Genomic DNA, 72,089 nt, shown 5'->3' with positions numbered 1-72,089 from the left:
GGCCTGAAGAATGGGAATCACATGGGCTGGTGTAGAGGGCAAAATTGGTCATGAGATCCATGTTGCAGAAGGCCTATCGCCACCGTTTCAGACCATAGACTAGAGTGGCAGTGTTGGACCATTCTCTTGCAGTACTGCTCTGTAGCTGTGTCAGAAGAGAGGATTTGGGTTTAGATTTGCAAGAAAAAAGGTAGGTGGAGGCCTGCTTTACCTCCTCACTTCCCCTCTGAAGTACATGGTGTAAGGGAGGAAATGGATCTCATAGACTTTAAGGTCAGAAGGGACCATCATGATCATCTAGTCTGACCTCCTACACATTGCTCTACTCTCTGGCCAGCAGAGCTGAACTTGTGCAGTGATTTGCTTCTGATATGTGGCAACTTCCTACCTACGGGTTTTGTGCCAAATTCTGCTTGCTTTAGTCATAAGTAAGTATAATGTTGCTTTACACTTATGGAGTGATTTTCATTTAAAGCACATTATAAGGGTTGGCAATCCTTACTACCCCCTCTTTACAGATGGACACCTGGAGGTAATGTGCTATTGAGGACAGTAGGAATTATGATCACTGAGAATCAGGCCTAAAGGACTTGTCCAAAGTCATGCAGGACTAGATAGGTTAGATTATAAATTGACTAAGTACAGAGCAGCAGAAGACCACCAAGAATGATGCCTCTCTTGTTCCCAGTTAGCTTTGGGTGATGAGGGGTGCTGGTGGGTAAATGACTTTACTCTTTTAATGGAGCAGTCTACCTCACTTCCCCATCCCCATGCCCAGTTGGATACTAGCATATGAGGGGTGGGGGCAGAACAGAGTCAGTGCTCCTCCCACTCTGTGCTTTTCTCCACCCCTCCATGGTCATTGGCAACAGGGAAGTAGCATCTGCTCTCCCTTCACAATCTGATGGTGGGGGAGGAGGGAGTGTTAGTCCTCCTTATTGTTTGTATGCCTGAAACATGCTGTGACAGTGTACCCCACAGTAAATAAAATGATTGCTATCTGGTCCTTTGTATTTTACCTCAGCAGGCCAGGACAAATTCTCTCATGTAGAGTCCACCATGTATTAGTTTTTTAGGATTGTGATGTTTCCCAGTGTCGTTAACGGGTTAAATTCATTGTATTGCATGTGCGCCCCGAGTCCATAGAATCATAGAATCATAGAATATTAGAGTTGGAAGGGACCTCAGGAGGTCATCTAGTCCAACCCCCTGCTCAAAGCAGGACTAACCTCAGCCATGTTGAGAAAGGAACAAGTAATTGATTTATATGTGATGAATAGGAAAGTTAATTGAAGATTGTTCATTATATTTCAAGGTTTAGTAACCATCTGTTCTTTTAATTGTTTCTAATTATTTTTGTAGTAGATAAGGGGATGTTGTTGGCCTAGAAAATGGATAAAGAGGTACAAGTTGTAAACCCCATGGGAGAGGAGCTCAGAGGCAGCAAAAACCCTGACCGAAAAGTAACCACTTGACCTTGAAATAGGGGTAACTTGCGAGCACAGCAGTTCCTAGCCCCAAATTTGGAAATTTGCAGTCACTGCAACTTTTATTTGGCAAGTTACAGCTGGTCAAGGATAAACTTCTGGCCTGGGGACTTTCCAAGGAGGGACCGACAAAGTGACATAGGAATACCCGTGATTGGTCTGGCGGACGTATAGGTTGGAGTAGAGATAAAAGGGTTGTCAGACAAAGCAAAACTTAGAAAGCCTTGTCGTGAGGACCACTGAACCTCCCTAAAGGGGTACACCAGAATCGTGACTGCAAGAGCGTCTGATCAGTCATTGTGCCTCTCTCCAGCTCTGTCACCTCTACATTCTCTTAGAATAGTCAGGTAACTGAGCTGATAACCCGTTGGGACTTGTCCTGCGGATGAAAATACCCTGGGTGTGAATACGGTAGAGATCCCACCTGCATGAAAAATTAGAATTCTAAACAGAAAGACCAGGTCATGAAACATCTGTTATCTTTGCTGCTACTGAGTTCATCTCTACATGTGGTGAGTAGTCAATGTTTGTTTAGTTATACCAATTCTACTTGTGTTCTAGGATCTATTGTAAGCATAACAGTAATAGTAACTGTTGTTAGTGTTGTAGGTATAAGTCTTTTTTGTTTTTTTTAGCTTTGTTTGTGTTTTAAGAATTTGTGATAGAATAAGGGAACAAGATTTGTGGTAAAATAATTTGCTTAAGTTTTTAGTTGTTGTATTAGTAAGTTTTATAAGTTTTGTGTCTAGAATTTAATTATTGTGATCAGTTTTTGTCTTTTGTAATTATATAAAAAGTGAATCAGTAAAAGAAAGATTTAATTCAAGTAGTTGTATTAGTAAGTTCATAAATAAAGACTATTAAATAGTTAAGGATTTGAGTAGTTTGCCAAATTTTTCCAGGAAGTTTGTCAAGTTATCTAAGTTAGCGTTTTCCAAGCCTCACACTCTGTCTTAAAAGGGGAAATATACGAACCGCCTTAGTGTCTTAAAGCACCCTTCAATTTGGGGGGGGCCATTTGTCCCTGATAACCTTATCAAAACATGGCACTTAGACACCTCACCCGGTGCAATCTGGACTGGCGAATTGCTGTGTCACCCCAATCCCCCACTCCTGGACCCCATCTTTCTCTGCTCTATTGTGAATACCCCCATTCCCGGGGCTCTTCACATACAACCTCCCGCATGTAAGCTGCTCCTAACTGAGTGAGTGAGTGCTTCCCCCAGCCACTCTTTGGAATCATTCTGTTGCATAATCCAGATAATACACCCAGTCCTAGATGCCACCCTTGGAACTTCTGTCTTACAATGTCCAATTAAGACCACTGAACAATGTAAACTCATGTAAGTTCATCAATTTAATAAAGAAATTGATATGCATGCACCAGCCTTGTTATTCCAAGTGGCATCGCCAATACACTTCAAACCAAATGCATTGCTTTAGGTAAAAAAAAAAAAAAACCCACAGACATTTATTAGCTGCAGAAAGATTTAAAGTGATTATAAGTCAAAGCATAACAAGTCAAATTTGGAAAGAGCAGCAAAAGCAAAACATATTCTAAACTAAGTTTAACTAAGTTAAACTTGTAGCAACCTTACAAACTTAGGTGATTCTCACCACAGGCTGGCTGGTTTCCCTTCAGCCAGGCCTCTCCCCTTTGATCATAGAGAATCATGGGAAGTGATTATTCCCCTTTATTCGGCATTGGTGAGGCTGCATTTGGAGTATTGTGTCCAGTTTTGGGCCCCCCAGTACAAAAAGGATGTGGACAAGTTGGAGAGAGTCCAGCGGAGGGCAACAAAAATGATTAGGGGGCTGGAGCATAGGATTTATGAGGAGAGACTAAGGAAACTGGGCTTGTTTAGTCTGCAAAAGAGAAGAATGAGGGGGGATTTGATAGCAGCCTTTAACTACCTGAAAGGGGGTTCCAGGGAGGATGGAGCTAGGCTGTTCTCGGTGGTGGCAGATGACAGAACAAGGAGCAACGGTCTCAAGTTGCAGTGGGGGAGGTCTAGGTTGGACATTAAGAAAAAGGTTTTCACTAGGAGGGTGGAATGGGTTACCTAGGGAGGTGGTGGAATCTCCATCTTTGGAGGTTTTTAAGCTGCAGTTTGACAAAGCCCTGGATGGGATTATTTAGCTGAGGTTAGTCCTGGTTAGTCCTGCTTTGAGCAGGGGGTTGGACTAGATGACCTCCTGAGGTCCCTTCCAACTCTATGATTCTATGATCAGCACTTCAGTTGCTTGGTGGTGTTTGTAGATGGAGGTGAAAGAGAAAGCACGGCAAATGTCTCCTCTTTTTAAAATATTCCTTCTCCCCTCTGGGGCTTTGATCCACCTCAGGATCAGGTGATAAACAATGTCCTTATATTGACTCATTCATGTCCGGAGTCAGTGAGCATTATCTAATCATGTTTACAAACTGGCCAATGGAAGAGGGGTGACTCACTCAAGAGTCCAATTGATCCTTCGTTGATGCCCAGGCCAGTCCTTTGTTCCTGGAAGGCTGATCTGGGTTTGTCTTATACATCCTTTATGGAGTTTGAACTGTCCTTCTGCTCCTGGAAAGTTTTGCCTGTGTATGTTTCAAGCCATAAGAACACATCTTTGGAAATATTACATAGCAAAACCTCATAACCATACACACACAATTGCAACAAATATTACTACAATAATGATCGGTACCTCATAAGCATACCAAAGACATCTTATATGACATAATTTTGCATTAAACAATACACAGTTATATTGTAAGGGTAAACATGGGTGTGCAGGGTGTCACAAGGATAAATTCATTCCATCATTTTAGAGGGTTCCATCAATAACAAATGTGCAGATTAGATCATAAGAGTTAAATGAAATGTGGAAATGTATGCCACTATTACAAAGTTAGATTGGAAACTCAATTGGGAAAAGACATGGAAGGTGTCAGTATGCTGTCGCACAAGAGATTTGCATTATAGATGTATTTATATGACTTTTTAGCCATCTCCCTGTAGTGGAATAAGTCTCAGATTTTTAAAGTAGCAAAGAACTGGCAATATGGGTCATGCACAATTATGAAAACATTTTTGAGTACTTAAATTTTCTAAAATTGCAAGACTTTTTGAATTGTTCATTCCCTTCAGATCTAGGTGCTTTTTTGCAGGGGTTTATTGGCCATATAGATTGCTTTCCTCAAATCAAAAGGACATGACAAGTCATCAGATACTTGCCAGCATGCTACACAGAGACTCATTTTTGGAAATGCTTCCCCAAGGAGGGATATGGGATCCCGGACATTTGGCATATTACTGCAACTGAAAGACTTACAACTTGGCTTCAGGGAAAGTAGGATGACTTTGAATAAGTCTGACAGCCCTTTATAGTACACAGAGATTAGTAATTGATTGATTTCTCTCCCACAGGGTTGTGGGTATGATTTCTTGTTAGGGTCTTTTAAGGCAGAACTCTGAAGTAGCTCTTCTGCTATATAGTGTACATATTTGATAGCTTTCGGTAGATTTAAGGCTATTGTATCTATTTCCTAAGTGTCAGACACTGCTCTCCATATATACAAGCACTAGTATACTTTTGTATGGATTTAAGCATGCTAATTTCTGCACTTATACTAATTTTAGTTTTACGTAAGAAATTTAATCTACCTGAATGCCATTAGAAGCAGGAATTCACTAGATCAGTGTTTCTTAACCTGGGGTTTTAGAGGGGTCGCAAGTGCAGAGCTGGTATTGGGGGTGGCAAGAAAGGCAATTGCCTGGAGCCACAGGGGCGCCATGAAACTAAGTTACATGCCTCAGCCCCGTGGGGGTGGGACTCAGGCTTCAGGGGTACAGTAGTTTGGAAAGGTTAAGAACCACTGCACTAGATGTTCTATGGTTCCAATGTCGTCTCCATCTTCACATACTGGGCCATCCTTCATTTTTCATTTATGTAGTAGTTAATCTCAACACCTGTTGAGGTTCTAATGCTGTTTGAGGGTGGGGTTGGAAATCTTAATAGGTGGCCAAGTATGGGTATGTTATCACATGGTTATATTCTCATATTATTGCTTCTTCTCTTCGGAGGGATGGTGACAAGATATCCATGAGGATGGGAAACTAAGCAGTCAGTGTTGACTTCAACACTCCTGTGACAATTGTCATAGCAGTGTTCAACTTTCCACTGACAAATTTTCATAAATATGCTACTTCCCCATACTGGTGCATGATATTCAGCTTCTGAGAAGACGAGGGAAAAGATGGCTGTCCAGAAGATGTGAGTGTCAGTTCCCCAACTATTTTCAGTTAGCATTCAGATGATATTGTTTCTAGACTTTATCTTGGTTGTGGTCTTCATCAGATGTTGGCAATATGTGAGGCTATAATCTAGAACCACTCCAAGATATTTCAGAAAATCCTCATGTCTGAGTTTTGTGTTTCAGAAAGTGACATTCAGACACTTCTTTGCATTGTGGTTGCTTAGGTGGACTGGAAAGATAGCTGTTTTTTGAGGGCTTGGTCAAAGTTACCATTTTTTTTTCCAAATTTTCCATGAGGATGTGTTCTACTGTAGTGAAAGTGCTTGCTTGGATGTAGGTACTTAAACTAACCAAGTCACGCCTTAATCTTTTATTTAGTAACCTTACAGAGTGAGCTCCTTGGATGGGATTCATGAAGGGTATTGGGCTTTGCATCGCATGTATTTGTAAGTTTTTTATAGCTCCAGAATTGATGACAATAAACAACAAAAGTATCTCCATTTTCTTTTGATATATTGATTCATTTGTATCACTTATGCCAGCAGTTGACTATTTTAGACCCTTTCTTAAACTCTGTTATGATACATAGTTGCTCATTGATATATTTAATATAACCAAATATGTGTGAGCCCATGTTCTTTTTTCCATTGGTGGTGGCAGAAGTAGCTCTTTTAAGCCTAATGGTTAATGCTGTTGTTCTAGCTCTTTATTTTTATATCTGTCTTAATGCTAGCGACATTCGCACCTTTGCTTTCCTTATTGTCTGTCATTTATCCTTGTTAAATATGAGTATGTGGTATAAAAATGTCATCTTCGTAGATCATGGTACATCTGGTTAAAACCTATTTTCTATCTTCTTCAAAGGAATCTGTTCTTGGTAGTATTTCTGTGGGTGAACAACTGAAATTTAAAAAGGAAAAATGAACCAAGATGCCCAGATTGACTTTTTCAATAGGGAAACTGCTGCCTTATATCTGAAGAGATTTACTTTTGGAAGAGGCTAAAGTCCCAGTTTACTTTGGTAAAGAACTGATAGGGGACTCACTTTATAGTGAGAAATTTTCTTGGCCTCTCCTTTTATGTATCTCTTTGTTATATTTTTTCTAATAGCTTCTCACTTTGGTGAGATACTTGGTATGGTTGAGAAAGGGGATTTTACCCTAGCCATTTATTTGTGATTGAAACACTATTGAGTAAACAGTGAAGTGTATAGAATATACCTAAGGTTATACAGATAAATGAGGTGCACAGGAAGTAACACAGCTGAGATTAAATCATTCCTATGCTGGTAGTATAAAGTCAAGTGGATATGTGGTGAAATTATATGTCTGTGTGCTTACATATCGATTCTTATATGGCCTTCATTGCCATTGGACCTTAGTGCCTCATAATATTTAATGTATTTATCCTCCCAACAGCTCTGTAAAGTACAAATACTGTCATGTCTGAGGCCTGGTCAACACTGGCGACTCAGGTCGACTTAAAGTCACTTACGTTGACCTATGTACACCTGCGTCTACACTGGCACCACTGTTAATTCGAATTAAGTCCCCTCGAAAATTGACTTAATAAGACGACCTCTGCAAGTGGCATAGCACCTAAATTGAATTTGTTAATTCGAGTTAGTGTCAGTGTGGACACAACTTCACTTAAATCGAATTTATTGGCCTCGGCGAGGTATCCCACAATGCCCCATTTTGACCGCTCTGGACAGTCGTGCTATGCTGCTTTGTGGTCACACTACCAGTAAGTGTCCCCTCCCCTCAATCCCTGGGAAGATCTGAATTTTCATTTCCTGTGCTACCAGCGTGGAGAGAGCTTTGTCGCTGTTCTCTGCATGGCTACTGCAAAGCCCAAACGCGCTGCAGAATGGAGTCGACCAGGGGTCTTAGATCTCATCGGGCTGTAGGACAAGGAGTCCGTTCTGGCTCAGCTCAGAGCCAGCAAAAGGAATCTGGACATTTATGGGAAGATATCCCAGGGCATGCTGGAGAAAGGACACCAGAGGGACGCTCAGCAGTGCTGCTTGAAGATCAAGGAGCTGCGTCAGTCATATCAGAAAGGCAGGGAAGCTAACAGCTGTTCTGGCTCCTCACCCCAAACATGCTGCTTCTACGATGAAGTGCATGCAATTCTCAGTGGCGATCCCAACACGGTGCCACCCCGCAGCATCGATACCTCCGCTAGGTCACAGTCCATGGACAATGATGAGGAATCCATGGACGAGGAGGAGGCTGAGGAGAGCAGGGTGCAGGAGAGCGTCCTGTCTGTTCTCCCTGAAAGTCAGGACATGTTCCTGACCCCAGAGCAGTCCAGCAGCCCACAGGACAGCAATAATGATCCCGGGGAAGGCACATCTGGTGAGTTTATTTTTCTACTTAGCAGTTGTGTCCTTTAACATTGGTTGGGGGGCACAAAGAGGATTTCAGGTGTTTTGGTGACTGTACTGGGCGGTTACCCAGGGAACAGTTTATTTATGTGATAAGAAATGCTACATTTGTCATCAGTTGATATCTCACGGAAACTTTCATGTATGTAATCTGTTATCCTTCACAAAAGTTTTCAGGGGATGGCTCCCTTGTTCCTCCCTCCATGGTAGAATAGTTTGCTGCAATCAAGGGAGCCTGCATCATGGCAGAACACTGCTAGTACCCCGCTGCATCCAGCAAATCTGTGTTTTAAGCAGAGATTTCCCCTGCCCCCCATGCTCTCCGCAGTTCCTCTCTGTAAGGGTTTAAAATATCAGCAGAGAATCCCCCCCCCCCCCCCGCCACACGGTCCTCAGATCCTCTCTGTAAGAGCACAGCAAGCAGACCCTTCTGGGACGTCAGGAATGGAATGAGGCTCTGTGTCTGCCCTGTGCACTGCATGGCGATTATTGTCTACATTGTTACCATTGTATGATTTTCTTTACTATGCTAACAGTGGCTACCTTGTTATTTTTTTTTCATTCTATGGACACTTTGGCCTTGGCCCCACCCTCAAGAAATGCTGCGGAAAGACTATCGCAGATTAGAAAGAGGTGGAAAAAAAACAAGAGATGACATGTTTTGCGAGCTCATGAACGCCTCAGCGGCAGCAGAGACAGAGCAAAGAGCATGGCAGCTCATCTTGTCCCAGAATATGGACATGGACAGGGAGAGTTGCAGAGAAATGACGGAGCATGATTGCAGTACCACGCAGGAGATGCTGCGAATCATGCTGCGGAGGCTTGTGGAGCTTCAGGAGGAGCGGAGGAAGGACAAAGTCACGCTGCAGCCCCTCCAAAATGCTCCTTGACCGAGGGCTTTGATGCTCCCCCTCCTCTGCCCCAAGCTGGTCTCTGAGGAGAATGGCCAGGCTGCAGTACGTGCTCGCCTCCACCCTGGTAGCCAGCAAGCTACCACCCTACCCCTTGAGACAGTGAATGAACACTCCCCTTCTTCCCCCATGATTTGAATGTTCATAAATAAAGTTAAGCATCATTTCAACACGTTTCTTTATTAAATCATATCTTGTTCAGGAGGGATTTGGCGGGTACAGACATGGATGGGGGGGAGGGTGGTTTCACCAAAGGCAAACAACATACAGAAACAGAAATCAGTCCTGCATCTCATTGCAGAACCTGGTTTTCAAAGCTTCCCTAATGCAAAGCGCTCCGCGGTTAGCTCTCAGCATAGTTCCGATGTCTGGCTGCTCATAATTGGCGGCCAGTCTTTCTGCCTCTACAGCCCAACCCTGGGGAAACCTTTCCCCCTTTGCTTCACACACATTATGAAGAACACAGCACGCAGATATCACAGAAGGGAGATTCTTTTCACTCATGTCCAGCCTAGTGAGGAGACTCCTCCATCTACCCTTTAAATGCCCAAAGGCACATTCTACAACTGCTTAACCTGTTATTAAAATACTCCTTGTCACTGTCAAGATGTCTGTTGTACGGCTTCATTAGCCAAGGGAGCAAGGGGTAAGCAGGATCCCCCAGGATCACTATGGGCATTTCCACACCCCCAATTTGAATTTTTTGATCTGGGAAAAAAAGTGCCCGCCTGCATATTGGAGAACAGCCCCAAATTACAAAATACACGCATCATGCACCTTCCCAGACCATCCCACATAGATGCCTGTTAAATGACCCCTGTGATCCACAAGCCCCTGCAGGACCTTGCGGTTTATGTACTCGGTTACTAGATGGGCAGGCGCTAAGATAGGGATGTGTGTCCCCTCAATGGCCCCCCCGCAGTTTGGGAACCCCATTGTGGCAAACCCCTCCACTATGTCCTGCACATTTCCCAGAGTCACTATCCTTCATAGAAGAAGTCTATTGATGGCTCTGCATACTTGAATCATGGCAGTGCCCACTGTAGATTTACCGATTCCAAATTGATTCCTAGCCAAGCAGTAACAGTCTGGGGTTGCCAGTTTCCACAGAGCGATGGTGACTCTCTTCTCCACCATCAGAGCTTGTCTCAAGCAAGTATTTATGCACTTCAGGGACGGGACCAGATCCGAGCACAGTTCAAGGAAAGTTGCCTTTCGCATACGAAAGTTTTGCAGCCACCGATCATCATCCCACAGCTGCATAACTATGTGGTCCCACCAGTCTGTGCTTGTTTCCCTGCACAGAACTGGTGTGAGGAGTAAAAAAATAGAGCGAAAAGACTTTTTCTGTTTATTTGGGGGGGGAAGCAGTGTTGCATCATAGGACAATTACACTTGTCCCAACAGCCACTGCTGCTAGTTGCACTGTGGGATAGCTACCCACATTGCACTACTTTGAAAGTCGAAATAAGCATGGTGAGTGTCGACACACGAGACCTGTGCAAACAGCATAGTGTGTACACGCTGCTGTGACTTCTACAAATCGGCTGTGGAAAGTCGACTTAAAGTAAGTTGACTTCCCTCAGCAGTGTAGATATGGCCTCTGAGTGTCAACATAACATCCTGTAACTCAAAAATAACATCCATTGCGAATGATTCAAGGACTATTATGTTTTCAGGGGTTGCTATGACTTTTATTTAATATATAAAACCCACATAAATAGAGAACTTAGACCTGATCCTTGAGCCACAACTGTACCATTATCCCCATTTTACAAATGCGGAACTGAGACACAGTGAGATTAAGTGACTTGCTCAAGGTTATAAAAGGAGTTCTGTGGCAAAACAGGGAATTGAACTGGGGTGTCCTGGGTCCAGATTCGGACCCTAACCACTGGACTATCCTTCCTCTCTTGTTATCTGCATAGCATGTTGTGGTGCCATTATGGTCTGACCCAATTCCTTCTGAAGACAGGCAGATTCCTGTTGATTTCCATGAACACTGGATGACTTGGAATGTTTTGCATGACTGCTTCATTTCCCTGGATGGTCAGGATCACTTTGTGCAGGACTGAAGTGGTGTCTATTTATTTATTTATTTTTATATGTTGGGAGTTTGCTTTCATTCTTACCCTAGGCTAGCTATTGTCTATGTGGGGTTGTAATTTCTTCCATATCTCTCACTTTTTTAATCTTGTCTAACCATATCTTAACTGCAGGGATTTCCCTTTGCAGGCTGTTGTATGAATACACATTTCCTAACAGTTATAGTCCTGGCATCTTTAAAAATTCACCTGACTTCTTTTACAGGAACTCAGTGTTAATCAATGGAACTCACTTCCAGGGCAAGAAATCCCCTGCAGAAGGCTCCAGGATTATAAATAGTCTGTATTGTTTTAAAGGTTATGAAGAATAGTTCCCTGAATATAGTAAGATTTATTTTTATTAGACAGTGGTCTGAAGGTATTTTGCAAGCTATTATGTATGATCTTTTTGGTCCTTCCCCTTCTGCCCCACTGGAGAAGGGCTAAATTGTGATCTCATTGCAGTCAGTGGCAAAATTCCTTCATCTTCATGAGACCCTGAAAAAATCCTATGCTTTTGGATTGGCTGTGGCTACATATAATTTTATCCATCAAATTACTAATCTGTAATAATCTTTAGTAATCATTTTATCTGTTGATTTTCCTAGTGAGTAATAGATATAGGTATTGACCTAGTATAGTCATTCTGAAGAATTTGGAAAATCTACAACACATCTCAAAAGGATTTTCCTGTATTATAGATTTTTCTGCTCTAAATTTACATAATGGCTCATTTCTACTATTATCAGGCAACATAAAGTGACCTTTCTGAGTCACATCTTTATGCTTATCTTGAGGCTATGCAATATTTTCTTGTTTCTGCCAGACATAAAACCTACATACAGTCTTAATGAAATCTGTTTATATTTAAGAAAATATGATTTGTTTCAAACATATCTCCAGGTTCTGCAATCTGCTCACTTTTAATTTGCTGCTGCCCTGGGTGCAGTCTGTGGAAGAACAAGAAAAAAGCCTGAAATTTAGGGGCTGCATGGCAGTTTTACTTCCATGCCCTGATTTCAGAGAATGTTCAGTAAAAATGCACAAAGTGCTTCACCCTCGTTAGCTGCACATGGGAAAAGATAGCTAATACTCCTAGTAAGAGATGAGTGTCAATCTTCCTCATCCACTTTGGCTGATGCAACGGCATTATGGGAAATTTTCTGGGGCATTTTACATAGAGGTTTTTGTCATTTTATTTCATTTTGGGTGTTTTTGTGCCAATTAAATTTTGCTTTCCTGTGAACATAGCTGTTTTCACCTGAAAAACCGGCAGAGTTTCAATATTGGACTTTCAGTGTCTGAATTTGGAATGTAGTTTTGAAGCCACCATTTTCTGAGAATGGGCTTACTTTTTGCTTGGAAATGACTTTTTTCACACTGCCATAGGGGATGAGACTTTCCAGCATGGAAGTGTCAATATATTTTGAAATATTCAGGGAAATGGGTCTGTTTTCATGTGTATAATAAAAAAAACCTCCTCCCCTAAATTTAAGGTAGATTATCCTGTTCATACGTTGCACATCTAAAATCAAAGAACTAAATCCTCAGGTGGTTGATTTCAAATGATTCATTGATTTCAATAGGGCGATGCCAATGTCCACCATGTAAAGATCTGGCCTAATGTAGTGATCCTACACAACCACCTGGTGATAATACAGTCTTATGACACGGTGTTATATTAGCCTGTCACTTCTCAACATGAAAATGTTGTGGTGCAAATATCACAGTTAAGACAAAAAGGCTTTTCACCTGCAGGTGTCAAACTTAAATAAATGCTACCAGGTACATGGGTAACTTTATTACTCCACATATTACCCCACATTTAAAAAGACAGAGGCTCACTTATTCATTGTTCCACAGAGGAAAAGCTTAATTTATGGTTTGGGGATATGTCCTGAATACCACAATATTTATGCAAATTTATTTTTATGGCCTGCTCCTGCAAATACTTATGCTTTAAGTATACTAAAATACTTAATCACTACAGGAGTAGTCCTACTGAAGCCAACGGGATTACTCACATGTGTTACTATTTATGTGTAAAAGTATTTGCAGAATCAGGCCCTTGTCTTGTAATTTATTTTAATGTTTCCACTCTAATATTTTTCAAAGTATGTAAAGAATCTAAACACTATTATCATCTACTTAATGATCTCAGTGGTTTCCAAACATTAGATAAGTATTACTTGTATCAATTTCAAAAGTAATTTGAAACCAACATACTTCAAAATCTGTAATGTCTGTAGTTCATGGGACTGGTGATTTTACATGTCCAATTTGTGACATCTTAAAGGGGTATGGTATTCAGTAATTCCTTATGAAAATCAGGACCCTTAAAGGTGACTGAAGTTGGGCATCCATATATTATTAGTTACTTTGGAAAATCTCATCTTAAATTAGTGTAGAAAAAACCCTTCATTAAATATCAATAAGAAGATGTGAAAGAGTAACTACATGGAGCAACTGAAAGCCAACTGATTTCTCCAATAGTAACATTTCATTTTTTGAAATAACATTTTTTAATTTGATTTATTAAACTAAGCAACCACAATAAAACCACTACATTTCCTATGATTCACTGTGATGTGGGCCTCAGAACAATTCTGGTTTATGATAAATCTCATATTTTCACTTAGTTTTCTGATGAATTGAAATGGACAAACCAGTATTGATGATATTTTAACATCTTTAAAACAAAGAAAGATAGGTTTAAATGCCGAAAGAACAAGGCCCAGTTGGAACTTTGGAGAATGCAGGATGGAGTGGTGGAGAGGAAAGCTGCAGAAAGTTCAGCATCATGTGGATACGATCAATGCAGAGATGTCCTTTGACTCTCTCAAAGCAGTCTACAGGCCATCTAAAATTGGCACAACTCCCCAGCATATGGCATGACCCTTTTCAAAGACAAGGAGGGAATCATACAGAGATGGGATGACCACTTCAATAGTCTACTTTATAGACATCCACATTACATGGCATGTCCTTGAACAATTACCTGAGAGACCCATCAAAGAGGATTTTGACCTCCCTCCATCTGTTGAAGAGGTCATGAAAGCCATGAAACAACTGAACTCTGGCAAAGCGTCCGGCAAGAACTGTGTAGGAGAGTAAAGAGTTAAAAGCTGGACAGATGGTCAGGCCTAAGTTACAGGAACAGGGTTAAGGCACGGGCAAACCTTCTTTTTGCTAATTGGTATGAATTTTAGTTAGAGTTTGTTATTTTTATTTATTTATTTATTTTGGGGCCATTTGCGCAGGGGATCAGACTGAGGCTAACTATCGCCACTCCTGCACAAGGCCTTTGGTGGGAACAGAGCATTATTTATTTTTTTTTTTTGCATATTGTGTATATTAAAGAATGTTAGTAAATTTTAAGGTAATGTGCCTGTGCTCTGTGCAATAATCCTGTAAACAACAAATAGGGGCAGGTATAATTGTATTCATTATGTAGTTGTTAATATTAATTTTATAGGTGTCAGTGTAACCAAATAAGGGTCTATGGGAAGTTTCTGGAAATTTATACATTTACATACTGTTATGGATAAAAGGATTTTAAGGTAACCTCTTCGTCGCTCACTCGTGGCGTTGAGGTGGAACGAGCAGGCAATAAAGGGTTCCGTCTCCCCAATCCACCCCAGGAACAACCAGTTTGGTTATTTCTAACAAACTGTACAAAGAAGTAGGCCCAAAGGGTATCGAGGTGTTTCATGACATCCCAAACAGTGTCTGGGAGGAAGAAGAAATGCCACAAGACTTCAAAGATGCTACTATTGTATCACTGTTCAAAAACAAAGGCCGAAACATTGACTGCAGAAGCTAGAGAAGCATTTCTCTCCTTTGTACAAGTAGGGAAAATACTGGATCTCATTTTACTGAACAGACTTATTGCAAACATATCTGAGGAGAATCTGCCAGAAGTGCAGTGTGGTTTCAGACCAGGTCATAGTGCTACAGATGATTTTTATCATAAGACAGGTCCAGAAAAAATGTTTAGAGCAGAAAATGGAGCTCTATGCAATCTTCATCAACTTGACCAAAGCTTTTGATACAGAGATCATGAATATTTTACATAAACTGGGCTGCCCACAAAGATTCATATCTATCATTTGTCTGTTTCATGACCACGTGACAGTGCAAGTGCTCCCCGGTGGTAACTCTTTTGTCACATTCGAAATCTCGAACGGAGTGAAGCAACGGTTGCTCCAGTGCTGTTTAATTTCTTCTTTGCCTGTGTCCTCAGCCATGCTACAAGGAACTTGGATCAGGGGATATACTGCTGACTCAATGGCTCCCTCTTTCATCTTCAAAGACTCAATGCTAAGACCAAGACGCTGGAGAGACTTCTTGCTGAGGCACTATTTGTATTCATCTTCTCTTTATTAGAACGAAACTATTACAATTTGTTCGGGTTTTATCTATGACTATTTTACCATTTTAATACCTGTAGGATCATCATAAGTCTTCAGGTGTGACTGCCCTTTCTTTTTAATAGTTTTTTAATTGATCCTCCCTTTCAAATTCCTTAATTTATTAGTAATTGTTAGGGATGATGAATGGTTTTGGATAAAATAACCATCTCTCAGCCCTGAAGTTTTACCCTATGACCAAATTCTAACCCTAATTTTGTTTAATTCTAAAGTTCACATGCAGTGGTCATAATCTATATATCTGAATTTGTCAAAGATTATCAGAGATAATTACCTATAATATCACAATTTTACTTCAAATAGGAAATAATTGTCCGTCTCATGATGATGACCATTATAGGTGGGATGTTTCTCACCAGATTCAGAACAGGAAGTGTCAAAATAGTGTCAGACTGTCTCTTTGGTGTTTCTGGCCATCAAAATATGTCAGTCACATGCAGAAAGTGGCTTGTGGGCACCAGGCACAATAGCTGGCCCTTTAACAACACCAATGAGATCTGCAGCCATCCAGGCACCTCTTGTTAAAGGAAACAAATACAGAAGGGGAATAGTAGTCAGAATAGCTTCTTTCCTGGGAAATACTTGCCATCACGTAGTGAGGACCTGGAGGAGTGGGGTTGTGAGGAGACTGGAGAGTGAGATCCACCCAAAAGGTGCAGATATTTGGATAAATAATTTAACTTTTGGATGCTAATCAGAGCCCAAACAGTCTGAGCTTTTCCTTTCATTAACAATTGGAAAATGATTATTATGGCGGGGCAGATATCACATGCATAGATTACTGTAATAGTTGTCCCATAGTAAAAATCCATGAAACACTTCTAAAGATTGAAATCAGCCTCACCTGTTGGCCTCTAAGATGAATAATCCATATGAAGAACAATGTTCCCTCCAATAAACAGAATTACTAGTTTTGTTTTAAATCAAAGGTGATCTGTTTTTCACATGCTATAAACTTATGTTCTAAAACAGGGGCTGACTCTTCAATAAAGGGTTTTTTTAACTATTAATACTGTTTTAATCACCTTTCAGATGCTAGTTTAGGAATATCAAATTGCCATTGTTTCCTTTTGGTATTAAATGCCCCATTATGGCACTAATCTTTGTGAGAGGTAGTGCAGAGTAGCACTGTTCCAAGTTAGAGTTCCCATAATGCCTTCCAGATGCCCTAGGAGTACTCAGGAGCACAGCCATTGATACAAGCCTTAAGGTGATGCAGTGTATGGTCCTCTCTGCAGGCAGCTTCTCAGGCTGCCTTAGATGTAAATAGGACCATGACCCTGCTGCATTTCCACCCCACTCTTTTGCAGATGCTGGCCACAGCATTGGCCATTTGATAGGAAGAGGCAGTCTATAGAGATTTACATTGGTAAGGATCCAAAAATCCAAAATCTGAGATCACTGACTTCCAGTACTTGAAGTCTATAAAGAATGATTGGGCACACTAGGGCTAGAGAGCTGAAAGTGGCACAGCTGCATTGGTGCAACTGTGCTGCTGTAAATTCTCTAAGACAGCCACTTAAGCCAATGGGAGAGAGTTATCCCATCGACTTAATTAATCCACCCCCAACGAGCGATGGCAGCTATGTCAGCAGGAGAAGCTCTCATGCCGACATAGCACTATCCATATCTACTCTTAGGTTGGTGTAACTTATGTCATTTGGGGGGTTGCTTATTCACACACCTTAGCAATACAAGTTATACCGACATAAGTGTAGACATAGCCCGAGACTTTCTTTACAGCCCTGTTTGCCAAGGAGCTGGAAGGCCTGTCCAGCACTCCATTATCCTGTGGGCTATATTTCAATATATGGGTTTCTAGACACCAGATTTTAAATATCATACAGTTTTCCAAAGGCAAGTTCAAAACTTTGTGATTCAGAATGAATTATTTTACTATGTCAGATATCATAGATTAGCAGTTTCCCAAAGTGATATTTAATGCTAATTACTTCAGGGTCAATGAGCTATAACCAAAAAATCTTTAATAAGGCTTCATTCTTATGAGGATCATAATGAGTATTTTCCCTTACCCACATTTAACTCATTATGTATATCTATTTTCTCCTAACCCGTACTTGCAGCTACACTGATGCATAACTCAGTATTTTTGTTTTCAAGTTACACTCATCAAATATACCTCCTACTTGTGCAGAGAATTTTCGTAGGAGGTGTGCATAACTCAGTTCTCTTTAACATGACAACCCTATGTTCAATATGTTCCTCTAGTTTAGTAGCCTCTGTGCTCTCCGAAAGTAAATAGTCTAAAATGACAGTTATCACCTGTAACAGGCTGATGGTCCAAATTTGTGAAAAGACGAAATATTTTGCCTGCGGACAAATGGGGTTTTTTTTCAACTTGTGATACCATTCTGGCCTATTACTAGTAGAATTGTTTTGGCTGCACTTCTGTCAGAACTGAAGAGTCCCAATCACAATCTGTTTTTCTTGCCAGTACCGTAGGTGGTGGTTGTGGTACAAATAGTAGAACCAGATGATTAACACAAACATGTTTCTGTGAGTATTCACTTGCATTTAAAAATGAATTTGCTTCAGTGGAGTTTTTTTTGTTTTTTTTTTTGCAAACATTCAAGCATCGGTGTGCTTTCATTGCTCGACTGCCTGAAAAAAACTGAATTTCAGGGTTACATGCTTGGTCTTAAATACAGAAATTATTGGGTGAAATTCCAGCCTTTGTTATGCAGGAGGTCAGACAAGATGATCATCTTTGTCTCTGCTGGCTATAACATCTCAGCGTTGCCAAACTTTCATGAATCAAACCCCAGAAACTCATGAGGTGGGATTCAAAATAGTAAATTTGAACTACATTTTATTTGCCTTCTGATTTTTGAGTATTTAATGTCTCCTGTTTCAAACTTGTTTCTGCTGCCATGAGGGCTAGACATTTTTAAAAAATATTTTAAGCAAAAGTTGACGTTTTCATGTAATTGTAGGACAGTGGCTTTAGGAAAAACACCAAATGTTGTGAGCCTTGTAATAAAATCTCAAGGGTTGTTAATGGTAGAATCCATGCAGTATTTACTATTACCAGAAGTGCTGGTTGTGATGGCTAAACTATGCAGGCCCCAGTACTCAGAGTGGTTCCTTGTTCTTTGCCTAGATCACAAACCTATCTGTTTGAAAGACCAATTTCTCTGTTCTGTGACTATTTCTTAGTTGTATGCTGTTGAAAAGTAAAGGTAGTTGGTGTTTTTTAAATGGGACTTTTACTAACACTAACAGGGAAACAGAGTTCTCAAAGTTGCTTTCCAAAGTCTGGCATGGAGGCATTCAGATAAACCAGACAAAGCTATAGCTGGAGCTGGGAATTTTTAAATTTTTTTGTGAATAATCAGTTTGCTGAATAATGCATTTTTTAGGGCACCAACCCTATTGGTGAATTCAGCAAATATTTTCGGTCGAAAAACAAATTGGAAATGTCAAAATGAACAGCTTAGACATTTCATTTAGAAACAATATTTTTGAATTAACGTTTCATTTCAAATTGATATTTTAAATGTATCATTAAACCCAAAAGATTTTGTGGGGTTTTTTAAGTTTTAAATTTTCATGAGGAAAACCAAAAAATACATTTTTGTTTCAAAACAAAACAATTTTTTTTATTTTATGGCTGGGCTACCAAATCTAAACATCAGTGATTTGCTCTGCTCAAGATACAACCACAGTTTTTACAGCTCAGACCAAACATTAATGCAGTTATTCTGTGTGACTGTATTAATAGAAAATGTAATTTATACTAGTCTAAAATCACCAGGAATCCTTACACTTGTATTTTTGCATAATACCTTTGTGTCCCAGAATGAACAATGTTTAAAGCTTTCTAAGATTCTCTATTATTTATTTGTTTTATTTGTTCAGATTTTGAATACTGGATATCTAATACTTAGTAAATTGTTCCTGATCTACAGTGAAAAGAAATTCACAAAAAGTGTGTGGCGTAATTCAGAATAACAAATGATTTTGAAGAAATTGCAAGCTGCAGAAGATAATGCACAAACAGAAAGAGGGTAAATTTGTAAAATAGGTTATTCACTGTGAATGTGTTGGGTGTTGCCAACAGCATGGTCCAATTCCTCTCCAAATCATTGACACTGACTGAGAATTTCTTAGGTTCTTGAGAATGCCTCCAAAATCTCTACACTCCCCATTGCTGTTGTCCATATTCATTTAAAGTAGGGAATATATTTTTCAGAGTTAAAATTGAAAATATTTGCTGGAACATTTTTCAAGAGGATGAAAAACTGAGCCGGGAAAATGGAGAAAGAGGATGGGAAGGTGGGGATTTCAGTCTAAAGGAAAATCTTTAACTGTTCAATTTCTCTTTGTAGGTAGGTACGACATGAGAGTACTTTCTGCAGCGTTCACCTGTTTTCAACTGAAAACAAAATTCAGGCAATTGGAGTTCCCTGCTCCAAAGCAACTACAGAAGTGGGCACTTGCAAATATTATTGCTCTTGATTTGTATTTTGGTCGTGCTTAGGAGTCACAGTCATGGACCCAAAACCCTTTTGTTCCAGACACTGTACAGACACAGGACCCTTGTGCCTGAGCAGAGAGCTGTTCATGTCACCGGGAGAGGCCCACCAGTGCAGAACTTCCTGCAGGATCAAAGCCACTGTTGGGAGAGGTGCTGAAAATATTTCTAAGGTGGAACATAATTTTTTTTTAAAAATGCTGTTATCAATTTGAGGCATATGGCAAAGAAAATGGACATGATGAAATATTTAGTAAAAAATTCTCTGACTAATTCTCAAAATAGCTATTTTGAAAATCTATACAAGTCACAAAAACTTAATGAAATGAGACAAGTCTATTAATACTAAATAACACCAGTCTTCGTCTGAAATTAAGTCTCTCAGATACAGGAGAAATTAACAGTTATGCTGGCATGATTCAAAAAGCATGGCATGCCATTTCAGTTAGCTCTCACAGTGTATTATGGCTCATTTCTAATCAATAAACTCAAAATGAGGCAGCAACCAATATGCAATGTAGTGTTAACTGAAATTTTTATTTCTCTTATCCTATAAGATATAGCCTTTGGAGAACAGATGAGCAATATCTACATTCTATAATTCACTTGCGTTATAAAACATGGTATTACAATTTAAGTTTAGATTAATCTAAATCATTAACATTCATTGTACATTGACATTTTGGGTGGGTTGAGCTGCTTCTTTCTTCATTAAATCAGATAAAATTGCATCAGTAATTCATACACTTTCTATGACTCAACTGTACCAATACTTTCCCATCAAATAGTTCTGTTAATTTGAAATCAAGTTACAAAGCTTAGCATAAATAATGATGGATCAGAGTCCAATGTTTGAATCTGAAATTTTTTCTAAAGCTTTTGGGGTGAAAGGATGTCTTTTGTGTTTTATTTCAGTTCATTCAGTTCAAAGACAGAGGCTAGCTGCAATGATGAATCCAAAATGTCCACAAAGTTTGGAGGTGTTCAGATTCATATGTCTGATTCGGGACCATCTGTAGTTAAAATGGACTAAATCCTGCTCTGACAATTCATGCAAAACTCACATTGTATGTAATATGGGTAGGAAATACAAAAGCCTGTTTAACATAGAATATTTAAAAGAAAATTGTAAATAACTTATTTTGCTAAGGATCTTAATCACAATAAAAAAATATACGTAGAGAAGAAGATGAAACATATTTTTCCTTATTCACAAATTGCAGTTTGTTGTAACAAGGGTGATAGAAATTTTCAGTCACTTTTAGATTACCATTGAAGAAATTAGTCCTTCATGGAACACACTTGAAAATTAAAGATGTACTTAGTTTTATATATTCATTAAACTGGATCTTTCATTTTAATACAATTCTGTGTATTTTAAAAGATAATTTTTATGAGAGAGTAAGAACCAATTACATAAAGTATTATGCTGTCTCTTCAATGACACAACTTTTCTGGAATTTAAGTTAATCACCATAATTGTATGCTGTGCACTTTATTAACATTACAGTATGCTGCATTAAATTATTATAATTTTATTACATAATTTAGTTAATTCTTCCTTTATCAGAAGTGCAAATATAGGTCATAGTATTAAAAAGACATTTGAAAAGTGAAGACTTATTTTGGAGGACCTCTTTGTACTTTTATAAAAATCAGAAGCTTTTCACCAACTGTAAGATGAAATTAAATATGGTCATTGTGTGCTTCCACTCTTTTAGAGACTTTGAATAGAAAATTATGAACTAAATCTGTTGTGTGCATGACATAAGCTTTACACTGATTGAAAATCAGTTTCACACGGTAGAGAAAAAGATAGGGGAGGTAATATATTATATTGGACCAATTTCTGCTGGTCTGAGAGAGACACATTCAAGCTAACACAGGTTCTGAAGAAGAGCTCTGTATAAGCTCAAAAGTGTGTCTCTCTCTCACCTGCAGACATTGATCCAATAAAATAATATTACAATAAGACCTCAGAGTTACGAACATCAAAGTTATGAACTGACTGGTCAACCATCCATCTTTGTTTGGAACCAGAAGTATGCAATCAAGCAGCAGCAGCAGAGACAGAAAAGAAAAAGCAAATACAGCACTGTACAGTGTTAAGCATAAACTTTTTTTTTTTAAAGGAATGTTTAAAAAAAAGACTCGACAAAGGACAGAATTTGCTTCTGCATAATAAAGTTTCAGAGCTGTATCAAGTTAATATTCAATTGTAAACTTTTGAAAGAACAACGATAATGTTCAGAGTTACAAACAACCTCCATTCCCAAGGTTCTACTGTACCTCACCCATCTTGTGTCTCAACTATGCTGGAACCCATGCATTTACAACACTGTTACACCAAGTACACCTTTATAATTCGTATGTTCCACCTAAGTCCCATGTAAGCCTTAAGCCTTGCAATTACTGTGGTTAGGGAGATCATTTCACCTCTCCCCAGCATATAGAGGACCTGCAGGAGATTCTATGTCATGTACAACTTCAGACATTACTACAGAGCTTAAGTAAAACTGTAGTGGAGAGCAATGTAAGGGACCTCTTCTCTGGATGATTTGCATCCTAAAGTAGTGAGACAAGGTGCGTCAGGTAACATCTTTTATTGGACTAACTTCGGTTGGTGAGAGAGACAAGTTTTTGAGCCACACAGAGCTCTTCCTCTGGTCTCAGAAAGGAACTCCCAGGATCACAGCAAAATGCAAGGTGGAACAGATTGTTTAGCACAAGTCGTTAGCACATATTCTAAGGGACCATTCAAGGTAGAGTGGCCTTACAGGTCAATGTAGTGGGTAACATATTGTTGTAATAAGCCATAAATGCAGTGTCTCTGTTCAGTCCATGATTTTTAGGGTCTAGCAGAGTAATGAATTTAAGCTCCCAGGCTTGCCACTATAGATGTCATTTCTCTGTACACCAACATCCCTCACAATGACAGCATAGCTGCCTGCCTCAAATATTTACAGGACAATGGACAGCCCTCAGATATCTCCCGCAAACACATTGCCAAATCTTTCCATTTCATCCTCACCCATAATACATTCAACAATAAACACTTTGTCCAAACCATGGGAACAGCCATGGCTCCCCAATATGCCAACTTCATCATGGGCCACCTTGAAGATGAATTTCTGGACAAATGCACCATGAAACCAATAATATACCTGAGATACACTGATGATATTTTCATCCTCTGGACAGACAGCTTAAATGCCCTGATAGGGTGTTAACAAGCACAAATAAAGATAATTCCATGTTCATAAATAGTAACTATCATTCACCAAGCTCCTTCATGGATCCTAGGTTTAACTCTTAGATAAGCTCCTATTTCTGGTTGACAACCACTGTCTTGGCTAACACACTATGGGTTGAACCAGAGACTGTCAAAGATCAGAGCATGGTTTGAGCTAAAGAACCAAATTCTGTCACTGGGAGCTGTAATAGACTCATCCTCTGTGGATCAAGCACAAGAGAAGACAGGTAACACACTAAGCAGTGGATTATATTTACATAATGTATTGATCCAAACCTGGATTTCAGGTTTCTCAGGATCTAAGGTACAATACCAAACTGCTGAAGATAAATTGGAAGAATGTGACTATATTAACCTCAAGTCTTCCCATAACAAAGTTGCATTATATAGCTTAGAGACCAAATTATGACACTGGATCCTGACTGTAAATTGCAAGTAACTCCATAGAATTATAAGCAGCATCTGAATGAGCTCCTTCCTGACCTCTAGTAATGCACTGAGGGAAGAGACTTTAGGAAGAGACACTGTCTTCACCTCTACCTAGGTGCGTAGCATGACAGAGCTCCTTTGCCAAAATGATCACTTTTGGCTCGTGTTTATTGCAGATATAATATTGATCTGAATATGGTCCACAGACATGATTCATGCCTGCCGATAGAGGAGGACGGGATGAGGGCAGCTGGCTTCAGCAGTGTTACTGAGCATGCTCATTACAAGCCAAGCAGCAAGTCTGGGGGAGCACTTGGCCCCGCATGTTCCCCCCATGTGTCATCTCTTTGCCATTAACAATGGATGATTAAAAAAATACAATAGGACTCCTCTTGTTGTTTGACATAGGAAAGAAAAATAAAGAGGAGCTTTAAATCCCCCTCAGATTCCAGTGACCAAGAAAGGCGTTTTAAGTTTGATAGAGCTAAGTGTTTTAAGTGTTTTACTTCCCAAGGTCTAAGTCCTCAGTGCAACACAATGCACTTAAGAATGTGTTGTAGATGATGTTGACACTGCACTGTTATTTCCCATGAAGCTCCAAATTATTTACAAATCAAAATCTTATTTTGATACATGAAATAGTCATCTCCTTGCAAAATTGAATTTAAGTTGCAAACACTGTCAGTAATACAGTTAGTAAAGATGAACCTGATTATTGAATTTTCTGACTTTTTAGTTACTGTTTTACTTTTCCAGTAATTATTTACTCACACTATGGAGAATATAGCGCAACATATCATGCTGACAGAAGGCCAAACCATTAATTCTTTCCTTGGGAAACACTGTGATACCCTGTCTGAAAACAACACCCCCAAAACCCCAGATTCATCAGTGTCATGTAATTATGCTATGTTCTATACAAGGTATGCTTTGTGTGGTATTGTTTTAAAAGTCTTGATCTGCTAAACATTAATATTTTGTAGGATTATATGTGCTACCATTGTATGCAAAGTTATGAAACAATGTTGAACATACTATTTGAACATGTTGCAAGGTGGAAAACTCCCACAGCCTATCAGGCACTACAGTAGAGTGGCCAGACAGCATTAATGGCTATCTCTCTCCCATTCAGGAACAGATTCCCCTAGCAGGAATTGTTTACAGTGAGGCTTCACTGTAGGAAGCATGTTCACAATGGGGTTTGACTGTTCAATAAGAACAACCCCATAGGTCACAAGCCCGAATGTTCTAGCAAGCTGAGACAGAATATAAAAGGGGAGCATGACAGCGTCACTTAACTCCACTCCCATACAACTGAACACCTGAAGGGTCATCTGGAAAATAAAAGGACTTTAAAAGAAGGGAAGGTTGCCCAGACTGCACTTAAGAAACTGCTTGTACCAGCTAACAAGGGTGAGACATTGCTAATTCAAAAATCTTGTTAGTATGTAGAATTTAGACTATGATCTTATGTTTATTTAATTTGGTAACTACTTTTAATCTCTTTACATGTGCCACTTATAATCACTTAAAATCTATTATTCTGTATTTAATAAACTTATTTAATGTTTTATCTTAACCAGTGTTTTTTTCTGAGTGAAGTGTTTAGACAAACTAGCAGCAAAAGCTGGTGCAAGGTCCTTCCACTTTGAGGCAAATGTTCCCATTAAAGTTAAAGATTCAGTTCCTGGCCCTGCTACGGACTCCGTGTATGACCTTGAATAAGTTGTTAAATATATGTGCTTTTTTTTCTCATCTGCTTGACAGCCTTGTCTGTTTTAGAGTGTTAACTCTTCAGGACAGGACTTGTGTTCCTCAATGTTGTGTCTACCACAATGGTGGCCTGATCTCACTTAGAGCCTGTGGAGGATGAGCATATCTGAAATTGGATTGGTCAGGGAAGAGGCTAAGACCTGGATCCACAAAGGGTCTTAAGCACTGAGTATCAGAGGGCCTAATTTTTAGGCACCTAGAAAAGCACAGGAACAAACCTGCAATCCACAAAGCCTGGGTTAGGCACCTAGGCTCCTTAAACAATGCTTGGGGAGAGATAGACTACTTAGAATGATATCTACAAAAGCCAGCACACTAGGTAGGGAATCACCTGTGGTAGCCAATGGGAGATGCTAACGGGACGGTGTTTCCTAAACCCTGCCCCTCTCACGGAGATAGGGCCTATCTCTATTTGCAATCTACAACCAGAAACTCCTTTCCAGGAGTCAGACCACCTTTGGTGCCTAAGTCATTTCTTGTGAGAATGAGTGAGACACCTGCTACACTCCATAGAAAAAACAGGAGGCAGTAGAGGTACTGGTGCACACCTTACAACTTATAGCCCATTGGTTGGAGCACTCAACTGGAATGAAGGAGTTCTAGGTTCAATCTTGCCCCTTCCTCCTCAGTGAAAGGGTGAGAAAGGATTTGAACAGGGTTCGCCCATATCTCTCAGGAGATTGGTCTGACCACTGAGCTGTGGAATTGTCTGATGTGGGGCTTTCTCAATCCATCCTCTTAAAGTTGTTCTACTTGGGATAAATGGGGTCATTGGAGCAGGAGGACTGGACCTTGGGTCTCCTACCTCGCCAGGGGCTGCCCTAACCACCAAGCTACAGAGTTATTCTCACTCTGGCCCAAAGACTCTGAAAATTTCTGGAGTTAAACAGCTTCAACAGGAAACACTGAAGGAGTCATGCATCAGAATATCTCAAGCTCAGTGGTTACAGCTCATGGGAGATCCCTGTTTATATCCTGCTTGACCATTAGGAAAGAGGCAGGAAATGTGGATTTTCCACATGCCAGATAAAGGCACTGGACTAGAAGCTATAAGGAAGTCAGTAGCCTCACCCCCTCTTCTTCTGGCCAGATTTGGAATGGAATGCAGTCTAGCAGGCATCCTCTGAATACACATTGCAGATCCACCCCCACATGTGAGTTAGGCAGGCAAACGCTTATTTTCCCCTGGTTCATGGATTGCCCTGGGGCTGAAGCATCTGGGTACATATAGCAGGGCAACAGTGCACATGTCCAGAGGCAGATACTTTGGCACCTAGAGAACTTGGACTGCAAAACATGGGCACTGGGGGAAGTTAGGGGGAAGCTAGGCAGGAGTTTTGTGGATCACAGTGGAGCCTTAAACTGGGACTTGGGCACCTAAGTACCTTTGAGGATCTGAGTTAATTCCTTGAAAAGGGAGCTAGTCAGAGGGCATTTTCCACCTCTCAGAACCTGCTGTGCAGCCGGTTAAGGAAAAAGTTTGCACCTGGGCTGATGAATGCAGGTCTGCAAGCCTGAAGAGAACTGATTGTCTCTGGTCCAAGGGAAGTGTGTCTTTCCTCTCCCTAGTCTGAGGAAACAGAGCTGAGCAGTTCCTAGGACTGAGAGGGAATAGGATCCTGAAGGTCTGGGGACAAAAGTATGCTGTAATTCTGCCAGAAGGCTATTTTGCTGATCTGAGACTAATAGTATTTTCCTTTACTTAAAACAGAAGCCTGTGGTAGGGTTGGAGAAGAAGGCCTAAGGCTACATCTGCACTACAGCTAGGGGTGTGATTCCCCTGCTTGCATACACATTCTCATGCAGACTGAATGGCTGATTCACTCGTTAGAGTCTTTGGGCTGGAACCTCTGCATAAGGAGGACACAGACACCCCTGCAACTCCGCTACCTCCTGGAAGTGGTAAGTGGACACCCCCACAAGCAAGGGGTGCAGGATTATTGTAGAACTGCTGCACCAGGGGAGGATGTTTGTCTTTGATTTGAACTTTTGTGTACCATTGAATGGGAGAAGTTTACTAACTTAGCCAAAAGGTTAAATTAAACTACCCTACCAGCAGAAGGGGGTGGACTACCAAAGGGAAATTGAGGCATTGTCACAGCTAATGTTGGAGAAATAAGGCAAACTCTTGCATAGCCTGTAGGCACTATAGTAATATAAATAGTAAAGGTTATTTTAGTGGCTACCTTCTGATTTCAGAAGTGTTGTATAGAGATGATAAAGCAGGACTTTGTGTTAATTATTAACACTATCCATGTTAATGGGGAATGGCTATGTATGATACAATATAACGTTTGGAAGGGTGTTGTTGAGCTTACTGTATGATTTATATAATCTGGTGTAGGCAATCAACCTTGCAAAACTGTAACGAAAATTAACAAGCCCAAAAAGTCTACTCATTTACCATTTGGTATAAAGATAAGGGGAAGAGTGACTACTTTATTTACCCTCTCAAAAAAGTTATGCACCCTATGGGCGTTAAAGAGAATGTTTTAAGGCTGATATAAATAATATATTACAGCGGAGTCAATATTCATGAAAAACTGTGAATGTTCACTTTTTTCTGTTTTAAATGTATTTAAGCCTTTTTCAGGCCCTGTTTGTATTAACTTTCTGTAAACCTTCTTGCAATTGAGTATTATGGCACAAATGCTCATAGTAATACATTTTAAACTTTCATGCTTAAATACGTGAATGAAGCAAATTTCCTAGTTACCTTCTCAGAATACAGTCACAGAAACCTGCTGATTAGGTTTATGTATCTCCAGCCAGGGAACAGAAACAGAATATAACATGTGACCAGCAACTGAGCTTGAATAGTTAATTCTGTGTATTTCTTTAATATATCTGGGTTTATTCTGTTAAAAACTAACTCACTAACAGAGAACTTGGTTAAAATCTCCTTACAGTCACCAGTGAAATAAGTTTGGTGGTGTTAATGTTGTATCTATCAACGAGGGACCAGACACATCCACTTAGAAAAGTCCTTCATTTGCTTTCTAGACTTGCTTTGTGTGCATCTTGCATATTACTTCATATAAGACTCAAGTTTCAGGATTCATAAGCAATAGCTTGGAATGCCAGGTGAGACCATATGGAGCCTTATTCTGACCTAAGCAGTAGGAACAATGGCGAACTTTTCACTTCTGATCTTGCCTAGACACGTTGTGGTAAATGCTTTATCTCCATTTAGGATTTTAGTGAACTAACTATCACAAGTTTATTTTGTTGGTTTAAAAAAAAATCCTTTGTGTCAGTGAAGACAAAAGACTAATACTGAAACTAGAAATTATAGAACCACTGAACTCAAAAGCTTTGATTGCTCACTGTGGAGCCTGTATCTGCTGTAAAATGTTTGAAATGATGATTAAGATAATTTGCTGTTTAAGATCATCAGCAAATTATCATTCCTTTATTAAGTTTAATCCCTTTCCATATGTTCCTTAATGAATAAATCTCTCAGATGGATACTTGGAAAATTCTATAAGTAACCTTCAATAGAGAAGATTAAATGGTGAAAAATGGATTTGAGGCAGCATTTGTTTCTCCAAGTGTCTTACAAATCAACACTGTGCCCGCCCCCGCAAAAAAAAAAACAAACAAACAAAAAAAAACCCAAACAACCCAACAACAATAAAAAACCCCCACCAAAAAAAAACAACATTTTACTGGAAAATAAAATTATATCCATTGGAAAGCAATGATATTTGGCTTCTGAAAAAAGCAAGTAGTGCCTGATTATAAGGTTTCTGACTTTCTGAAGCAACATGCTGTTTATATCTCACACTCTCAACTGTCATTTAAATTGTATTCAACCTTAAGTAACTTCTCTCTTGCCCATTTGGAACCTTAGGGAATCAGAACCAAGTGTTTCCCAACTTGGACATTCTGTAATCATTGTAGTAGGAATCTGTCTATCAAGCTGAATTGCCTATTTGCTTGACAGTAGAAAATAAATATGAATCACAAATAACGCAACAAAATTAGCATGCTTGATCTGGCATTTTAGAGGAACTGTCAGATTTTTCCCCATGTCTTTTTTTCTAGTTTCACTGTTTTAAAATAACAGAGAGCCTAGTCATTCACACAGACATTTCACATCTGTTTAGAATAAAAACTAGCTAAATAGCATCTTTGGTATGAAATATACTTTCTCATAACTATATCTATATTATTAGTAGAAGAATTAAAAAATGTAGCTGCCCAAAGCTTGCATTTTACCAGACACTAAGAGCTCACAATTCAAATGTTTTATGTTATGTTCCCGTAATAAATCTAGAATGCATCTTTGAGAGTTTTTTCCTAAATCCTGGCAAAGTAAACTAACTATATATTTCATACATAATCTCTCCTCCAGTTTAAGTTTAATTTTGCAGTCTTTCATCTTAAAAACAATGGGACTATGAGGTTGACTATCGTGTCTGCAGTCATTTTGGAATAGATATTGTTTAAAAAAATATGCCATAAACAGATGGGAAATTCATTTTGCCAGCTTTAGAATAAAGTAAAGAAAATCACATTCTAATTTTGTGGTACAAAAGAACACAAGCTGCCTCGAACTGTGAGTTCGGTGGCTGGTTTGAAAAATGCAAGTTCTGGGCTGCCATATTCTCTTTTAAATTCTGATCTTATCTTGAAAGCTGAGGAAGAAAGTTTCAAATAAGGATTCATATTGTTTGCAATATCCTAGGTTTCACTTAACTAGTTACATGCTTGTTTGTTTTTTAAACTAAATTGCATTTGGACAACACCCAGTTAAAATTTAGAGGGAAATTTCATGCAAAAATTGAAGTCTTCAAAATCCCAAAACTGAATAATAAAATGTAGAGGTTTCACAAAATTCAGGACACTTCTGGATGTTCCCATCTGCTTGTTCAGCATACAGCAGCTTGCCTTCTAGATAAGCAGGTGGACAAGAACACACCATTTCAGTGTATCATTCCAGACACCAGCCTATCAGATTCCTAATACACTTCCAGGTTCTGATGCTAATCTTTAAAGCCCTCAGTGGACTAATCTCAACAACTGCTTCTTTCTCAGCAAAAAACCATGACGGTTGCATTTCACAAAGATATTGTAGCTGATGGAGTTCAGGCTGAGGCATGCATGGGTTGTTTGATGGCGGGCCCTTGGAAATGTAAACTGCCACCAGGGATCAGTATGAGCCTGATTGTTTTACCTTTTGAGGTATGAATGCTACACTTAAAATGGGAGCCCCATCACTTTGCAAGCTTTCTCTCTAATAATGAATGACTGCTGCAGAATGCACTGGTTATATCACACACAGCTGAGATGGAGTAAAAAATATCTGTTTAAGAAGGAAATAGCTTAGAGAGGGAAGGATAGAATTAAGTATTATCTTTTCAGATGGGAACTGTGCCTTTAAACTAGATGTATGATAGAGATGGAAGAATGTCAGAATACTGAACATAAAATTGCATGCTTTAAATAAAGCTCTGCAGACTTCAAAGGGAGTTTTACCTGAGTAACAACTGCAGGTCCCATTCTTTATCCCATTCAGTGTTGTTGTAGCCATGTTGGTCCCGGGATATTGGAGAGACAAGGTGGGTGAGGTAATATCATTTACTGGACCAATTTCTGTATCTCAGAAAATATTCTCTCACCTACCTTGTCTCTGCATTTCTCTTAGCATCTACTTTAAATTCCCTGCATGAGATGTCATTCTCACCACGCAGAACTTGAGAAAGGTATTTAAATGTGTAAAGATCTTGGGACTGTTAATTCAGAGTGCCTCCTTGGCTGGGTATTCCTACACCTCTGGTTTGACTTGAAAAATACCCAAAAAACTCCATTCTACAATGGCCCTTAATTTGCACCAGAGTGTAGTAAAAGAAAACTTTTTCAAAAAAGAGATTTTTAACAGTATTCTCACATATACTGTTTTTTTATGAAAACCCTTTTGTCCCTTGCTGCCTCTGGGGAGCCAGAATACATCTTTGTCCTCTACCGATTACCCAGATTGACTATCCAGCTCCCACAATGTGAAACCAGAATGGAGCCTCCCTCCACTACTGATTGCCCAGGCAAGCACTTTTCCTCTCTTCCAAACCTCAACTCTATCCAGACTTTGGGTTGTGTGTAGTGGTCGTTATTGTGCACACTGCTGTGTCTGATGCCCCTGTCTTTGCAGTTCTCATCTCCGGCTTCCCAGTAATTTTTCTTAAACTGTTTTGTCTGCTCCCTGCAATGGTCATGGATCCAGTAAATTGCCAACACTTCCACTTTCTTCACTATCTCCTGGAAGTCTTGCTGAAGTTGAAACTTTTTGCTTACTTTGCATCAGAGATTAACCAATCTCTCACTGTGCTCCTGTAACCAGGTGGCAGTACGCTTGGCAAAGGAGGGCTTCTTGTTGGTGGCCATTACAAATGAAGGAGATTTACTGTGCTTGCAGCTCAGCAGTCAAAACAAAATGGAAAAGTTAAACACCAAGCAGATGTACTTGAACCAGAGGGAGCTGCTTCCATTTGCTGGGCATTGATTGGCTAGTCTTTTAAACCCTCCTGCTTTAAGTAAGTTATTTTACACACAGCGCCACCTTGTGGCTGAACAATATACTAGCGTTTAGGATGCCATTACCCTGGGGAATGGGAAATCGATTTTGATTGAGAAACTGAAAGGTGCTAGATTCCGGTCCCATATGTTCAGAGAAAGTTTACAGGATCCAAAAAGCTTCAGACCCTAAACATTCTCTTGCAAACTGCAAATGTTATAGCTCCACCAAGAATTAGAGTAGCAAAACCAGCCAATAGAATCCATGCAGACAACCTGGGTTGTGTGATAGTCACAGGTTGATGCAGTTCAGCTGTGCTGCATGAGCTGTGTCTTTTCTTCAGCTGTGACACACATTCATACTTATAAAGATTCCTTTCCCAGACTGGAGCTCATAAAAATATCTATTTGCTTTCAGCCAGCCACCCTTTACAAAGGTCCTATAGTGATAAAATGATGTTCCCTGTGATGGAGCCTCTTGTCCTTTTAAATCCAGACAGAACAGTTAAAGAGGGAGCACCATGCCCCAGCATTCTGATGTTTTGACACAGACCCTTTCTGATATAGCCTGGCTGTCCATTACATTACACGTCAAGCCTGCAGGCTGACAAAAAAAGTGTATAGAAAGCCAAGGCACTCAGGTCTCATTCTTTGCTCAGCAGGGAGGCTTTAGAACAATGTGGAGAAATGGGTGCAGTGCCCAGCAACATGAGCAAACCTTATGGGTGAGAGAGTTACCCCAAGATTAGCACTAGAGAGCAGAGGAGAGAAGGAGGCTGTGGCAGAAGAGGACAAAACAGGATGTATGTGTTTCAGAGCAACCCAGAGAATGGAAATGGTGTGCACAGGCAAGCTGACTTTCTGCCTGCACTGGCTTGCACCGAGTAGCTCTGATTTCCTCGGGAGGAGGGAGGGAGGGGGAGTTGAGCGGGTCTTCACTTCTGCTCAATCGATCAGGATAAATTGATCTGACAGCAGCGAATTTGCCACCGTCAGAGAAGACATACCCTAAATGTCTCACAGTCCTGTAACATGGAGCCTTAAATTAGCATTTCTGGCTTGATCACTCACCATGGTGTAAATTCGGAAGTCAGTGGAGTTGCTCCACTATAAATCCCATGTAAATGAAATCAGTGCCTCCTTCTTAGGACAGTGGTGCCCAAACTTTTCCTGTTATGCCTCACCCTTACCAGTAATGGAATCTGTCTGCACCTCCCTCTATACTGCACAGTTGGCTCAGCAGAGGAGCTTGGGTTGAAGGCAAATCAGGGGGTAGAACTGGACTGCAGCTAGGGCTGCAGCTGGACTGGATGATGCTTCCTCCTCACCCCCCTGGAGGGCTGGCCTGGGTCCCCCTCATGTGCCTCCCTAAATGTTCCTCTGCAGTTAAAGAGGTCAATTCATATGAAGCCATGGGATCCTAGAAATTCTATCCCAGAAAGAATTCTTATTTTTAAAGGACTACTTATGTTAACATATGAAATGTGACGCCTTTTAATAAACAGAATTTTACATTGTTCCTTATGCAGATTCAAATCTACCTCAAGGCTGGTATGTTTCTATCTAGCTTTATAAGTCGTAAAGCAAAAAGATTTGTTCTAAATTAGGCCTAGATGGTGCCCTGATCCTAGGGTACCACTTCAGGTTTTATGGTACTTTGCTTACACAAGCAGAGGGGAGAACATGTTCCAGGGTTTTAGTTTCAACAATTTATGTCTCTAAGGCTGTTAAAGGGCCGACAGCTAATATATATCTAACTGGGTTGGCCAAACTTACTGACCCTCTAAGCCACATATGACAATCTTCAGAAGTGCAAGAGCCAAGACATGACTGCTGGGGCTCGGGACTTCAGCCATGTGGGGTGCGCTTGCCAGGGCTTCAGCCCTGCTCCTGCTGGAGCCCCGAGCTCCAGTAGGTGCACCTAGTGGGGCTGAAGCCCCAAAACCCCCCTCCCTGCTGGGCAGAAGCTCCGAGCTCCTCCCCACCCCCAGTAGGTGGAGAGTGGGGAGAGGGCTTCGTGAGCCACACTGTAAAAGAGCATGCAGCTCGCTAGCTGTCGTTTGGCCACCCCTGACATATAACATGGAAAACTGCCTGTTGTCTTGCTGGAACTGTGAGAATTTAAGAAGATAATGATAGGGAAACGTGTTATAATTTCTTGTTAAAACAAATGAAAATTCCCAGTAGTTGTGACTCAGAGGCACGCTCCAGAATTGGGGGAAATATTGCAATTTACTGCACTTGTTATTGCTAATTGCAGGTAATTTATCCTAACAGCTCAAATATTGGACTTTGACTAATTAGGCTTTTTAACATTTGAGTGAGATATTTAATAGATGTGAAGCTTTTCAGAAGAAATCCTTGTTTATGCAATTGTAAATTTGTTACTCTCTGGACAAATTCAATTCCAACTAGCTATTTAGTTCAGACATATATATGCACTGTCTTAAAAACATCAAGATCATATTTAAGAGATATCACTCCTGGCACAATATAGTAGCAAATTGCTTTAGCAGATAATTAAATGATGAAGTGAAAAATGAATACATAAATCCAGTTGTTTTAAGAATAAACCATGCCTCATATACAGTTAATACAATGAATAGGAGCCAGGGTCTCTTGGTGGTATTTTTAATTATTATTATTATTATTTTCTGAGTATGGCTTTTTGTTAAAACAAAACCAAATCCTTGCAACCCAAATATCCAGTGGTACAGTTGGCAAAAACATGTGCAAATCAGAAAAGATTGTTACCAGCTTTCATGTATTCACAGCACAAACTTACTAGAATTGTCAGTTGACCTCAGTGCTCATGTGCAGTCTTATAATATGTCATACATCCAGTTCCTATATACTGGGTATTGGTATGCAGTTCAAGGCTTTCAGATCTGACCATGTTACACTAAATATGGCTTGAGGTATGTCCATAGTGCAGCTTATCTGTCTCACAACCTTGGTTGAGCTGTGCACGTCCATACCTACCAGGCTGCCTAACCAGATTTGTTTCAGTGCATTTTGCAGAAATCCAGGCAACTTCTCCCCACACACTCAGAGACAGCACATATAGAACAACACTTCTAGCACATGAGGCAGTCTTTCTCTGGGCAAGACTTACATGTGAAATGAAGTGTTCGTTAAATGTTAAATTGTGAATTTAGAATTAGTTTCCAAAATGAACATAGACTTTATCTGTGAAGGATCAGCAGAATTTTGCAGGATCCTTTTGAAATTGCATCCTTTTAGGAAGTTATAGGACTTTTTCCTAATTCATCAAACTAAGCTAGAACAGCAAAGAGTGAATTAGAGAATTTTACCTCTACATTATTGCAGGATGCGAAGCAGTAATTACTTAATTTTACAACCAGTGCTTCCATGTTATGTTAAAGCCCCCAGGGCGGGCCCTAGACCGAATGGCACCCCGGGTAACTTTCTACCCTCAGCTCCATTTGTTAAACTTTTGAATACCTTATTTTTATTGCATTTGTAACCCATTTCATGACTTTGATGCACAATTTGCATGCATGATTTATCCGTGTCATGGAAGATGATAAATTTACATGCTAGGATCTATACATCTGTATTTTTTCATGCCATATATAAGCTAACAATAAAAATATCACCTCGAACCCAGCGCCCCCCCAGCCTGACACCCGAGGTAATCGTCTGGGTCGCCTGCCCCTAAATCCAGCCCTGAAAATCCCCAGTGTATTATCTGAACAAACACTAATGTTTGCTGTGAGGTTTATAATCCCTGTTATGTTGAATCCTTTTTAATTGCTTGTATTCGGAGGGAGAAATCAGTCCAGGATCACAGAGAGATGCAACACAGGGAGTGTCTTTATTGAACGAACACTCAAACCAGCCAGGACTGGCTGAGCTATGCTCTAATAGTCTCTTTATTGCTAAGGCAACAAGCTAAGCTCTGTTGCTACTGCAACCTAGGCAATTAGGCAAGACACAAAATACACAACAATCCCCATTTTAAAAGCGAAAAACTGAGCAGCACACAGAAATTAAGGGCTAGATTCGCAAGAGGATATCGGTGCCTCTAACTGTCCCTTTCGCCACCTAAGTCCAACATTTCGGCACCACTGCATTCATAAAACCTCTGTTCAGCTGCCACCTGGAGTCCCCATAAATATCTACTGGTGGGCACGTGCAAAGCCATCTCAGATCTGACATTGATGACCTGATGCCTAACAAAAGCCTAAACTCTGGTGGGAGTCACAGATTAATCATTCCTCACCTAAACTGCTTATGGGGCCCAATCCAGTGGGAATACTCAAAGGCCATGTTAGGGCAAGTTTACCAGATTGGACCCTGTGCAAAATATTGGTGGGGGAGTCACTCTCACTTCCTCTCTAGCCCCATGAATATTTAAACATTTCATGCACAGTGGAACAGCTTCAACAGGAGAGATTGAAAGAGATCCTGGCCCAGTATAGCCAGTAGTGATTAGGGCACTCAGCTGGGAAGTAAGAGACCAGAATTTAAAGTTGCTGCTCTCAATCAGACAGAGTAGGAATTTGAACCTGGGTCTCTCACATCCCAAGTGAGTGCTCAAAGTGGGCTATTGGGTATAAGGGGACATCAGTAGCAGAGCTGGGAACTATGTCCAACTCCAGTGTTCTGATCACTCTCCCTCTCCATAGCAAACAATCTGGGCTAATGTTTCTTCCTCAGCTCAGAATATATACTACTAAAACCATTGATGGCCCAGATACACTGAGTGGTAGTAGACCACATCCCAGCTCATGATATTTTTTTTCAAATTCCTGAAAATAGGTATTAAAAAAGCATGAATATAGACTAGAATTAGTTAGATGGTTCACAACTCCTTCTGAAGCTTAATGCTCATTCAGTCTCCAAGGAACTTGATTTAACTTGTCAATTCTCGAAGTTGTCTGGTTGAGGACTTCAGAAGACACATAAGAAAACAGAAAGCTGATGTCCTAGTTTGCTGTTGTGGACTGCTGCCTCATCGCAGGAAACAGCATTTCAGTGACTGCCCCACTTTCATCCTCAGGACTTCATTTGGCCCTCTGGCCAGGCCACACTCCAGTTCCACCCGTTTTGGAGTATCAGTGTCTCAAATAAAATGTCTGACAAAATAGTGGGAATCAACACATCTTCCTCCCTTCATGAGCTCCTCTCTTCAGCCTCAGTCTTTCCCCAAAGCAGTAGCCTGCAGAGCTTCTGTTGGGAAAACCCTCAGCAATATCTCAAGAAACGGACAAAAATAAAAAGTAAGCAACTTCCCACCACCCTGGTCTTGAGCTTTAGTCTATCTTCGGTTCACTTCGCTCCTCTGCTCTTCTACGGAATGCCAATCTACTGGGCTACTGCCCTGGAGTCTGATCCATTTTTCAAGATTCACCTCAGAAGCTAACTCCATTCTTCTAGTTTTCCCACAGTTCTTCCTCCCACTTGCTCCTATGTGGCCCTTCCCACAGCAAGGGAACTCCAGGCCACCACTCTCCTAGGTCTCCTTCCCCATATGTATTGAACTCCTCCCTGATCCTGAAGCACCCTCCATGTGTAACCAGTTGGGGTTAATAAAACGTTCAGACTAATAAAACTTCTATACATCTCATGACACCTGGGCATCAGTGTCATCTTCCTCTTGTTCCAGCACAGGCAACTGGTACCTTACTGCTCAATTCTGAGGTGAACATCCACCACCCCAGTGTTCTGTGAACACTTGATCTAGTGAATGGTCTGATTGACTTGACAGCATATCAATGACTGAATCATTTATCTTGTTCAGGAACTAAGATCTGGATTTTTTCCAAGAAATCCCTCCCACTGGATTGACTACACTTCTGACAGCTCAGTATCCTCTGACACTAAAAGCAATTCAATATTGACTCTGTGTTACCTACCAAATCACAGGCACAATGTTCTGTGACACCTGGGCTGTTGTTTGGAAATCTCATATTGTAAGTCCCTACTTTGATCAGCTTGGGAGAGTTTATGAGCTCATAGCAAAGGGTATTCTGACTTACACATAACTCAATTGTGCTGTGCAAAAAAGGAGTTAACAGCCAATAGATCTTCAGCCACTTTTTGTGCCATTTTTTCCTTTAAACAGCACGCATATAGATGAACCTCCTCCATTCTCTCCTGTATATTATTACATTCAAGTATTTCCAACAAAGTTATTTGCTTTAGAGAAGCACCAAATTGTAGTTCTAAATCTGTACCTGTCAAATCAGAAATTTGGAGATTATATCTAAAAAGATTCGGATCATAACCCTTGTGCATTGAAAGTGTCAAAAGATGCTAAAAGAGAGACGTGCCAGAAAGCTGAAACCCCAAAATGCACCTGTAAAATGTTTCAGGTGTGGAAATCTGACTCCTGAGTGCAAAACCAGAATCTGTACCTGGCCAGCTGAAAATTCTTCTGGCAGGGGAAAGGGGCGTAAGCTCTAGGGGTGAAACGAAACAAAGGCTCCTTCCATAGATTTCCAGCTGGTGTATGGCCTTTTGGCTACGCTGTAAAAAAAGATCTGCAACAGGGAGTCTCAGAGCCCAGGTTAACTGGTTTGCGGTGCTTGCACTAGGGGTTTAAAAATATCACTGTAGATCTGAGAGCTACCCTCTCCCTGCTGTGCTCAGGGTTGTACTGGTGCCTGGTCTCTGAAACCCAGGGAGAGGTGTAGATTTCACAGCCTGGGCTCCAGCTGGAGCCTGAAAGTCTACAGTGCTATTTTTAGCCCCCTAGCAGGATCCCAAATCAGTTGACCATTGATCTGAGATTCACTGCTGTAGGGCTCTTTTTGCAGGGTAGACCCTTAGGATATGTCTACACTGCAATTAAAAACTCACAGCTGGGCCATGCCAGCTGACTCAAGCTCACGAGGCTTGGGTTAAGGGGCTGTGTAGTTGCAGTGTGGACTTCCGGGCTCCGGCTAGAGCTTGGGTTCTAGAACCCTGCGAGGTGGGAGGGTCCCGGAACTCGGGCTGCAGCCCGAGCCCAGAAGTCTACCCTGCAAAGAAAGCCCCATAGCCTGAACCCCAGTCAGCCAGCACAGACCAGCCGTGGGTGTCTAACTGCAGTGTAGACGTACCCTTAGAGATCATACCTGGCTGATGTAAGAGTAAAACCAAGGCTGCTCTAACTTACATAGGGATTGAGGCTGGTTCCTGTTGGCCCTTAGAATGAGGGAGCCACACTCAGTCTCCTTCCCTCCAGTGCTGAGCAGAGGTTGGGGTTGGAAAAATTCTGACCTTACAACTTTTGTGACTGCCACTCAGTAGCCAGGGGCCTGCTCTCCGACTCAAGGTGGCACAAGAGACAGTCTGTGTTTTTGAAAAGAGTTTAAATTGATATTTTACATGAAGACACAGAGCTCAATAAGTAAATCTTCATCCACTTTGGGAAGAGAAAGGTTAACACACCTCTGTTCTTTGATTTGGTTTATGTGAACATTTTTATAGTTGCACACTTTCCAACACAACAAACAGCATCAGTGTACAGTTTAAGGAAGGAGCAGCTAGCTTGCTAGAGAAGAAAGCAAAAAGGTACAAGGGGTATCTACAACCACATCGTATAAATGTGGGAGAGAAAAAGAATTTAACTTTTGGGGACTTTCAAAGAAACAAACACATTCTATTTGTCTGTCTGAGGCTCAGGAATTGTCAATCTAACACTAACTTCTTTTGACCTTCAAAAGCCTTGCATAAAAAGGCAGCAGCTTTAGAGGCATCAAGTCGATACTTCAGTGGATTAGGGTACAAACATCATAATGTAAGACAGGTCTCACATAGTGTGATCCTATTCTCTATTGAGAGTTAATTTTACCTACATTTTAGTTTACATTAGGGTCTCCTGTTGAAGTTAGAATGCAAATCTCTAGCATGGTGATCCTCCACAACTACTATGCCCATTTCTTTCTCTGTTTCCAAAATGTAATACATGGAGTCCAAATTTATTTCATAGTATTTTTAACAGTACAAAGTCACTGTTTAATAGAACAGTTCATTCAGACAGGACAATATTCTCTCCCTTTCCCCCTCCCCCTTTTTTTTTTTTTACTCAGAAAAACAAAAATATGCATGTCAAACTTTAGTAAACTATTTCAAAACCTAAAGATGCTTGTAAGAGATTTTTCAAAAAATTAAACCTATTCATCTACAGTCAATTAGTAAGGTTACATTTCTGATCTATGCATATGACATAGCATGTGGATGTGTCTAATTACACCTCTATTTTATCTTGGCAAAAAAAAAAGTCACTGCTGTTAGAGTAAATATTTAGTACATAAAATACTAGCAAGAATTTAACTTTTAATGAATATCTTTAGTTCTCAATGCTATACCCAAATATTTTACAGCAACACACAGGAGAGAGTATGACTGGATGACCTGAGAAAGATGGTTATTGACATAAATTACCAGTAAATTATTGAAGTTAGAGACATTGGTTGTGGAGATTTCAAGGTGGAACATGTTAAAAAATAAATCTCTCTCTCTCCCTCTCCTTTTAATCAATGTCACACCATTTAATCACATTGAGTTTCTGTAAAACCCCATCCTTCCATGCAGGACAAGAACATTGTAAGGCTAGAAAGGTGTAGTTTTAATTCTTGCCTGTATTTGATATAACTCCTCTCATGGGTGGGTAATACAGCATTTGGGTGGGTGATGTGTGTGCTGCTGAGATGCTTACAAGTGAGAAATGAAAACACCAGGGGAAACTATTCAGATATCAGTTACAATGATAAATAGTGTTATGGCTGATAAAATACCCCTTTGAAAAGAGATTAGACATTGATAAATAAGTTTTGGAGCGGAAAACTGCAGCTATTCTGATTGTGTGTTGGAGATTTTCTTCTTGTGTTTTAAAATTTGCTTAGTATTAATAAAAGTTTGATCAGTCCACTAAGGCATTAAATATCAGTGCACAAAGAATACCTGATGGACACGGATTGCTGATATGTGAGGTGATAAAATGGTTGAGCACACAATAATGGCATATGAACCTACTATTTTGCAACCAGATGATTTAACACCTCATACGTCAGCAATCTGTTTTCTAACAAAAATGCCTCACACATTGAGAGGGACATGCAGTCTATTCAATAAAAACACTATAAGAATGTTCATAAATAACCACCTTGTAGGACTCAGCAGGATTCCTCCCTTACCTCTTCATTTCCAGGTATTTTCATATTTGTGATTTTTCCTCCCCCTTAGAATCATAGAATATTAGAGTTGGAAGTGACCTCAGAGGTCATCTAGTCCAACCCCCTGCTCAAAGCAGGACTAACCTCAGCTATATCATCCCAGCCAGGGCTTTGTCAAGCCTCAGCTTAAAAACCTTTAAAGATGGAGATTCCACCACCTCCCTAGGTAACCCATTCCAGTGCTTCACCATCCTCCTAGTGAAAAACTTTTTCCTAATGTCCAACCTAGACCTCCCCAACTGCAACTTGAGACCGTTGCTCCTTGTTCTGTCATCTGCCACCACCAAGAACAGCCTAGCCCCATCCTCCCTGGAACCCCCTTTCAGGTAGTTAAAGGCTGCTATCAAATCCCCCCTCATTCTTCTCTTTTGCAGACTAAACAAGCCCAGTTTCCTTAGCATCTCCTCAGAAGTCCTGTGCTCCAGCCCCCTAATAATTTTTTTTGCCTCTCCAACTTGTCTACATCCTTTTTGTAGAGGGGGGCCCAAAACTGGACACAATACTCTAAATGCGGCCTCACCAATGCCAAATAAAGGGGAATAATCACTTCCCGTGACCTGCTGGCAATGCTCCTACTAATGCAGCCCAATATGCTATTAGCCTTCTTGGCAACCAGGGCACACTGCTGACTCATATCCAGTTTTTTATCCACTGTTACCCCCAGGTCCTTTTCTGCAGAACTGCTGCCTAGCTTGTCGGTCCCCAGTCTATAGCTGTGCATGGGAATCTTCCTTCCTAAGTGGAGGACTCTGCACTTTTCTTTGTTGAACCTCATTAGATTTCTTTTGGCCCAATCCTCCAGTTTGTTTAGATCCTTCTGTATCCTATCCCTACCTTCCAGGGTATCTACCACTCCCCCCAGCTTAGTGTCATCCGCAAACTTGCTGAGGGTGCAATCTACCCCATCTTCCAGATCATTAATGAAGATGTTGAACAAAACTGGCCCCAGGACTGACCCCTGGGGCACTCCGCTTGTGACCGTTTGCCAGCTAGACATGGAGCCATTGATCACTACTCGTTGAGCCCTATGCTCTAGCCAGTTCTCTATCCATTTTAGTCCATTCATCCAACCTATACGTCTTTAACTTGCTGATAAGAATACTGTGAGAGAGTATCAAAAGCTTTGCTAAAGTCAAGGTATATCACATCCACCGCCTTCCCTACATCCACAGAGCCAGTCACCTCATCATAGAAAGCAATCAGGTTGGTCAGGCATGATTTTCCCTTGGTGAATCCGTGTTGACTGTTCCTGATCACCTTCCTCTCTTCCAAGTGCCTTAAAATGGATTCCTTAAGGACCTGCTCCATGATTTTTCCAGGGATTGAAGTGAGGCTGACCGGTCTGTAGTTCCCTGGATCCTCTTTCCTCCCTTTTTTGAAGATGGGCACTATATTTGCTTTTTTCCAGTCATCAGGGACCTCCCACTGTTGCCACGAGCTTTCAAAGATAATAGCCAATGGCTCTGAAATCACCTCAGCCACCTCCCTCAGCACCCTTGGGTGCATTGCATCTGGCCCCATGGACTTGTGTATGTCCAATCCCTCCAAATAGTCTTGGACCTGTTCCTTCAGCACTGCGGGATATTCGTCTCCTTCCCATTCTGTGCCCCCCAGTGAAGCAGTCTGGGAGCTCATCTTGTCTCTGAAGACAGGTAAAAAAGGCATTGAGTACCTCAGCTTTCTCCACATCCTCTGTCACTAGGTTGCCTCCCTCATTCTCTAAGGGGCCCACACTTTCTCTAAACTTCCTCTTGTTGGCAACATACCTGTAGAAACTCTTCTTGTTCCCCTTCACGTCCCTTGCTAGCTGCAACTCCAATTGTGCTTTGGCCTTCCTGATTTCATTCCTGCATGTTCGAGCAGTATTTTTATAATCCTCCCTAGTCATCTGACCAAGCTTCCACTTCTTGTAAACTTATTTTTTGTGTTTAAGTTCGCCAAAGACTTCTTTGTTAAGCCAAGCTGGGCGTCTACCATATTTGCTATTCTTTCTGCACATCGGGATGGTGTGCTCCTGTGCCCTCAATAAGGTTTCTGTAAAATACAGCCAGCTCTCTTGGATTCCTTTCCCCCTCATATTAGCCTCCCAGGGAATCCTGCCCATCAAAGTCCGCTTTTCTGAAGTCCATGGTCCGTATCCTGCTGCTCTCCTTTCTTCCTTTTGTCAGGATCCTGAACTCGACCATCTCATGGTCACTGCTGCCTAGGTTGCCACCCACTTCTACTTCCCCTACCAAATCTTCCCTGTTTGTGAGCAGCAGGTCAAGAGAAGCACGGCCCCTTGTTGGTTGCTCCAGCACTTGCACCAGGAAATTGTCTGCGACACTATCCAAAATCTTCCTGGATTGTTTGTGCTCTGCTGTATTGCTCTTCCAGCAGATGTCAGGGTGATTGAAGTCCCCCATGAGAATCAGGTCCTGTGAACTGGAAACTTTCCCTAGTTGAGTAAAGAAAGCTCATCTACCTCATCCTCCTGGTCTGGTGGTCCATAACAGACACCCACCACGACATCACCCTTATTGTTCTTGCTTCTAAGCTTAACCCAGAGACACTCAACTGGCTTATCTCCAGTTTCATACTGGAGCTCAGAGCAACCATAGTGCTTTCTTACATACAGTGCAACTCCTCCACCCTTTCGCCCTTGCCTGTCCTTCCTGAACAGTTTATACCCATCCATGACAGTGCACCAGTCGTGTGAGTTACTCCACCAAATCTCAGTTATTCCAATCATGTCGTAGTTTCTTGACTGTGCCAGGACTTCCAGTTCCTCCTGCTTGTTTCCCAGGCTTCTTGCATTTGTGCACAGGCACTTGAGATAAATAGCCAATTGGCCTACTTTCACAGTATGAATTGGGAGGCCTCCCCTGCTGCACCCTCCTCCTTCTGCTTCCTTGTGGTGTCCCTCTTCCCCACTTACCTTCGGGCTTAGGTCTCCATCCCCCGTCGAACTTAGTTTAAAGCCCTCCTCACTAGGTTAGTTTAAAGGAGTAGCATTTTTGTAAAGCAATAGTGACTGCACTGTAACCAGGGTTCAGGTCTGTTTCCTTTTTCTCCTCTCTACCTCTTAATGCTCAAAATGCCCTCTTAATGCCAAAGTCCAAAGGGAGCTCTTTGTAACTAGGGTGTACATCTTTCCCCCACTTTGCCAAGATTACTCTACTTTGAAATCTAGTTATAGAAACCAGCCTCTTTGATGAGTTAAGGGTTTGTCCTAGCTTTCCTCTGACTGTGGCCTACTCACACACTCAGTCAAGTCAAAAACCAGTGTAATCTGCATCCAGCTGGCCCTGAGCTCTGCCGCAAGGTCTCCTGCTCTTTGCCATAGATTGGTGCTGAAGACTAGGAGTTGGTAATTTCAAGGAGGGGCAAGAACCTTGTCCATTTAATCTGAATTGATGTTGTAATCATGGTGTCTACTGAGCCCACACCTAATCATATCTCTCTTCCTCTCTCTCTCTCTCTCTCCAGCGACTCAAAAGACAAAATTGACAAGAAGACAGAAACATCAAAGAAACTACAGGAAAAGAGAAGGGAAGAAAAAGCCATGGAAAAAGGATACACACATTGCACGCATGGCCCTCCCTGAAATAGGGACTTGGAATTTATTCTTGTTCCCCCTGATGTGCCAGGAAAAAGGATTTCCCTGTAAACAGGGATCTAGGTCCACTCCTTTCCATCAGAAATGATTTGTGGGATCATTATCTAACTAAGGCTGAATGATCATCCTTTAAGAAGGGTTGAGGTCTCCCTGGGCTTCAGCTCTTTACAACCTAGCCTTTCAAATGTTCTGAGCCATTGACCTCCCCTGTAAGAAGGGTTTAGGTCTCCATTTTCTAGCTTGTCTTGGCCCTCTGGCACTTTCTGGGCAAAAAGACTGCCTTTGCTGAGGGAATGGAGGGCTCTACTTTTCACGACTCTTAGCTCTGGACCATTGTAAAGCCCCCTTGCTTAATGTCCACCCTGCAAAGAGAGTTTGGTTCACCTTTCTCCTGCCTATTTAAACCATGGATTGTTTCAATATACTAGGAAAAATGACTTTCCTGTTTAATGGTGTATAAAGTTGTATTCCCTTCAATCTTAAAGTAGCAGGGCCTTTTGATGTCTCTGGCTGAGTGACCACTCTGTAAGAAGGGTTGAAGTCTCTCTGGGTTTCAGCTTTTTCAGACCTAACCTTTCAAATCTCTGTGCTATTTACCTATCCCTGTAAGAAGAGTTCAGGTCTTGCTGGACAAAGAGACCACCCACTACTGGAGGAATTGGAGGTCTTTCCTTTCACCTCTTTTGGCTCTGTCCCATTGTAATGCCCTTTGCTTAATGACCTCCTTATAAGAAGGGTTTGTGTCTACTTTCCTAAGCCTTTTTAAGCCACTGGAATCTTTGACATGCCAGGAGTTTTATTGATGATATTGATGATCTGCCACAGAACAAGAGGAATCAGATCCAAGCCCTCATTGCCGAGGGCTAGCTCATAGCAAAGACTTCTTTACAGGCTTCCTTAATATTGCTAATTCAGCTTCACATTCTTTAGCCATCATTGTTGTGAAGTACAAAACACAGTGGAAGACCTCCCATTTGAAAGACAGGAGCTGTTCAGAAATGATATTGACACGTCACTTCACTTCCTCAAAGATTCAAGAGCTACCCTGCGGTCAATTGGAATCTACATACCTGGAACAAAGAGATGTTTCAGTAAATCCCAGATAGCACAACAATCCCAGCCCTTCCAACATCAACAATTTCAGGCCTATTCCAGACCTACAAGAAAGAGATCCTGGCCTCACAGGAAAGGGCCAACCCCAATGACAACCTCCCCACTCTAGCGACCCTCCAAACAACCATTTTGATAGCATGGCCAAGGGCCAAGAACAGTCCCCTTCTCTGAATATGCTGCACAAATCCATTCTGCATCCTCCCTTTGGGAATTGCCTCTTGCATTTCTTACTGGCTTGGGAACTTACCACCACTCACAGCTGGATTTTGGAGGTGATGGCTACAAGTTATTCTATCCACATCCACTCTATTCCCCACTTCTTCTCCTTCACCCTTCAGGGACCCCTCTCAGGAGGATCTCTTGAAACAGGAAGTTCAGTCCGTCTTTTGTCTAGGACAGAGCCCATTCTGCAATTTATGGAAAGAGTTTTTTACTCCAAATATTTCCTCGTTCCCAAAACAAGTGGTGGTTGGAGACCAAATATGGACTCCAGGAACCTGAATACCTAAACCCTTTCACAACATTTCAGGATAAAGATTTGTTACCATAATCCCATCCCTGAACCAGGGGGATTGGTTTATTGCCCTCAGCTTTCAAGACACACATTTTCACGTCACTCTCCCATAGATGTTTTTTACACTTCGTTTCGGCTCAGAACATTGTCGATACCATTTCCTCCCCTTTGGATTTTCTTCATGTCACTTTATTCAACTAGTTCAGCTCAAGGACTAGATCATTCAAAGTTAACAGACCAGTTGGGAACTGAAAAAGCAGAAAAGCTTGTTTTCCTCTTCCTAGCTATAAATAAAAACTAGGTGCAAGAGGATGAGATTCTATTAGTACTAAAATCTTGAAGGACATGATGACCAGAAAGTATCACTTCAATTCAGTAACTACAGTTAATACTTGCTTTTGTTTCATTCATCAATTTTAAATGCAAAATGTGTTTGGAAAACGTTTTTTTCTTATTTATCCAGTACATTTAAGTAATTAAAAAGATGCTGTTTTTGCACATTTCTATTTGAATTGCTGTTTTCATCTAAATAAAGCTTGACACAAATCATGAATAAAAATGTAATTATCATCCAACAAATAAGAAATGCACTGTTTGCCATTTCCTAATATAAAAGTTAAAAAATAAAAATCTGAATAAATGTATGTTAAACTAAATAAAAGGATATAGATCAAGTGTTAGCAAAAATAAGTATGAAATCTAGTGTAAAGGGTATATTTAGTTGCAAATAAACATGTTTTAATGTTTACTGACAACCGAGTATTCAACTTCTGTTTAGGAACATAACAAAAAAGTACAAACGCAAAACGAGATTAAAATCCTTATTTAAATTAAGGTTTCCTGCTTGCTGATTTTAAATCACAATTAAAATTAGTGATTTAAATTATTGTGATTTAAATCAATCCACCCTGACATGGAAACACTGGTGCTGCTGGTCCCATTAGCAAGAATCTTGGAAACAAAACACGGAGTCAAACTGAGTACTCAGAGTCACAGTCTTGTGAGCTCATTACAGCTCTCAGGTCTTGTGGTGCTGATTTGAGCCCTGCGTGCCAATTCACTACACTTCCTTGCAGAATAGAATTAATTCTTATTGTAAACACATTTGCAGCTAAAGCCCTCTTCATCTTATGAAACTGATGTTTTCCCCTCATCCATCTTCTCAAATGGGTATCATGGACGTCACATTGTACAAAGTTTTCTCTTCTTTACATTGCAATGTGGTATGTTTGTAGGGCACTATTTTTTTCAGGGTACAAGTTAAGACTCTCTCCCTAAACTGGTCTCTGATTACATGAACAAGAAATATTAACCAGATGTATTAATAACTCACATTATGCCTTTTGATAAAATCATTGAAGGATTCGAACTGCTGCAGGAAGGGAAACGGTGAGATATTTTATTTATTCATCTTCATGATAATTTCTTGAGTCAGTTTGATGTATGAATTTCCAGAGAGAGATTCTGCCATTTCTTCACCAGTTTTGTGATAGATAAGAGAGGGATTCAAAATGGAATCTTATCCAGACCCCTTTTTTCTCAAACTTTGTGTTTGTATCTGAATCGTAACACTGAAGATTGTCTATCTGTAAAAGGATTTTTACAAGAATCTTGAATCCAATCACTCCTGAAACTTGAAGAAACCTGAAAGCAAATCTGAACCTCATGTCTCAGATCCATCTGTCATATAAAAGGTGTAAATAGAAAGACCAGCGCCTGTCACTGTGAGAATTCTCAGTTCTTGGAAACTCTTAAAATCAGGACTCTTATTTAGGCATCTAAATATTTAATTTAGGTGCCTGACTTCAGGCACTTAAGTCTGAAAATATTGGCAATACAGGACACCTGGAGATTTAGGAGAAATTATCCTTATTCTCTAGAAAAGGTTTATTTCTCTGTCTCAACAGTCATTTTAAGCATTGCATAGCCTATAGAGTGGAATTGTGAAACTAACTGGAGGAGGAGAATGGGCTTGTTGTAATATATATCAAATATTAGCCTACGGAACATTGTTCTCTCTTGATATATAGGACATTATTTATGAGGATGAAGTACATCTTGATTTGTATGGAGCATTGTTTGGGAAACACGTTAATTCTTCCATTTTCTGTTTTAGTATTTTCAGCATCCAAGCTTTTTTTTTTTTAATTGGGCCTAACTAAACCTGGAAACATCTGAATAGATTTGCAGCCATTTTTTGTTTTGAACTAAGAATTCAACCATCAGTCTATAGCTTTGAGGTGTATGAGAAGTGCGTAGGAAGGAGATTTTCCTGAAGATGAGTCAGCTTCCAATTTATTCAGAATTAAACTAAATTAACCACTCCATCGACTTATTACAATAGCTCTCTTGGAACCTCCCCTACTATGGTCTTCAGCTCCATTGTCTGCCTTTTTCTAGTAGCTGGGATAGTAACTGGGATAGTGTGCATCTCATCTTCCTCTAGTGGTTGGCCCAGAAAGGCTAACAGCCTGTTACTCCTATCAGTTACTCCATCAACTCAAGTGGTAGAGGCCAGTGTTTGTGGAGCTAAAGGTTCCAGTTCTGCTGATGAGGCATGTGGGGGTAAATATGATTCCGTGTTTTTCTGAGATTTTTTTAAACCTAAGAAATTACATCCATGAACTATTTTAAAAGATTGCAATCTTACCTAAGTCAAGCACTCATATTAGGAAATTCCTAAACTAAAGTTGTCAATGCAGTCTTAATTTGGCTGTCTTTTACATATGCATTATGACAGTCTAATTACATGATCACATACTGCCTATGAGGGGGCTGAGATAAGGTTGTGCAGTTTGCCTTAATTCTGGCATTTCCTGACTTCAGAGTGCTTGACTTTTAACCTTAAAGTTCTTTAAATGCAGTTATATTGTATGCAGTTATTTTATATTACATCTGTCATGCAATCACAGAGTTCTCCCTTAGTTCTATACACTAAAATATCGTAATCCCTGTAAAGATTTTTTTCTACCCACAATTATTTTATTTCCAATTCAACAATCTTATTTCCTTCTCTAAAAAATAAGCCTTTTTTTTTTTGGCCTCTGAATAAATTAAACAAACCTCTCAAGGGAATAAAATTTCCATACACCAAGTATGTTCAGTGAGCAAACTCCATTTATGATCAAACCTTAAAGTTCTCTGGAAGAATGGAGGTAATCATGTAAAATTTCTAAAAGTACTACTGAGCACTGTATAGATCTAGAAATAAAGGGGTGTAACTAATGGGTTCTTTTGATTATTCATTGATTGGGAAATCAGCTGGTCAAGCGCAGGTTTGGTTTGTTAACTATACACTAGGTGTCTGAGATCAAACAGCACAAACAGAAAAGACTAATTTACAAATGCTGGGGTACCAGGCCTGCCCACCTTCACTGGTCCAAGGTGGATTATGACCCTAAGGGCTTATGAAAACTTCTCTCTTGTTTATCCCATATTATAATTTTTGCAGTTAGAGATATAATGGTGGGTGAACTATCTTCTGGTAGAGTACATTTTCATTATGCCCCAGTACACCCCAAATTTCCAGTGTACAAAAATTTACAACAGTTTTGACCGATTTTAACAAGGGTTATAGTCCATCATGTCTGCCTTTACTTTTTTACTTTTTATAAGGTTTTATCTACTTATCCCTTTCTTGTGATTTTCAGAACTATTTATAACTTGTTGTTCAACTTGCTTAGTCAATCATATTTTACCTACAAACATCTATGAAATTAAAGAAAACCTTAAGAGCACGTATAGCTGTATAAACATATTTCCACTTGACACACACTTGTGCTCTTATTTGTTAGTATTTCTATATAAGCTCTTCGCATTACTTTTTTCAGCGCTTTGAGAGAGTTCTTTAGCATAGCTGTGATAAATGCTGAGGCCTTCATATGTCAACAGGCTGCCAAATCATTTTGTGCACCCTTCTGCTTTGAATCTTTGGGTTCAGGTTCACCAGCAGCATGCACAGAGGCAGGAAAATAGTGCTTAGTGCAACAAGTTCATGCTTGGTGTTACACCCACTGATATCGAGGGATGAATTTTGACTGCTTGTTTTAATTACCATTGAAACCACCTGCAGCTTCATCTTGTTGCAACTAGTTCAAATATGGACTACTTTATTCCTAGACACAAACAAGACACTTGTATTAATATATCCTAAATTGCAATTTCATCATCAGTAGGCTTATTACTTTAATGTGGGCACTACACAGTCCCTGGGAAAATTTAATTACAAGGCTTACTTAGCAACAAGAGGAGTCATTTTTCAGTTCAGTTTTTGCTTGAACTAATGAGACCTTGGTTGTGTCATCCTTTGGGATGCATGCCACTTCATCAGTTACTCACAAAGGACTATGCTAATAAATGCTGATACACTTGCACTAGCCCGGAGCTGCTTAATGAACATAAAATAGTAAGGTGTTTAAGGTTTTTTGGGGGGAAAATGTGTGTGTCTAAGGTTCTCTCTCAATGCACTAATCCCCACTCAGTATCATATTGATGACAAAAAAATTAACTATGGTTTTGGCTATATTTTGTGCACAACTCATCTACAAATGACTCTTTTAGCTATGCTCATTGTAAAAGAGTATTTGGAAAACAACAAAGTATTGTGAACTCTGATTTGCATGTGTAAATATTTATTTTTTCCCCACCATTGGCTTTAGCTCCTTAACTCAGTAGAGAGTGTGGACATATACAGCATGTCCTTTTAAGCATCAGTTGAATTTCATGAATAGTAAAATAGTATATTACAAACTAAAGCTATGTTAAAAGAATATTGAAGTTGCTAAGTCAATCACTCAAAAGTTACCAAATGCCAGAATTAAGGTTCCAACAAATGAGGCAGTGTCCTTCACTATACAAACCTAATTAATCCCCAGAGTATTTCTGTCCTGTGCACTCAATGGCACAGGGATCCTCTGGAAAATATAGTACATCATGTAATTAGATGGTATCATAACACATTTGCACAAAGAGGCCAAATTATAGGTGCATAGGTAACCTAAATTCTGACACTTCCTAACTTTAATTAATGTTTTTAACATACTTTTATGTTGTGTGTGTGTAACTTTTAAGTTGTTTTTTTTAACCAAACAAACTAATTCCATCATGTGGCATGACATTGACACCCATATGAGTCATCAGCATGGTTGGGACATTTAGATCCACCACCTAAACTTCTGCCACTTGAGCTAATTGAATAACTGACAGCAAGTGTAAGTGGACCACTTTTGCCAGTGGGTTTCACAGATATCTGAAATGGTGAAACTTAGGAATCTGGGTTCCACTCCAGGCTTTGGAGGCGAGTGTGCTTTAGTGAGCGCAGACTCTTCTGCCCAAGCTTGAAACCTTCTACTTCATCTCCTCCAATGTGTTCCTGTCTCCGTCCTGTCCCTGGCTCCTTCTCTAAGTGCCATTCTCCTTACTTACCCCATCCCACTTTTTACTCCTCAGGCTTGCCATCCTCTTGTTCATACCCAGCCAGTCCTATTTTCCCCCTTCAGACTCATGACTTGAGATCACATATTTCCTACTCCCCGCCACCCCGTGATGCACTGTACCTCAAAACAGCACTCCGTAACCCCCATATTTATCACTGCAATATAGGTGTGATATTTCATACAAAGCAGGCCTTGTAAGATACCGTATGAAAGGTAATGATCTGCTGAAACTCATTGTTCTGTCAAAACATGTTCATCATTATCATGTATGAAGTTTGAGATTTTGCTATAGGGTTTTTTAAAGTATGCTGTGAGTTTCGGAGACACTGCTGGTAGCTCTCCAGTGACCATCATGAACCATTGACCAGCAGAGGAATTATACACAAGAGATTTACAGTTTTGCAAGAGAGACAGTTGCACAATCACCATACAATGGGGACTGCTCAACTCCGTGTCTCAGCAACCTCCACTAGGACATACTTGGCCAATATCTTTCCTGGGACATGAACTGAGAGTATAAAATAAGGGACAGTGGCATCATGAGTCTACTTCTCTCCTCTCCAACCTATGCTGAAGGCAACAAAAATGCTGAGAAGACATACTTTGAACTAAGGAGACTGGTTTGAATAGAGAAGGATATTCAGCCTTTGTATTAAGGACTATCCCCTACCTGCAACAGTGGGGTGAGAAAAGATGTGGGATTAAAATATTGCTTAGTCTGATAAAGTTTAGAATGTAGACAGTGATTTTACTTTTATTTCTTTTGAAACCACTTTTGTCCTAATTGTCTACCACTTATAGCAACTTGATCTATCTTTTTCTAATTAATAAACTTATTTTAATGTTTTATCTTAAATGAGTTTCTCTGAAGTGTTTTCTGAATCTGCTCAGATTACAAAGGTTGGTGCATGTCCACTATCCTTTGATAAAGTGGCAAACTAATTAATGAGCTTGCATTGTTCAAGAGAAGGTCTTGAGCAGTGTAAGATGTTACATATCTGGGGATGCAAGGCTGGGAGGGATCTGCTGGTGTTTCCTCTGTCTAGTTCATGAGTGGCCTAGAGAACATTCATGCAATTTAGATGTATCTCTGTATGCTGGGGGCTGAGTGATAATAGCCCAGGCTCGAAAGTTAAGGAGGCAAAGTGGTCCCACAATTCCAACTTGTACCTTGGAGATTCTGACACACCTCAATCCCATTTACCTGGTCTCCCCTCCTCACACCCAATCCCACTCTCCACCTCCTGCCAGTCTCAAATGCCCTTCCTGAAGCCTTTTCCAATCTGTCCGTCTGTGTTGTAAAAGTGTTTTTAAACAAAGCATCTTCCCTCTCTCCTGCTGCCAGGAGATTTAGGATTGCCACCTCTTCATCTCCTTGTTTTCTACAAACAAACTGCATTCACGCCTCAATCACACAAACTAACTTTTTACTTCTAACAGAACATTCTCAAATTCACTAACTGGGATCACGTACCCACCAATTACTATATTCTACAATCTTAGAAAGAAAACATACCAGGGTAGCATTAACCATCAATATGGGTTCTACTGACATTTATTATTGGCAATGAGTGTTCCTTGATTTACACAAATGCATGAGCATTAGACACTTACATGTTATAGCGAAAGGGCCGCAGGATGTTCCCAAACGAACATACATAAGTTCTGAAGAACAATGCTCCAAGGTATTACCGAATGTTAAAGCAGGATGTTTCCCATGCATTTGTAAACATAATTACAGCCCTACAAGCCCAGGATGCTAGGATGTCTAAGCCCTTGTCTATACTTACCTGGGGATTCGACGGCAGTCAACAGGAGTTACGCAAAATACACAGAGAAGCTTGCATAACTCCCATCAACTGCTGTGCTTCCCTTATGCGCGGCGTCTTCACTGCACTACACCGACGGGAACTGCATTCCTATTGACTCAACACTATCCCACTTGAGTGGGTGGTTTACCAGCGTTGACTTCTGGACTTCCTCAAGGAATCCATTTTAAGGCACTTGGAAGAGAGAAAGGTGATTGGGAACAGTCAACATGGATTCACCAAGGGAAAGCCATGTCTGACCAACCTGATTGCTTTCTATGAAGAGGCGACGGGTTCTGTGGATGTGGGGAAAACGGTGGTCGTGATATACCTTGACTGTAGCAAAGCTTTTGAAACAGTCTCCCACAGTATTCTTCTCAGCAAGTTAAAGACGTATAGGTTGGATGAATGGACTATAAAAGGGATAGAGAACTGGCTAGAGCATAGGGCTCAATGAATAGTGACCAATGGCTCCATGTCTAGCTGGCAGCCGGTCACAAGCGAAGTGCCCCAGGGGTCGGTCCTGGGGCCGGTTTTGTTCAACATCTTCATTAATGATCTGGAGGATGGGGTAGATTGCACCCTCAGCAAGTTTGCAGATGACACGAAGCTAGAGGGAGTGGTAGATACCCAGCAAGGTAGGGATAGGATACAGAAGGACCTAAACAAACTGGAGGATTAGGCCAAAAGAAATCTGATGAGGTTCAACAAGGACAAGTGCAGAGTCCTGCACTTAGGACAGAAGAATCCCATGCACAGCTACAGACTGGGGACCGACAAGCTAGGTGCATAAACAGTCTGGGTCAGCACAAGCAATTGTAAAAAGGATGGAGCAGTCAGTGAGGCTGAGCCATCACATTTTATCTGAGATGTTGGTCTCTATTGAACATATGCAAACTGCTATTTTAAAGTGCTTATAACTTGGCCAAATCTGAGTTTTCACTACCATGTCATGAGGTGCTCTACTCACTGCAGGTGGCACTCTTCCTGGCTTTTCAGTGGATTAGCTCACCTCTACATGACATACATGGCAAGGTTGTATATTAGCACCAACAATCTTTTCTGTTTTCTCCATGATGCTCCTGTATGCTCTCCGTAATATGGCCCGTGGTGTCAACATCCAGTCTCATACAGACAGAGAGCTGTTCAATCTGAGATGTCTGCAGGCCCACAGTAAAGCAGTGGAACTAGTGATTAGGGACATGATTGCGCACGGGTAGCTCACACACTAGAACACATCCAATTTATCACCGACTGGTTTGTGCAGACAGCCAGGCGCTTTGGACTTGCCCTCTGGTTTTTCATCATGCTCAGGGCATGTACCAGCCATCCCCAGCTAAGGATTATGTTGAGCCTGCTGCTGCTATCCAAGGCACCCAGCTTAAATCAGTTGATCAGTTCTGCTGTCTCAGAAGCCTACTCCCCAACACAGCCAGCGTTGATGCTGAGATCATTCAGCACATTGCTAAGGCAAGCTCCTCCTTTGGGAGACTTCCTGATGGTCTGTGGAATGAGTGAGGGGGTCAGACTACTGTACAGATGCGAATTGTGGACACTTCAAGCAACTTGAGCAGTTCCACCAGCACTCCCTGAGATCTATCTGTACAATTCAATAGCATGATAGAAGCCGCAACACAGAAGTCCTTGAAAGGTGCCAGTTCTCAAATACAGAAGGCACAGTGCTGAAAGCCCAGTTTCGGTGGGCTGGACATGTCAGGAGGATGGAGGACACCAGAATTCCTAAAGCTGTGTTTTAAAGCCAGTTGAAAAATGAACAAAGATCACAGAGAAGGCCACATTTGAGATACAAGGACACCTTGAAACAAAACCTTAAGGCCTGTAACGTCGATATCAACAGCTGGGAGGACTTAGCCCTCAACAGGGCCAGTTGGAGGCAGCACTGTCACTTAGCCATCAAAAACTTTGATCTCCAACAAGCGAATATAAGGGAGAGAAAGGAAAGGCCATCCCAACACCATTCCATCAACTGCAGCTTTTTCCTGCAGTACCTGTGGTTACATCTGAGGACCAAGGATTGGCCTTATTTCGCACAACTGTACTCACAAATAAACTTAGTCACAAAAAGTTGCTGATATAACTCATCTGTTGTCCTCGAAGGGAGACTCTAACGTATAACATCTCCCAGGAGGTGGCGGGGTGTGTCTCTCCATCATTGTCCTCTCACTCTGCAGCTCCTCTCATTCCAGGAACTGCAGCTTCCTCTTTGTGGCTCTGCTGTCTGTCCAGGTCACTATGTGGTCTCCCTTTCTGGGGTAGCATGTTGCTAGCTTCCTGGCTTTATATTAGTGCAGCCCCCACCTGCTCAGCATCTTCAAATCATGGGTTGTTTCTCCAGTCTAAACCTCTCAGGTTTAGCCTCTCTCAGCTTCCTTCACCTTTTCCACCAAAGAGGTCACTCAGAGAGACTACTAGAGTGGTTTTATCAAGCCACCCTATCATGGAAGTACATGATACATCATGGATTGAATTCCACCTGGAGGGGGAAAAAAAAAAAGATGTGGAGGATAAGGAATGATCTATCCCAGGATGATTGAAAAGGTTGCTTCCATCATGGAGATAACTTAAGATGGAGTTAAACATCTTGCTCTAGACAGACAACAGTGGCAAAATATGGATTTTCATTTACATTGCAGTGTAGACATATCCTAAGTGAACAGTCCTCAAACAATGAGGCACGGGAATGTGTCAAGGAAGGTAGTAGCTGTGCGCTGTTTCTTTTTTTTTTTTTTTAATTAAAAAAAGGAGTTCTGGCTTTCAGCCCCAGGTGGCTGGGCTTGTGCAGAAGGGCCAAACACACCTGGGACAAGGAGATAAAAGGAGACAGCCAGAGCCCCACTGCTCTGGGGCTGATAGCTGAAACCCTACCAATTGGGCTTGGACTTTCCCACTCCCCCACAGGGAGGGAGTCCTCTGCTATTCTAAGCAGAGTAGGGTCTAGATATTTTCTCTCCCTTCCTGAACTCCCTGAAAGTATACTACTACCTTCAGTTTCTGTTCTACCAACATTGTTATACTTGGATTCTTCCTCTTTGTTAAAAATTACTTATAAATTCACAGCTGCTTTCTCCTACCTCATACTTTCAGATTAAGGACCTTATCCTGCAAAACCCTTATACTTAACTATGTGTGAGCTGTTGCATGGATTTAAAAAACAAACAATCAGCTCTAAAATGTACACAGCTCTCAGAATCTACATAATCACAATTATAACAATTTAAAGATCCAATTTTTGCTCTAAAATTGACTAAGTATATTTCACAGGCTCCTTACACTAAGGAGGAGTGAACCAGTTGAGAAACATAGCTGCTCCAAACCAAAGTTCAGATTTTGAATTAAACTTGAGCTTTTGCTTGAAATTTGGAGTACAGCCCCTCCACAAGCACTTCCCTTACTTAAAAAAACAAAACCTATTTTGCAATTTTTTAAAAGCAGCCACTCTCTGCTGAGCAGGCAATCTTCAAATCTTGCAGAGAGTGTGAGGGCATCTTCAGGGTCAAAAGTGGGAGTAGTAATGAATTCTGGGACATATCTGGGACTGGGAAGCTAAAGTCTTGAATGAATCAGCCTGAAAAAGCTTTGGAAGACAGAAAACTACACTTCCATGTGGAAACACTACAGAGTAAATAGGCCAGGTTCATATATAAGGAAAAGAGATTTGAGCACATTTAGAGTGAAGGATCTGGCATTCTGCTGTGTCCGTAGATGAAGTGAGAAGGATCTAGTTTCTTTTTGAAAAAGGGACTGAGGAAGAGGGGAGATAGATGGAGATTTTTCATAGTATGGTAATCCAAACACTTCAGATGGATGTGGTTATCAGTCTCTGCCAGAGGGAAGCTAGTGCACTGCAACTTCCAGTTTTGTTTCAAAATTACCATAGTTTTAATCGAAGAGTAGCCTGAGAGTAATACAGGGATTCTTTTATCTTGAATATCAACCTTCTGTGCATAAATGTAAAAATTTTCAGCTTCCTAGTAACACTGCTTCCCCCCCTCAATGAATGGTAAAGATGGTAATTTTAGAACAGAAACCAGTAGGCAGTTTGTTCCTATCACAGGATCATATAGTTTTTTTTATGTCTGTTTTAAAATGATGGCAATATTCTAGTGGCAGAGTATGGAAAAAGGGGTCACTTTCCTTACATTGATGTGTCACCAATAAGATACTCATCATCCCATGGTCAATGTGCAACATACAACTACGCATAAGCACACCACTTGACAGTAGCACCTTGCATTGACATTAATGTAAGGCGGTTTTGTGATCACCTACCTGATAAATATATTTATTGAAATTCTCTTGGCTAAAACCCCATAAATAGAATGGATGACATTCAGTTTATAGTTTCTTGAAAGTGGAGACCTCCTCCCTGGCCTGACTGCCTAACTCAAGAAACTTAGACTTCCAGTAAATTGTTTCCTTAGTACACATATAAGACAGGAGGCTGGTTGAAATATAATAAATACTGCTCATAGTTGAGGTCTCCCAAAGATTTCCCCCCCCCACTCAGTGGTCCATGATGAGAGGACCTGTGGTGAAGTAGATGTATACCCTTCCTGGCCTAGTCCAATGTAGGGTCAATAATCTAACCTGGAAATAGATCTTGCCAGCAATTTGAAGCCTGGATGGCATAAAAGGGAAAAAAAAAAAGCATGCTCTGCCCCAACAGAAAGATTTTGGATCTGGGACAGAAAGGGTTCCTAGCTCAGGGCTGCTTAATTCCTAGTTCTAAAATGAGCCAAACCTGCGGAATAGAGTTGGTTTGGATTTCATGTCATCTCCTAGTTTCTTGAAAGTCCAGGCCCAGGAAATGGATGAGTACCATCTACCCTACTTCATAGGAACAAAAAAGTTAAGATTTTACATCAACGGAAACACGGAAATGATCAGTGACCTGGTACAAGTGTCTTCTTTTTGTAATGGAATTACTTCTGGTCCATTATGATCTGTGTCTGGATTCTATTCCTGCTCCCATTAGTCTTACATCAGTGTAATTCCACTTACTCATGATTCTCATGAATGTGCAAACACAACTGAACCCTTATTTTGAAGGAGTACATAGTGCAATAGAAACTGAAAAGTATAAATATAAGATATAAACTATTTACTAGAGGTCCATCATCATGGTATCTTGGCATGATGGGTCTGATGGTGAGAGAGTGATCTGAAACCCTAAAAGGAAACAACACGCTGCAGAAGGTTCTTTATAGTCCAGTTTGTGAGGGGTTTTTCTTCACAGCAACTGGAAGTGGTGAGTATGACACTCCTTGATGGTTTCTAAGGTGAACTTTTTCCCCAGACTGTTATTGTCAACTCAAAAGAGAACATTCTGAATGTGTGTGTCAGGTAGATGAAAGCAAACTGAACACTGAACTGTCCACAGGCTTTGGGAATTAAACAGAAATGTGGTTCACTGACAACCCGGGTTACTTTTGGATGACTAGTCTCCACTTGAGAAAGTATTTGTGGACAGCAGACACGATAGGAAAATGCTAGTTAATGAATGTGACACAGTTTGCAAGGCCTGGAGCCCCACACAGGATTCATGCTGCTGTGGTAGATATGATAGAAAAAAAAAAATAGAACCCACAATAGACTATCCAGGATGGATTCAAGGCCAAAAAAAGCAAACATACATACAAGAGCTTCCTTTTAATATCCTCAGTTATGAATCTACAATGCTGACACCTCACACTGATTTCTCATATAAAAAAAAATTATCTAGATATTTGCTTCCTGATCATTATGGTAATATCTGAGCATAACTTAGAATTGTAAATATTAGCACTAAGTTACCAGGTGTGGCTATTGAAAGGTACAAATGATTGAGAGACCTTGCTCCGCTTATGCAGTGGGTCTAAAGGGGGAAATGGGAGGGGAATAAAACACAAAAGTGGAGGGAGATATGCCGCTTCTTTTCTTGGTTTGTTAGACCCAGCTACCAGTACCCAGGCTCTAGTATCTTTTTCATGCTACTGATTGTTCACCTCAATATTTGATTTTTTTCCCCGTTAAATTTAGTCAATTTGTCTTTATCATAAGATCCCTATAAAAGCCATTATCGTCACATGTGATTTATTTTTCATGAAATAGACTTTTCCCTTGTCCCATGCTGTCCACCCTATATAAACTGGCTAGTTTAGTCAATGAAAGCTTTCGTGGTTTCAGCAAAATCAGACCAAAGATGAATACTACAGATTAGTGAGATGAGCTATGAGGCATGATGAGACACTTCCCTAAGGCTTCTAGATGTGAAATAGATCTATCATATTTGATAGATCTATTTGAAATGAAATGCTAAGATAAGCAAAATGGGCATCAGACTAAAAGATCTGTTATATAAAGCTGAACATGAAGAATATCAACAAATTGCCTTTAAGTGACAGGTTGTAAAAGCCATGGGCAGCATATCTGATTTAGAAATACACAAGTTTCATGCATGTGCATATGCGTACCGCTTTCTATGTAGCATAGAGTCAATGGCATCCTAAGAAGTCTTTTTTCAATCAATCCATGGAGTTGTGGGAAGGTTTATTTCATTGATTGTGGGATCATAGCTGTGAAAAAAAACACATTTTTAAACCATGAGAAAATCCAGACAGACAAGTACAAAGTACTCCATGTAGAAAGAAAAAAAAAATCAAATGTACAGTTAGAAAATGGGAAATAACTATCTAGGTGGTAGTACTGCTGAAAAGGATCTGGGGGTTACAGTGTACCACCACCTGAATATGACTCAACCGTCTGATGCAGCTGCAAAAAAGGCTAATATCATTTTGTGTTGTATTAACAGGAGTGTTATATATAAAAGACACAGGAAGTAATTGTTCAGCTGAGGCCTCACCAATGCTGAGTAGAGTAGGAGTATTGTGTACAATTCTGGGCATCACAATTTAGGAAGGACGTGGACAAATTGAAAGGAGTCCAAAGGAGAGCAACAAAAATAATAAAAGGTTTATAAAACCTGACCTATGAAGAAACCCAGTTTTTTTTAACCTATGTTTAGTCTTCAGAAAAGACAATGAGGGAGGGACCTGATAAGTCTTCTGGTACATTAATAAAGAGGACGTTGATCAATTGTCTTCTATCTTCAGGGGGCATGGAGAACAATTATCTTAATCTACAATGAGGGAGATTTAGGTTAGCTATAAGGAAAAGATGAAGTGTAGTTAAACTCTAGAATAGGCTTCCAAGGGAGGTCAAGGAGTCCCCCTCATTGGAACCTTTTAAAAACAACAAGTTGGACAAAGATGTGTCAGGTTTACTTGGTTCTATCACAGCACAAAGATGCTGGACTTGACTTCAAGGTCCCTTTCACCCCTACATTTCTATTAAATGCCTTTTACAGCACTTTGAACAATGGGCCTACAGAATGTAAATCACCTGATGAACTGTATGCTGACTGGGTTTCTTATCTTCTCTGATGTCATAATGCGACCCAACTCACCAATGACTTTTTATAAGTAGTTTAAAAACAAAGAGCATACGAAAGAGCAGAGCACACTTCCAACTTCTTAATGGAGGAGTATTTAGCCAAAAACATCCAAAATGTGACAGCACTTAATCAAAACACATAAAATAGCACTGTTTCTAAACTATGAATAGGTCTCCCCTTTTCTTTCTACAGGTATAGAAAAATGTATTACCCCTAACGTGGGTGTGTATTTTGAACAATCCTTAAGGACCAGTCCAGCTGATTTCTTCTTCTGCCTTTGGGTTGCCATGGACTATGGATTCCTTGTCCCTACAGTTTCCAGAAAAAACTGATCAATTTTCTAGTTTATTCCATTACTCAACAGACTAAAAACCAGGGGGTTTGTACAAGAGTTCCTGTCTAGGAAGCCAGGAACCATTCCAGCAAAACCAGAGCTGTGAATACATGGATATTTTTCCCCATGCAGCTTGAGACATTCAAGGCACAGGAACACTTTCAACTATGTTCACAATAAACCTGATTGAAATCAAAATCAAAATAAATACATTTTCAAAAAGACCCAAAACTTCCAACTTTTGGACCAAATCTAATTACACAAAAATACAAAAAGACAATATTCTGAGGTTTGGCTGTCATATTAAATGCATAGAAAAGTTGTGAAGTTGAGAATTATGGTACAACAGTAGCTGCCTCAGTTAAAACTGAACTCTAACACTACCTTAGCAGGAGCTAACCGACCACAGCAGTGTTCAAGCAGAACAACATCTCAAATGAATGGAATGTGTGACAGTTGGATGTGCTGATCTAGTGGTATAATTGGAATAAGAGGATGTGAGGTCAATGTGAAGGTTTTGCGTTAGACTGAAGTTTGAAGTTGAAGAATGTATTGCTTTTATGGAATCTGGAGATGGAAGTGAAAGATTTATGGAGTATTGGAGTGCATTATTGACCTTGTCGGAGGCATATGAAGGTAAAAAGTAACAAACAAGTGGTTCCTCTTAATTTCCATTATGTAAGGTTTTGAGTGAATGGGATGTATCCTACCACAACATTAACTGCCATGCCAAGTAGTTTTGTTTGCTAATATGTACATATTTCAGAGTTTTACTGACATGATAACTCAATGACACAGCAGTGTTGGTCCTTCTTTTGAGGTTAGCCTAAGGCCAAACACTTATCCATGTGCTTAACTTCAAGCAAACAAGGTGGTATATTGACTTCAATAGGACGCATCACACATTTACTGTTTAAAATGTTCATAACAGTCTGCAGGATGAGGACCTTTATAGCTGTAAGAATGCCCGCAAGTGGTAAAACTAGTTGCCATTTGGACACAGTCAACTTTGGGGCCATTGCCAACCATGTTGAAATGGTTATAGGCTAGTTACTTGCCAGAAGAGATGAAGTTTGAGTTATTATAAGCCACCTTATCTGGTCCCTAACTCAACAAAGGCTAGCAAACTGCTTTTAGGGTATGCATAATTGGAGCCCAGAATATCCAACCTGCCCAAACTTTATTGAGTTGCACATCATCATCCCCTTAGAATTTAAAAATCGCTATTAATAAGGAATTGAATGACACAGTTTATTTACTTTAGGAAACAAAGTTTTCTTTTTAGTAAACGTGACATCTTACACTACATATTGAATTCTCTCAGTAGGCAAGCATTTCTCAAACAAATGAAAATAATTCACCCCTTTTGTTTTCCACAGGATTAATAATGCATTTGGTGGACAACAATTAATTTAAACCATCCACTGCATTTTATTTAACCAGTTTAGATTATGGTCAGAAAAAAAGTGACTGTCATTCTTGATTTTAATAACTCTTCCAAACAGCTGATTTGGGAATAACGAAAGATTTTCATGTAAATTAAACTTTCAGCCAGTGTCCTTCCAAAACAGTCAGCCCTGATATTAACAGCAGCTCCTGAGAGTCTGAAAACTTAATCTTAGATTACAGTCACTCACCTGCACTTTTAACAGTTCACATCTCCTCCTTAGTTTTTAGTTTTCTCCCCTATTTTCACCTAATTCTGCCCTTTGCAGTGCATCTTAATGGGAGAAGACATCTCTATGCCCCAAGTGATGGAGACCATGTGGTGTAGGGGATTAGACTCCAAAAACACTTAGAACAATTCTTGTCTTTTGCTCAGTCAGCATGAAACACCTATGCAGTCTTGCCTGTAATATCATATTGCATCTGAATGCCTGATGAGGGTAGGCTCTGCTTACTTTACTTACAGGTAAAGGAAAATAAAATGTTACATCTCTAAAAGTCACATCTCTCTGATCAGTCCTGACACAATCTCCCTGCAGTGGAGCATACTCACCTTTGGAACACCCCCTTGTGTCCATGAACAATGTATTTTTGGCTCCTGAAGGCTATCTGGCTCTTAGTGGGTCTTCCATAGCTCAGCCAAGTCACAAATCCACCCCCTTCCAGGGTAACTGAACAGTCCAAGGGAGAATCCAACCATATCTGAATAATTCTTATGCCCACTTGGGATAATGAAGCCTTCTGTGTTTACTTACAAACCCTATCTCAGCAATCCCTTCCACAGGAGCCTACCCAGCTTCCTGAATGCTTCTCACTATAGAAAAGTCCTGCCTTCTCTGCAGTCTGTCACTGGATCTTGCCCCCTTTTCAGTGCTACTACAGGGATCATTTTCCATTGCTGCAGTGTGCTGACTTCAGGCCCTTTCCAGGGCATAATCACATTTCCTGCTACTACACTCCTAGCTCATCCTTCTTAACTCACCTCAGCTCTGTTTAAATAGTCCTCTGCAGCTGGGGCAAGTCATTCTAACTCCATTACACCCAGCTGGCATCACTAATTGCCCTTACATGGCTGGATTAGGGGCAAAACTGAGGGGTAACTGCTAGGTCATGGACCAAGGTGAGCGTAGTTTGCCTTAAAGGATATTGCAGCCTGCACTATCCCCTGCTGTGTCTGGAGAAGTCTGTCTCTAATTACAACCTGAGTTAGTAATCAAGCCCAGATGTGGATTTGGGATAAGGTTATATCAACAGTTCCCCAAAGGAGTGTTTGATCCAGAATAATGCTATAGTCTATCTTCCCATCATTACTTCTGTGATGGTTTTTTCCCCTCACCTTCTGGTCTCCAAATCTAGCATTTAAAGGGCATCTTGATCTTCACTTCCTTAATCACTATTTACCAGTCAAGTCAGTTGTTCTTGTCTAGAGTGTCAGAAACTGGTGTGATCTATTGTAACTAATCAGAGGTAGCATGGATCAGCTTATTTTAAAATGCCTCATCTTTCCTTCACTGTGAAACAGGCCATCCATTACAGATTAGAAATATTAGTAATAAGGATTTTTTTTGTTTTCTCCATTCTCCTTTGCTGCAATCTTTTTAAAAGCTGGGATTTAAGGGCATCTTTCATCAAAGATTTATCTCTTTTGTTCAAAATGGCCTGATATGTATAAAATATTTGGATGGCTTGATCCAAGCCTGTTGAAGTCAGTAGTAAAACTCCAATTGACTTCAATGGGTACATCTTTGAAACTTTAGAAGAGGATAGCCCTTATGAAATTAATGTACTTTGTGTATATTAGAGCTAGATGAATACAGAGGATGGAGGTAAAATCATGACTATTTAATAAATATTAGTGATTTGGTTTGATTAAAGTATATTTGAGCCCATTAGTATACATGTACTTGAAAAACATTGAAATTGGTCTTTATGATTCAGCCAAATATACATACTCAGCCCACTGGTGACTTTTGGGGACCTATTTCATATCTTAAAATACCAACACCACATGCTTTGAAAGTAATCCATTGAAGTCATATTTTGCTTATATTGTTAAATATTTTCAAATACAAATGGATTACCTGATGACATTAATACACAAATGCTTCACAGAACCAAAAAAAAAAGACCCAAATCACCAAATTGTGTTAATTGATATTATTATTCATCCAGATCAATACACTGTACTTTGTCCTTGTGCTTGACGTCAGCATGTTTTTCCTCTCAGCATTAGTGCTTTTAATTTTCTATCTTCTGGTTGTGCTATAAATGATTGGATTGTCATTATTGTTGTATGCAGGTAGCCATGTGGGTCCCAGGATATGAAAGAGACACTGAGGGTAAGGTGATATGTTTTACTGGACCAACTTCTGTTGGTGAAAGAGACAAGCTTTCAAGCTGCACAGAGCTCGTCTTCAGGTCTGATCATTATAATGTTTGTTAAGTATCTGGAAGAAATTAGCTGGGCCAATCTCCATGAGAAAGAGTTTCTCTGAAGGAAGAAGTCAGTGAGCTAAGGTGTCATAGTGCAACACTAAGTACTAGATTTGGCACACCATAAAAATAGCATTAAAATTTCAATGAGGCATGATTAAATATACAAGAAAGGAGGGGAGGAGGATTTTAATTTTATTATTATTACAGAATACATATCTGGGCTAGATTTTCATGGCTTTGCTCATGTTGAACAGTTCAATATTCCACAAGCAATCCTAGTGACATCAATGGAACTTCTGGGGGACAAAATGTGATTCAGCTGTGTAAGGGTATCAGAATCTGGCCTCAGATTTATTGCATCTTGCAATACCTAGGTGGTCAGATTAAAAATTCATTAAATCAAATATGACTAAAAATCTCTAAGACTTCTCAGCCTTAAAGCAAAACTATTCCATAACCCCAACTGTCATCTGCAGCAGATAAATACACTTACAACCTATGGAGAATATTCCTTAAAAATACTTGCTCAGTCATAAAACAAAATACATTCCCATTCTTTCCCTTGCCCCCAACATCTATTCCAGAATAAATTGTGGAAAACCTCTTATTGGGTCTTGTAGCATTTCCTGAAAGTCTCAAATTCTAGCTTCAGTGGACCAGGAAATGAAGTGAGTTGCAGTGAACTGTCAATCTATGTTCAAATTATTGAATTTGTTGTGAGTGTTTTTGTTCATTCCACGGTGTCACGTCAAAACGCTATAGAAGTTAGTCAAGCTAAGTTTGAGTAACTGAAATAAATTAACATCACAGACTATACATCAGTGAACTTTGAGAGGTAGATTTCTAACTTTATGGCTTTGGGAATTAAGCAGGGCTACTGTGCCATTGTACCTATTGCCAGTACATGACTACAAAGTGCTTTGTATCTGTTTCTGTAAACCTGATGGTTTTTTGGTTCCCCATCCTATTCGTGAAAATCACTTAAAAATGCAGGCTTCTGTTCAGAAATCCTAACTGAAAAGCATGTTGCACCCATCCATGCATGCTCCACCACATCCATCACATATGATCAGTCAAGATGGTTACAGCATATGGCAACAGTGAAATTGTCACGGCAGGGCCTTTAAGCACTCAAGTCACATGACTGAACAAGGCTATGACAGTGCTTACAGTACTGACCTAAGGAAAATGAGCAGAATTTACCTTCAGGTACCATTTACTAACTCAGCGATTCTAACCAGAAACTGGCTTCAAAGCCACAAATACATCAAGAAGGGTTTTCCCCCAGGCTTTTATTAGAAGAATTCTTTTGAACATTTCTGGCCAAAAGAAGTCTAATAAAGAAGATGACAAAATGGGAAACACTTTCAAAAGACTTTTCTTCCTCTTTAGCTAGAATGCAGCTTCATTTTTCAAAGTTTTAAAGGCTCTCAACACATTGAAAAACATTGGAAAACACTTTTGCCAGCTCAACTTTTCACATTTACAAACCATTTTAGTGATAAGCTTCTTATAGGATCAGACAGAACTCTGTTCTGCATACACTTTTTATAGTGTTTATTACTTGACTGAACAAGGGTGCCAGAAAGGAAGTATTGCCCCCATTTTACAGGTGAGAAATGAGGCACAGCTGAAGATCTGATTCAGCGAAGCACTTAAAGTGCATGCCTAGCTTAAGTGTGTGTGGTGTCCCTCGGAAGTCAATGGGGCCATTAATGCTTAGTTTCAGGCCCATATTGAGTACTTTGCTGAATTAGGGTCTAAGCAACTCGTCCAAGGTCACACAAGTATTCTACAGCAAAGCCAGAAACTAGTTCAACAGCTTAACCATGAAACCATCCTTTTTCCCTATGGTTTTGTAACTTGCAAACAAAAGACCACACATTCTCCTTCAATGGACAAACCTGTGCAAGGTCCTGTAGAAGATGGACTATAAAAATTCTGTCTGACAGCAGGAGGGTGGACCAAGTGTTGCATTCTCCCAGCTTTGTGGTGGGGCATATAGAGGGACATACCCCTGTAGTCCCAAGTTGTCTGAGGCTGTGTGGAAATACTGACTCAAATAGGAAGTCAGTGCTTCTACATAGAGTGTATGCCCTTTTATATTGCTCTTCAGTGCCCATTTCTTCATCTTGGCAGCGTGGCTGACTCATGAGCCAGCCTGCCATTGGCTCCCCCACAATGGCGGTTCCCCATTCCTCTGCCTGCAGTGGGATAAAGGCCATGCAGTCATTTATTGCATACGTTCAGGGATTTGCTATAGTGTATAATATACAGAACAGTTGCTCCTTCGCTCTGCTCCTTCTAAAATGTTTGCAGTTGACCTTCAAGATTGCATATCAAATCTATATCATAGTGAATTCAAACTTAAAAAGTTCTGCATGTTACCACTACCATTTTTTATTTATATTTATTTTGCTATTGATGATGGTTGAAAAATCTGAGTGTTCCCCCTCCAAAAATATTTTTAAAATCCTGATTTAAGTGATTAGATTAAAAAACTTTCTATTTTTGTGAATGTTTTTTCCATTGAACCCAAAATATTGAAAGAATGAGTAGTTCTGAGTTGACTTTTCAACTGAAACAGCATTTTTCTTTCCAAGCACCAGATGCTTGTTTCACCTGAGCTTTGTACACAACAAACAAAGTTAACTACAGTCTTGTTTGCAAGAAACACATACATTCACTAGTCTTAATTTAATAGTCTCTTCTAACTGCATGAAAATCATTAAGCTTCCTTTTTATTTCTCACCTGAGTACCATAGGGAAATAATACAAACACGTGTTGTATTATGACTGAGAGTTTTGCAGCTGTGTGAGATACAAGTCCAATTTAAAATAAAAGGTAATTCCAACTAGCCAATTATAATCTAACATTTTCTCATTACAGAAAATATTCCCTTATATCTTTCCTAGCACGTGTTTCTATTTCCCAAGCCAGAATAGTAAACTTGTATTTAGATTTACTGCACTTCAATTAGACTAGTCTGGTATAGAGACTACAATGGACCACAGCTTTTCTTAGTGGCCTTTATTATAGTGTTCCAATCCTGTGGTTACTTCACAGACAAGGGTTAGTGGCCCAAAATTCAGTTGGTGCTTTGTAGGTTGGTTGTGACAGAGGGCAAGAATGCTGTGAGGGTTAACCTCAGCTCAGCTTTCCTCTTCCTTTGCATAGATGCTCGGGAGAAACAAGATAAGAAATTGCTTATAAGATTGGAAGAAGAATACATCCTTGGGGAAGCTCAGACTCCACATCAAGAGTTTTTAGGACTTAGTTGAACCCCAACATGGGAAATTTTCTGTTGACTTTCTGTTTATGTTAACTTATTTCACTTTCTTGTTTTAGGCCCCAATTCAGTAAAACACTTTAACATACTTAAGTCCCACTGATGGACTCTGCTGAATCAGGACCTCAAATATTAACAATTGAGAGAGAAACTTTGCTTGCTGCAGATGTATTACTTTGTGGTGAGTCACTCTATCAGCTTACCCTAGTGTATCTCAAATGCCACTGTAGATAGATGTTGACTTTCTAATTATGGTTTTAGATTAGTAATTGATATGTGAACGGTAACATATCTTATTATAGCTACATTTTGATAGTTCGGGGAAAAACTACCGTGCTACACACAACTCCAACTGTTCATGTACCTAAACAATCACTGTAGCACTGTAGATATAATTATTTAGTTAATACTTACATTTGATATCATAACTGGAGCTCATCCAAAAATGTGTTTTTTGTTTCGGGTTGTCTCCTGTGGAAAATTTCAACCTTTAAATCAAAACCTGAAGAGAAGTTTAAATGATTGACAACAGATGCTTTCACTGGAAATTTTCAGTGGGTTTTGACACAATCTTCTGTTGCAAATTAGTTTTGATGGAAAACTTTCAACCAGTTAAGAAGATCTAGCACCTACATATTTTGGAGCAGGGACTTGAAATTTGGCAGGGACTCACCCTACTGTCAGGGATGTGCCTTTTGCCTCCCCATGAAAATTTGGCCAAGTTATAAGTCTCTGAAAAATTGCAGTTCACACCTGCTCAGTATAGATTTGTCACTTTTAATCTTTGGAGAATCAAATTGTCAATCTCCACTGAGCATGTTCCATCCCTTCAACTCTGATATGCTTACAAGACTCTGCACATGTCCCCACAAAATGGCAGAGCTTGCTCCAGCCCAGGACTTCAGGGGCTGAGCAGGAGTGTGGGGAAAAAAATAGTATGTGATCAATAATTAAAGACTGTATCATATTGCATAAAGCCAAGAGTGCTAGAATAAGGTTATATGGACACCTTAATTTCTCACTCTTGAGTACATGACTTTGCAACCATAATGTTCCTTTAACATAGGGTTTTAAATGTAATATTTATTTAAGCTTCCTCATTTTGGGCCTATCCTGCATAGAGTTGAGTGCCCTGAACTCTAACTCTAGCCAAAGGGAGTTGAGAACACTCTGTATCACTCAGACCATGAAGCATAATGCCCTAGGTTTGTATAATTCAAGGCCAAGAGAGAAATATCTTCAGTGAAAAGTTCTGAAACTAATTATTTCCCTTCTTCCATATATAGACAAGATGGACTATAAGGACTCTATCACCTTTGTGTTCAGGAACATAATATTAACAGCATAAAGCTTTCTTCTCTTGTGGATATTTCCTTAATTAAAATTAATTTAAGTAAATTAATTAGATTACATTAATAACCATGGCTTTCATTATTCTTGGTAAAACAATTGTAGTATTCCCCAGAATCATGACTCACTGAGAGAATAAACGTTATTTCATGTTTTGAACAGTTGATATAAACTGTAAGGAAACTAGCTATTCTATAAAGTCATCATAAGGGTCACTATATATGAACTTAAGTTTTTACACTGCATACTTGATGAATGTAACAAAAGGTTTAGGTATAATCCTATGTCAAAAAATGACTAGCGGCCACATGTTTGATACCTCTGTTTTAGAAAAGAACAGACCCCACCCAACATGAATGACATGGAGAAATAAAGCGTAGGAAAGCCTTTCAATGGAAAAAAAGTGACACACTTGATATAAGGATCAAGTCGATATTATAAAATACCTGATGACCATTGGTCAAGTGTGAACAAAATACAAGGATAAGATTGACAAAATAGAAATGCATTTTTTTTTAAATGTAAAATAATGCAGGTTACAAATAAGATTTGTTTATATGTATGAAAAGGTCATGTATTTTAACAATGATTAAAAATGTAATAACTTTCAGTTTTCTCTTTTTAATAAATTGTTAGTAAAACAAGTTAAATCAAATGTTGCAGGGAAAACAGTGTATTCTGTGCGCTCTTAAATGGTGAGTATCAATTCATTAATATTTTAAGACAATGGAATTAAAAAATTATTACCTAAATTGTGCCATCATTTTTTTTTTTTCTCCAGAACTCATTGGTTTCAATGGGGACCTCTGTTTAAATATTGATGTTATGACATAGCCCCATGTGCTGATAACTAACTTGTATTGAGGTATTAAGTGCTAGGATAGCACTCTTTGACAGTGCTTTACCACAATATTCTATGCCTCCAGCTATGTTTAACATATGAAAGTGTACAATCAGATCCATCTCTTGTCATAAAAAGCCATTATAAAATTAGAAGTATTATGCCTATTAGAAGTATTATCTATGCAAATGTGACTACACTCTTTATAGTTATGAACCATGGATAAATGTTCACTGACGAGGAGACTGCAGAATCCAAACTGTTTTAGAGTACAAGGGCCCAATCCTGCTTTCACTAGACTAAGTCAATGTTTAAAAAAAAGAGTGGGCACACTACTGGTACTAATAGGCATAGGCTGAATTACAGTAGCAACTAATAACCCTGATCAAGACCAGGGTTCCAATGTGGCAGGAGTTGTAAGTACAATAGCTGCCCCCAAACATTTATAATCAAGAGATACAACAGATTAAGAATAGGAGAAAGTAAGTACTATCTTTGTTTTACAGATTGGAACTAAAGCATGGAGAAATGTAATGACTTTCCCTAGGTCGCACAGGAGTTCTGTGGTAGAAGCGAGAATTGGACCCAGATTTCCAAAGTCCCAGTGTACTGGGCCTGAGCCATAAAACCATCCTTCCCCTTTGACAGAAACTGGCCCCTGATGTGAAAAGTAGACACAAACTGAAAGCATTCACCATCACTGTTATTGCTAGGAAAGAGCACGTGCTGAAGTAATTTTAAAATATCTCATTGTACATTGCCTAAGATTGTAAATACAGGATTTAGACTAACTAAAATGAGAGAATGAAATTATACATTGTAATGCAGAAGTAATTCCTCTGACATAAATAAACTATCCGGAATCCTAATTCAAACCTTCTAGTACTACAAATGTAAGGCAATGTAGGATTATAGTGTTATGTAAGGAAACCAAGGTAAATTTAGGTCTAATTTGGGGTATACCTTTTGGGAGAAGGAACATTTGAGAGGCATATTTGGCTCTTTCGTGTCTGCAGCAAGAAATGTTACCTGACACTAATTCAATGAAACAGTTGCTCCTTATAAAAAAATCATCCCCAGCAATCAAAACCTAATTAAAAATCCAGTGCTTTGCATCACCACAGACACCACTCCCACTAAATATTTCATGTGATGGAAGTAGCTGCCAGAAAGGAATTTTTTGACAATATTTGTTTCCATGCCAATGTGAATTTGGGTGTTAGTGGAAAAAAATGGTGTGGCAAAAAGAGTCAGCAAAGTATGTTCCTTAAAACAAACAGAA

General features: G+C 40.1%; 2 long non-coding RNA genes across 2 annotated transcripts; one reads left to right on the top strand and one right to left on the bottom strand.

The window, feature by feature from the left end:
- Nucleotides 1-26,910: 26,910 nt before the first annotated feature.
- Nucleotides 26,911-45,469, top strand: LOC137151912 (uncharacterized). The gene is made up of 3 exons (XR_010919404.1): nucleotides 26,911-27,113; nucleotides 27,200-27,390; nucleotides 44,658-45,469. It is a non-coding gene; the product is annotated as an uncharacterized lncRNA (long non-coding RNA).
- Nucleotides 45,470-58,660: 13,191 nt separating this feature from the next.
- LOC137151913 (uncharacterized) lies at nucleotides 58,661-63,842 on the bottom strand. The gene is made up of 3 exons (XR_010919405.1): nucleotides 63,444-63,842; nucleotides 61,322-61,419; nucleotides 58,661-60,232 (listed from the first exon to the last, which is right to left on the bottom strand). It is a non-coding gene; the product is annotated as an uncharacterized lncRNA (long non-coding RNA).
- Nucleotides 63,843-72,089: the final 8,247 nt, after the last annotated feature.

The sequence above is a fragment of the Emydura macquarii genome, unplaced genomic scaffold (genome assembly GCF_026122565.2).
Source record: "Emydura macquarii macquarii isolate MOO-44397 ecotype Brisbane River unplaced genomic scaffold, CSIRO-AGI_Emac_v2 contig_1119, whole genome shotgun sequence".
Taxonomy (NCBI): domain Eukaryota; kingdom Metazoa; phylum Chordata; order Testudines; family Chelidae; genus Emydura; species Emydura macquarii.
Note: the sequence above shows the minus strand (reverse complement) of the source record. Positions and strands in the feature narration are given on the sequence as shown.